At 37.3% G+C, this 72,089-nt stretch overlaps 2 protein-coding genes and 1 pseudogene across 2 annotated transcripts; all 3 read left to right on the plus strand.

Moving 5' to 3' along the window:
- Positions 1-11,757: 11,757 nt before the first annotated feature.
- LOC117932005 lies at positions 11,758-12,333 on the plus strand. The gene has a single exon (XM_034853061.1). It carries the CDS (start codon positions 11,758-11,760, stop codon positions 12,331-12,333), a length of 576 nt encoding a protein of 191 aa, XP_034708952.1.
- A 24-nt stretch (positions 12,334-12,357) lies between these two features.
- LOC117932006 lies at positions 12,358-13,278 on the plus strand. The gene has a single exon (XM_034853062.1). It carries the CDS (start codon positions 12,358-12,360, stop codon positions 13,276-13,278), a length of 921 nt encoding a protein of 306 aa, XP_034708953.1.
- Positions 13,279-13,458: 180 nt separating this feature from the next.
- LOC117932128 lies at positions 13,459-16,542 on the plus strand (annotated as a pseudogene).
- The last annotated feature ends 55,547 nt before the right edge of the window (positions 16,543-72,089 follow it).

Here is a 72,089-nt window from a genome sequence, read left to right on the forward strand (position 1 = left end):
GACATCACAACATTTGATGATTTTTTAACTTAATAGAAATCTATAGAAAAATTTACATTGGATATACAACCTCTGTGCCTGCACCATCACCACATACCACAAGTACAAATTGGCCTTCGTGGATTACAGGGGGGTAATCGTGCTGCCAAATCAACATATAGATATCAAAGAGAAAATGAATTAATTTTTGAAATATATAAATCCTTACTATTCTCCACCCAAGCCAGTTTCCACATGAAGTACAGTAGACAGAAAACGCATCCACATGACTCCCTGTAGGATGTTCACCAACATATAGACGATCTTGCATCACACCAATACTGCACACTTGGAACATCAGAAATCTTATAATTAAAACAATCAACAACATTTAATTCTGATAGCATTGGAACCTTACACGCCGCCATCAAAGAGGAGCTGAGTCATGGAAAATGGAAAAAGATCCTACAAGAACAGCAAAGAAATTAATTAATTAATTAATTAATTAAGCATCAAATCTTAATTAAAATCACAAATCATGTATATAACAGAAAAGAAACACTAACTGAATAAAATTGTTGTCAAAAGCAATGTAACTATGGCAACGGATGCAGCGAGAGTTAGCAAGAAAGTGGTGGGGCATCCAGAAAGGCTTCAAGAGCACTAAGCATACGTGCAGTTTCTGGTGGAAGCGCCATTGGAACTTGGAATATCAAAGATTAACAGCTACTCTTCTTGACGGATCCTGCAGTATCATTCAGACAAATTAAGAAAAAAAAAAGAATAATCTTGAGGTTTCCAGATTGCAACTTTGATACAAGAGATTCCGGGTGAGAAAATACCAGATATTTATGAAGAAGGCTTCAAGGTGAAAGCTCCTAACAACTTAGTTCCAAGTGAAAAAGACCACCATCACCTTAGATTTTCCCAAGAAAGTGAGAAAAACCTGTGTACACTTTATGTGCAACACAGAACACAGAAATTGTCAGCGTGTTCTCATATTTTTAATTATTTATCAAAATAGTTTTTAAAAACAACTAATTAACCTGTGAAGAGGGAATCTGATTAGAAAAAAGAAATTAACAACTCCCAAGTGAAATTTAGTTTCAGATTCTTGACCAAGAAACTGAGAAAGAAACAGTTGTGGATCATACTTGTCAATCACAGCTAATTAACCTGTCGAGGATATCCAGAAAAAGAAACACAGGATTAAAGATTTTGTACCTGATAGATGATGAAGACTGAGAAAAAATGGATGAATGTGAAATCAGCAATTTCTCATTCGGCAATTTCTTCTAGTCTTCTTCATCATCAATCAGGTACAAAATCAGTACAAAATCATACTTTGGAGATTCTTTTCCAAAGTATGTGTAGATTTTCCCATCTGAAAATATTTATAGAGATAATTTTAATAATTTTTTTTTATATTATAAGAAAATATAATATCAAAATGATCGATTCTCAACACATGAACAATTCAAAAAATTGATAATAGAGTTCAAGTACTTTTTCTTTTTTGGTCTTATCTTAATTTATATATAACTTGTAATGAAATCTTAGCTTGCAAGATTTCATGCTTTCTCTGCTACTCTTATAGATGTCGCCTCCAATAGCCATTCCAACACCATCCAATGTCACATCAATAATGAGTAAGTTTTACTTTTTTTTCTTCTTGTAAAATTGACCTTTTTGCAAATCTCTAGGTATTGGCTTTATGCCAAAAATTCAAAACTATGTGACATTTAGATTAAGAAGAAGAAAAGTGACTTGTATAAATTTTGATTTTCTGTATTTGTAGAGGTAATGTGACCTTTGGACTAGTCCTAAAACAAACTTTGGGTATACTTATTGATGGTAACCTAAAAACTAAAGTGGATATTGTCCATCTCTACTGCATTTCATGTCAAACTTTTATTAGGTGGAGTATCATATATGTTGCTTTATATCTCACAAATTAATTAATTTTATTTCATACATATGAGTTCTAATTTTTTAATATATTAATAAACTATATATCAAACTTTTTTATTTATCTGAAATTAAAAAACGATAAAAAAGAAAAAACCCTAAAGATTAGTTATCTTATTATAAGGATTTAGTTTTTCCGTAAATTATAATTTTTTAAAAACTTCTTATCATCTTAATAAATCAAGTGGTTTTTAATTAAAAAAAAAAGAAAAATAAAATTTGGGCAAGTAATTTTTTTACTAGAGCATACATTTAACAATATTTGTACTTTTTGTACCTAAATGTCTTCAATCTAACACATACATACTTTTATATGATCCAAAGTGGGTTTTATATGATTTCAATTAATAAGTAATCGATAATTTATATATGCCATCAATAAAATGAATTTATAAGACTCCCAACTTTTGAGGAAATATCACCTAAAATATATTCAAAGAATATTTTGTGGTTATTTAGATGAAGTATTGGATATGATGAATTTCTCAAATAATCTAATTTATCTTTAACAATAGGATAATGATTTAACCTTTTTTTTTTTTTTAAAAAAATGTTAATTTCCATTATTGAATTTTTTCTCTTTCTCTAGTATATTAAAGCAAAAAAAAAAAAAAAAAAAAGAACTTATTCGTATAAATAGTACTACCTTTAGGACTATATTCAAATTTTTAGTGGACCCAAATCATATCAAAATACATTCTCCATGTCATATGTGCCAACATCAAGAGCAAGTTTGTAATTAAAGCATTCCAATTTAAAATTTAAAATTTTAAAAAGAATTTCAAATATCAAATAAGTAAAATCCTCTCTAAATTTTCCTATCAATAGAGGAGCTTTCTTTTACTTCAAAAGGTGGGAAGGGAATTGGGCAAATTGAGGCAAACCTCATTATCGATTAGAAGGTTTCCTTATACTCTACATCCTCTCTTTGAATGTAATCTTTGGCCACAAGTCAAGCATTATACCTCTCTATTGAGCCATATATCTTGCATTTGACCTTGAGAAGCCACTTGCTCCTAATTATCTTAAGTTGAAAAGGGAAGTTCAACCAACTTCCAAATGGAGTTGGTTGTAGCTTTTCACATTTCACAAGTAAAGGAGAGCTTCCTTGAAGTTCCTTGGCATATCATCATCATCATGCAAAGCATACATGAAAACTCCCCTCTTAGAACAACTCCACCTTTGGTTTTACCCAAAACTCGTCTAATGCAATTTTTTTAGTCAATAAAATTAGAAATGATCATTGAAATCACATTCCTTAGTGACTAAATTATTAAAATCAAATGAAATCTAATGGTGAAAATGTTTCACATCTCCAAGTTATGTGGAAAATTATTCAAACCTTAACCATGTAATTTGAGTATAAGGTAACAATAATTGAAGAATTGAACGATCATAGTACCATGACATCAAATGAATTGATAGGTTCCTTGCAAGCTCATGAACAACACTTGGATGAAAGGTCTTAGATTGAGGCGAAAGAAGCACTAAAAAGCCAAGTAAGTCTTAGAAGAAAAAAAATGAGTCTCAAAATAATTCTAAATCAAGTAAGAAAGGTTAGAATTGAAAAATAGAAAAGGAAATTCCAAATTAGGCTAAAAATGAGGACGAGGTAATATTTCAACTAAAAATAATAATAAGTCTCATATATAATATTATAATTGAAAAAAATATGGTCATTGCAAGTTAAAACATAGGGCTTGGAGATCGAATGAAAGGAATTTTTAGGTTAATGCTATAAAAGGTAAAAGTGAAAATTCAGAGACCTTGTTATTAGCTTATAGTGCTGGAAAGAATGAAAACAAAAGTACATGGTTTTTGGATTCAATCTATAGTAGTCATATGTGTGGTAGGGAAGAGATGCTTTCAAGTTAGATAAGACTTTTGATTTAGAGGTAAAATTTGGAAATGATATAATAGTACCAGTTAAGGATAAAGGTAAGATTTTCATTCAATTAAATAATGGATCTTAAAATTTTATCTCTAATTTTTTGTATGTTAATCCATGTTTTCATGTCTTCATCAAAATCTGTTAAGTATAAGGCAACTTTAAAAAAAAGGGTTTGATATGTGGATCTATATGGGTGTTTGTACCATCAACAATAATTAGAAAGGACTAGTAGCAAAGCTAAATATGATACAAAATCATTTATTTTCGTTAAATATTAATTGTGGATAATTGATCACTTTCTTTAGCTTTATAATTGATGATAAAATTTAGTTATTATACTCATGTATTGGATATTTAAATTTTGGAAGTCTAAAATTACTTGCTACTAAGAAGGTTTTTGGGTTGCCTTCTATTAATTCTCTAAATGAGGTTTGTGAAATATGCGTTAGAGCTGTTTCAAAGATTGGCAATCCACCTAAAGCAGAGAAGTTAGAGCTGGTTCACACAAACGTGTGGAGGCCATCACTGGTTTCATCTCTTGGAAGCTCATTGTACTACATCAGCTTCATCGATGACTCTACTAAGAAGGTATGGTTTTATTTTTTGAAAAAAGAAATCAAAAGTTTATGATGTTTTCAAAAAATGGAAAGCCATGGTAGAGAATAAGATGGGCTTGAAAGAGAAGCGATTGAAATCTGACAATGTGATGAGGTATTTGGTGTGTTTTGTGCATTTCATGTCATGATTCAAAATCAATTCTTAGCTAAAGTTCAAATTCTTTGATCAGATAATGGAGACGATTATCTCAACCAATAATTTCAAGCTATTTCAATTAAATGACTGTCTTCATGAAACTTCTTATACTCACACTCCACAACAAAATGACATGGTTGAGCAAAAGGACAAACACATTTTAAAAATGGCACATGCTTTGTTAATTGGAGCAAAACTACTTGGTCGACATTAGGATGATGCTATTGTTATTGTTGTACATTTATTGAATTGACTGCCCTAGAAGGTATTGAAGTTTCAAACTCCATTATAGGCTTTATCTAACCATGTTACCTTATTGTCCATACTATTTATTCCACCACACATGTGGATGTGTTACGTTTGTTCATTTGCATAAAAATCAATGAACAAAACTCGATCATTGTGTCATTCATTGCATTTTTATGGGGTATGCTACAAATAAAAAGGGCTACCGTTGCTACAATTCTACCAACAAATTTACCTATCTCATGATAGATGTCACATTTTTGGAAGTTGAATTTTTTTTACTTTTCATTGGAATCCACTTATGATCTTTAAGAGGAGACATAGGATGAAGAATAGTAGTGGAATGGTTTTAAGGAAGTTAAGGAAATTGATTAAGAACTTAGATCTAGCAAGATAATAAGGGGAGGAAATGAGGTTGTAGCAATAAAAGAACATAAGGAGAATAGTGTAGAAAATATGGATGAAAGAAATGGAAATGGAAATGGTGGCAACAATGTGGAGGAAGGTGAATCTGGACCTTTTAGCATAAAAACCCCTCTCCCTCATGTACCTAACAATTGTTCTCCAAATAATATTCTTGAAATAAGTTCCCTTGTATCATCTTCTAGTCATGCTTTGGATACTCCAACTAGTTATCACTTACCTTTCAAGCATAATAGAGGTAAACCTCTAGTTTGATACTCACCAAATGTTGAAGAGAAAGAATCAAAGTACCTAATTGTTAATCACGTAACCACCTAGAGACTATTTGAGCTTCTTAAAGCCTTTATGCACAAGTTGTTCTCTTGTCATGTTCCTTGTGGAGTACATGAAGCCTTAGTAGTTTCAAAATGTGCCTAAATAATTTAAGAGGAAATGAAGGCACTACAAAAGAATAAGATATGGGATCTTCTCCCACTACCGAAAGAAAAGAAAATAGTAGGGTGTAAATCGGGGTTCTCCATTAACCATAAGACAGATAGGTCCATTGAGCGATACAAGGCAAGGCTTGTAGCCAAGGGATATACACAAACATATGACATAGACTATCAGGAGACATTCTCACCAGTGGCAAAACTAAACATTGTTAGAGTTTTACTATCTCTAGTAGCAAATTTAGATTGGCCTTTACACCAATTCGACTTGAAATGAGACATATACCCTAATTTAATTAGTATAAACATTGCAACATCTTTCATAGTTCACATTTCAATTTTGCTAATTATAGACTGTTTTTAAATATTAAGTTTGAGCCATAATTTTCAAATCTTGGGGTGTGACCACCTAGGCATATACCTTCTCCTATCTATTTGATTTTGATTATAATAGAGTAGGATGGAATTTTTGTTTTCAAAAGATTTTATCATAAATCATTTGTCAATAGTAAGTAAAACTACATAATAATTTTATTTTCAAATTCCAAAGTTGTTGTTTTAGAGTATGTGTTATACATTTCAGTAGGACTTCATCAGATTGATTGCTTAAAAGTTATAAATTAGATTTACCATATCTTTAAGTTGCTATATTTTTGTACAATTTTCATCTCGAGAAGATGTTGTAATGAGGATTAAATTGTAAAATGATTTGAGTTTATGTATGAGTAAAATTCTAAAGAGACAGGTGATTAATAGTTAACAAGTTGTAATATATATCTTCAAAATCAAACACTATGATGCCTCGATTACAAAGATTGTATTTCATTGAGTAATGCTAAGTTGATTGGTAATATTGAATCCATGAGTGTTGTAGCTACATTTATTTGGAGTTTGATATTTATCTTTGGGGATATGAACATATTCAATGATCATAAGAAAATGTAGATTTGGCTTAAGGAATAGAGACTTAGTTTGAAAGGTGGATATCAATATCCTATTAGAATTATGAATGCCAATTCACAAGGAATACAATAAAATGGTATAATAGGCCTAAAAAAAGTGTTAATTATTTGTTTCAATTGATGGTAAAAGAATTCAGTGTTGTTAATCTTCTAAAGCAGAATAAAGATTAATAATGAAGTTTTAGAAAATTTAATTTATTTTATTTTATTTTACCAATCCCCAAGGTCCCCATTTGACCCATTATTTGTGTATTATGTTAAATTAAGTGATAAATAGATAAGGGTGAATTATGAGGGTATAGGTTATAAATATTTCATTAGTGATAAAATTGTAATTTATTCAATAATGGTAAGATTGTAATTTTGTCAAACTTGGTTACTATAAAAGCATCTCTATGCCTTAGGTTAGAGGCATGAAACCTAGTAGCCACCATATGTTCTCTTCTTCTCTTGTTTTTTTTATCCCACACAACCCTACACTAGTGTAGACTTGTATCGTGATGGAAGATCCTTGGTTTTTTTTCAAGCAAGAAATTGAAGGATTCAACTTTACAACAAGGGTATTTATTTGATAATTCAGATCGAGGTAAAATATAAAAATTTATAGATTTATGAGTATGTCTTTTACTATTCCCAACCTCTATTGTTGTTGATTTTCAATCTTAACATGAGATTCCTTATATATAACTTCTTTAGAAAATTATTTTGAATGAAGTTATAAATTTATGCATAATTATCGTATAGTTTCACTTTTTCTCCTCTTCTCACTTCTATTACATAACTATAAGCTATCACTTTCAAATTGATCCACTATATGCTATTTTTCTCCTTTCCATTCTCAATTAATTGGGGTTATCCTTTTTCTAATTGTCTTAGAAAGAAATAGAATAGATGCTAATAGTTGTACATCCTAAGGAAGAAGAATGCGATGTTAAAACAAAATGATAATTTTAATTAAGGGGGATAGAAAGAGAAAATCTTAGCTATTGAAATAGGGTAAGAAATATTTGTTAAATGTTGTTAAAAAAGTTTGTTGAGTTTTTTTTATTTTTTATTTTTATCTTTGACTCTAATTTGCTTTAACTAAAATATCTTGGTTACCGAACTTGTTCAAAGTGTGTGGCTTTTTACATTTATTATGTGCAAGTAGATGTGAAAAATATATGTTTGTAATTCCTAAAACTACTAAATTGTAAATACTATAGGTTTATGTTTCTTCAAAAAATTGGTAAGAACAAAAAATCATTGTAAAAAGTATAAGATTATCTTTTCAAAAAACTGATTTGGAAAAGCTTCCTTTAAGTCTCATAGATATTTCTTTCCATTGTTTTAATTAATCTAAAGTGTCTATTAAAAAGAAATTTTACTCAAACAAAATTCTAAATTTATGCTACATTCTACACCAAGTGTCTTAAAGTTCAAACATTTGATTTTTATTGAACATTTTGCTAGAGAGTTTTTTAAATTGAGTTTTGAAATTGTTCTTAAAATGATGCAAAGGAGAATTGGTCCACACCTCAATTCAACTTTATTGTCATCCATCCCAAAATACAATCTTTTTAGAACATTCAGTTCAATAAATCCCAAGAATTGATAAATTTTATTTTAATCAAAACATTTTTTCTGATTTCACTATTAGATATAATCTATACATAGTTTGACAAAAACATATTTAAAGAGAAATGAACATTGATATTGAACCAAGATAAAAATAACTAAGAAATAATTGTCTTTGGAAAGCTTCTAAATCCAATGTGCAAAAGAGATAGTGCTTATGAGAAACCCACAAGGACAAGAGGGATGAGAGTTATAACACATGCATGATCAATATCAAAGGGCATATGAGGTAAAGAAACACATAAAAGGTTAGCCAATTGACTAGAGGTTATAAACATTAAAATAATCATTAGAATGAGGCATAACTAGTAGTATTTCATAATTGAAGTTCAAAAAATTGTAGGTTGTAGAAAAAATTTAAACATAGTGGATATCTCACTAGATTTTTCTATGAGATCTTCTATTCCTAGCTAGAACATATCTATTCATCTACCGCCACATCAATAAGGTTTTAATAAGATTTCTAAAGCATAATTGTTAGATTAAAAGACAAAGATGATTAAATTTTAAATTTCTAGTATATTTTAGCTCTAAAATTTCATATGATACCAAAACATGTTTTACTTTGGAATTTCAATTCCACCAAACATCACCTTAGTTCTTAATTTTGATATATATATATATGTAATAATAATAATAATAATAATAATAATAATAATAATAATAATAATAATAATAATAATTGTTCACAAAAATAATTGAAATATATGTTTTCTAAGATCAATAGTTTTTGTCTACCATGAATATCTTTATCAAGTTTGTTGATAGATGGTTCTAATATTGTGTATTCTTCATAATAATAATAATAATAATAATAAAAACTAATAGACAACTTTATGGTGGTCTTCGATCTAGTCTTAAATTACACATAAGTTGTATAGCTACAAATTATATATTTCATATGTGAACATTGTATCCCAAACAATTTAACAAGTTTTAGCTCTACACTAAATGCATAATTTTTTAATTGGTGAGCCATTGTTTTTATTATTATTATCTTCTTATAACTATATTTTATGTGTCAATATCCAATATTTCCTTTGTATATATATTCAAGTATGACAACATTACAACACTAGGTCAATGACAAATATCATTGGAAACATTAAAGTCTATTTCTTTACTTTTAAATTTTGGATGAGAAACTCACTGTTATATCCCCATGAATCACTCTTTGTTACATTCACAACCTATGCTATTGTAATTTCTTTTGCATCATCATCGATCTTCACCTGCACCTTCTATTTTATGCAATCCATTTATTTTTCCAAAATAGGATGAGTAACATTATGGACCTTTTTTTTTTCTTTCACATAATAAACTTGCTTAGCATCTACACCTTCTATTTTATGCAATCCATTTTACTTTTTCAAAATAGAATGAGTACCATTATGGACTCTCTCTCTCTCTCTCTCTCTCTTTCTCTCTCTCTCTTTAATTTATTTTCACATAATAAACTTGCTTAGAGCTTGTATAGTTATCATTAATGGTTTATAAGTTGGTTTCCTAACAAATAGGGTTTTCCTCATGATCAATAGGTAGATGGTGAAAAGAAATCTCAATAATAGATTGTGTGAAGGACCTTTCACTTTCTAGAGAAACAAAAATATTATCATTCAACAAACTAATAGAACAATTTTCAAGGAGATTTTCACTAGAAACTAACTCTATGTGGAAGTTTGTATTTACAGCATTTCATTAAATGGACTTTCAATTTCAAGTAGGGATCCATCTTTTAATTTGTTAGATTTTGAGCTTCTTTGTTTGATCTATAAAGTTCCTCAAGGTTGAGGTATCTTAAGAAACTAAAATTACTTTACTTTCATAGATTCTATCATGTATGAGTAATTTATTATTTTACTAAATCACAAGAACACTCTTGCACCTAAATGATTTTTTCCCCCATTTTAAAATAAGGAGCACAATACTTAAATTATTGAATAAAGTAAAAACTTTAGGCATTTAGGTTATAGGATGAGGGTTGTAGGGACCCATCCCTGATGACACGTGGCACGCGTCCCCTGACGATACATGGCACATGATCCTATTCGGAGTATCCACATCCGGATTTCCCCAAAAGTACACGTGGCGCGCTTTCCTATCCGGACCCCTGAAATAAAGAAGCACACGGGACTCGCAAAACATCCTATCCGGACCACCGCCATTACTCATCCGGCGACCTTTCATATTCTACCTGGATATGTTCATCCGGATCACTAGCCAAGCCAAGCATGCCTCACTACGTCATTCTGACATCCTGTCACAAATAATATCCCAGTGCCTACAGAGTGAAAAGACAGAAGTGACAGCAAGTCACTTCTCACGATCTCTGACAGCCGTTCATAGGATGAGGATGTCCCTGCCACCACCTAGTGGCATCATGGTAAACCAAAAAGCCTTCCATCATTTATGGAGGAGAGAGAATTTCCAAAGAACTATATATACAAACCTTCGCGCAAAGAAGAAGGTAAGCCTTTCAATACCTAGTAAAAGGCCAACTGTGCCAACTGCTTTTATCTCTCTTTTCATGGCTGACAAAACCATCGGAGGGTGTGTCCGGACACCCTGTCCGGACGCCTTTTGCAGGGGCGACTGAATCAGGAATCACAGTTGAGATCGTACGTCCATCCATTTGGCAACTACGTGGATCATTGGGAATACGAGGCCTCAACATTGGCGCCGTCTGTGGGAAACTTTTTTCGCTGATTCAGTAACTAGCAAAGATGGCCACGCCTTCCCAAAGTCGCTCATCTGGTAGAGGAGAAGAAGACAATTCTGAATGGCGCCAAGCCATCGAAAGAAGGCAGTTAGCAAGCGAGCGACAACTGCAAACTCTCCTCCAGGAGATGACAAGGTTAAGAGAGGAAAATGCAATATTGCGAATCCAGGCATCATCGACGGGGCCACCCCGTCGTCAACACTCTAGAGGCCAAGTAGCCAACTCAAGGCCTCATCTGGAGTCGATCTACCCCGGAACAGCGGAGGCAATCCCTGAAACACACAACGCTAGGCCGCAGGAGCCACACACACCCATGCCTCGAGCTCCCCATGAAGAGAGCTCAGATTCCACTCATTTCTCGTCAAAGAGACGGCGTGACAGAAGATCCCAGTTATCGGGCGCTATGCGTGCGAGACTAGGACCCCAGCAGCCTGGCAGGCCCAAGCCACTAGCAAACACCACAAGGGGAGTGCACCATGACCCTACGGTCACCCCCATACCACAAAACGTTCTCTTGCACCGTGACCCCTTGGTCACCCCCATGGTGCAGAACGTTCCACCGCACCAAGCGGTACGATCCATTGGGAAAAATCCCCCGAACGAGCCACCCATCGGCTCCATCAGCAAAAGGCTGGATGACATGCTCTCCATGCCTTTCTGCTCTCATATCATTCATTACGAGCCCCCAAGGGGTTCCTCGTACCAAAGTTTTCCACATACGATGGGTGCAGTGACCCCTTCGACCATATCATGCATTATCGGCAGCTCATGACCCTCGATATAGGCAACGATCCGCTGCTGTGCAAGGTATTCCCTGCCAGTCTACAAGGACAGGCCCTCTCATGGTTTCATCGCCTACCTCCTAACTCGGTGGACAACTTCAGAGACCTTTCAGAAGCTTTCGTAGGACAATACCTGTGCTCCGCTCGGCATAAACAGAACATCAGCGCCTTGCAAAATATAAAAATGAAGGATAATGAATCCTTGAGGGAATTCGTGAAACGATTTGGCCAAGCCGTCCTACAAGTGGAAGCTTGCAGCATGGACGCTGTCCTACAGATCTTCAAGCGAAGCATTTGTCCAGGCACTCCATTTTTTGAATCACTAGCTAAGAAACCTCCCGTGACGATGGACGATTTGTTTCGACGCGCGAACAAATATTCCATGCTTGAGGATGACGTACGGGTAGCCACCCAGCAAGTATTGGTTGCCGGACAGCCATGCAAAGGGAATATAGAAGGAAGCGTTAAACTTCCGGACAGGCCAAGGCCATCCGATCGAAGGCAAGAAGGGCCAGGCCGCCCGGAGATGCCACCCCTCACACCACTCTCTATAACTTATTAGAAGCTCCTCCCTATGATCCAAAGCATGTCCGATTTCAGGTGGCCCAGACCCCTCGGATCGGACCCATCCAGGAGAGATCACAGCAAAAAATGCCCTTACCACAAGGAGCATGGCCATACTACGGAGACGTGGAGAAGCCTCCAGTATTTGGTGGAAAGGCTTATAAAGGCGGGACATTTAAGGCAATACCTCCGCTCAGATGCCAGAGATAGAGACGCCTCCCGGAGCCGCGACTCTGGAGCCCCCACGGTTCTAGCCACCCCCAAAGCCGTTGTAAACTACATCAATGGAGGTCCGTCGGATGAAGAGATAAATTCCAAACGAAAGAGGCAAAAATTATTACGAGAGGCAATGGTGTGTGAGCGCGTCAACTCCATCCGACCTGGGATAATCGGAGGAAGCCCTCACCCCATAGACGAAACAATCACTTTTCCACCAGTAGACCCCACACGGATATTACATCCGCACCGCGACGCCCTCATTCTATCCTTAGGGATAGACAAATTCGATGTAAGACGCATCTTAGTTGACCCAGGCAGCTCAGCTGATCTGGTACAAGCATCAGTCGTAAGTCACATGGGACATAATTTAGTCGGTCTCGAAAACCCTGGGAGAATCCTGTCCGGATTCAACGGGGCATCAACTATTTCCTTAGGAGATATTGTACTACCAGTTCAAGCTGGCCCAGTCACTCTCAACGTCCTATTTTCGATGGTACAAGATTTGTCACCCTTCAATATTATCTTGGGGCGCACATGGTTGCATTGCATGAAAGCCATCCCCTCCACGTATCATCAGATGGTAAGCTTTCTTACTGAGGATGGGCAAATCAACCTGTACGGCAGTCAGCTAGCTGCTCGCCAATGCTACCAGATAGCAAGAGAACCAGGGACCAGTCAAGAGAATGAACCTCTCCCTGAGTCCACACACGCACTCGACCAATAGCAGTCACTATGCCCGGCGGACAGAGATCCCCCGGTAGCAGATCCCTTGCAAACAATCCAAATCTCGGAAGAGGATGCTCACCTTACTCATATCAGTTCCCTCTTAACACCTGAGGAAACCCAGAACATCCAAAACACCCTCCGGCAAAACCATGACATTTTCACATGGGCGCATTATGATATGAAGGGGATTCATCCATCAATAGTCTCTCATAAGCTCAACGTGTTACCAACAGCGAAACCCATCCGGCAGAGGGTTAGACGTTTCCACCCGGACAGACAAAAAATCATCCGGAATGAGATCGACAAGCTACTGGAAGCCGGATTCATCAAAGAAGTGGATTACCCGGACTGGTTGGCAAATGTAGTAGTGGTACCTAAAAAAGAAGGCAAATGGCGGGTCTGCGTGGACTACACCAACCTCAATAAAGCATGTCCGAAAGACAGTTTCCCCTTGCCACGAATAGATCAAATTGTGGATTCCACTGCCGGGCAAGGGATGCTCTCCTTCCTGGACGCTTTCTCCGGATACCACCAAATCCCCATGGCCCCGGATGATCAAGAGAAGACAGCCTTCATAACGCCACACGGACTTTATTGTTACAAAGTTATGCCATTTGGCCTCAAAAATGCTGGCGCCACTTATCAAAGACTGATGACAAAGGTATTTAAACCTCTAATCGGCCATACAGTAGAGGTATATATCGACGATATCGTGGTCAAAAGCAAAACCCGAGAAGAGCACGTTCTCCACTTACAAGAAGTTTTTTACCTCCTAAGGAAGTTTGACATGAAGCTAAATCCTTCTAAATGCGCCTTTGGCGTAAGTGCTGGAAAATTCCTAGGATTCATGGTCAGTCAAAGGGGGATAGAGGTCACCCCAGATCAAGTCAAGGCAGTCATAGAAACACCACCCCCTAGGAACAAGAAGGAATTACAGCGCCTCACAGGCAAGCTTGTCGCCTTAGGGCGTTTCATAGCCCGTTTCACCGATGAGCTACAACCCTTCTTCTTGGCAATCCGCAAAGCGGGAGCGAGCGGATGGACGGACAGTTGTGAAAACGCTTTTGAAAAAATTAAACGGTGCCTCATGCAACCACCCATCCTAAGCAGCCCTCTCCCCAGAGAAAAATTATATATGTACCTGGCCGTCTCAGAGTGGGCAATTAGCACTGTCTTATTCCGCTGCCCATCCCCCAAGGAGCAGAAACCCATCTACTACGTCAGCAGAGTGTTAGCAGACGTAGAAACCAGATATTCGAAAATGGAATTAACGGCCTTAGCACTTCGAAGTGCCGCCCAGAAACTCCGACCCTATTTCCAGGCATACCCGGTGGTCGTGTTAACTGACCAACTCCTTCGTAATATCTTACACAAGCCGGATCTAACCGGGAGAATGCTTCAATGGGCCATAGAACTGAGTGAATTTGGAATCGAGTTCCAACCCAGATTGTCCATAAAAGGCCAAGTCATGGCTGACTTCGTGCTGGAATACTCCCGAAGGCCCATCCAACACGAAGAGCCAACCGAAAAACAATGGTGGACTTTGCGGGTTGATGGGGCCTCCCGGTCGTCCGGATCCGGGGTAGGACTCCTGTTGCAATCCCCAACCGGAGAATATTTGGAGCAAGCCATCCGGCTGGGATTCCCCGCCTCTAACAATGAAGCAGAATATGAAGCCATCTTAGCTGGATTGGACCTCGCTCTGGCTCTGTCCGTCTCAAAACTCCGAATTTATAGCGATTCCCAAGTTGTGGTAAGACACGTTCAGAAAGAATATGAAGCCAAGGATGCACGCATGACGCAATACTTAAACAAAGTAAGGGACACCCTGCAGCGATTCGCCGAATGGACGATTGAGAAAATCAGGCGGACTGAAAACTCGTGTGCCGACGCCCTAGCAGGCATAGCCGCTTCTCTTCCCATCAAAGAAGCTATACTATTGCCTATATATGTGCAAGCCAAGTCTTCCATCATTGAAACCTCCACTTGCCATACCATTTAGGAAAACAAAACAGACGACAAAGGCTGGATGAAAGCCATCATCGAGTACCTCCGGACAGGCACCCTGCCCGAAGAAGCTAAGCAAGCGCACAAGATCCGGGTGCAAGCCGCCCGCTTCACCCTAATAGGGGAGCATCTGTACAAGCGATCCTTTACAGGTCCCTACCTCGGATGTCTAAATCATTCAGAGGTGTTGTACGTATTAGCTGAATTGCACGAGGGAGTATGTGGAAATCATGCCGGAGGTCGGTCTCTGGCGCACAGGGCCCATTCACAAGGTTATTACTGGCCCACGATGAAAAAGGATGCGGCAGCATATGTTAAAAAATGTGACAAATGTCAAAGACATGCCCCCATTCTGCACATGCCGTCAGGAGAACTGAAAACAATCTCAGGACCCTGGCCCTTCGCACAATGGGGCATGGACATAGTAGGACCTCTACCAGCCGCACCCGCCCAGAAAAAATTCCTGCTTGTAGCCACGGATTACTTCACTAAATGGGTAGAAGCTGAAGCCTATGCCAGCATCAAAGATAAAGACGTCACCAGGTTTGTATGGAAAAACATCATTTGCTGCTTTGGAATCCCCCAGACCATCATAGCAGACAATGGCCCGCAGTTTGATAGTATCGCATTCCGGAATTTTTGTTCAGAACTAAACATCCGGAACTCATACTCTACGCCACGATATCCCCAAAGCAATGGTCAAGCAGAGGCCACAAACAAAACGCTAATCACTGCCTTAAAGAAAAGACTCGAGCAAGCCAAAGGAAAGTGGGTGGAGGAACTACCCGGCGTCCTGTGGGCTTATCGAACCACACACGGACGTCCAACAGGAAACACTCCCTTCGCCCTCGCATACGGTATGGACGCAATCATTCCTACTGAAATAGGCTTACCCACTATCCGGACCGAGGTAGAAAGGGAGACTGATGCAGATACAGAGTTAGGAAGAAACTTAGACTGGGCGGACGAAGTAAGAGAAACTGCAGCCATTCGGATGGCAGATTATCAACAAAGGGCATCAGCCCACTACAATCGCAAAGTAAGGCCCAAAAGCTTCAAAAATGGTACGCTGGTCCTTAGAAAAGTTTTTGAAAACACTGCTGACATAGGAGCAGGAAAATTCCAAGCCAACTGGGAAGGCCCCTACATAGTGTCTAAAGCAAGTGAAAGTGGAGCCTATCATCTACAAGAACTAGATGGAACCCCGTTGCAGCGACCATGGAATGTATCTAATCTAAAGCAGTATTACCAATAAAGGATGAGACAAAATGAAGAAGTATATTTTATTGATACTTGTGTGAAAAGAATCACATACAAAAAGTCTTCGGACTACAAAATGCAAAGAGAAGATAGCAGTAAAAATTCTTTACAAAAAGAAAAGACCCTCATTGAGCAGGTTTGCGGCGCAGCTTTTCCTCTTCACCCGGAGGAATTGAAGGGACATCCCGTTTGATTCCATGCTTCTTCATACAGCAGCGATAGCCAAAGAAGTACATTTCATCAACTTGCTTCTGGTACTCCGCTTCAAGTTCCTCCCTTTCCGCAGCAAACTCACCCTCCAGCTCTTCTTTTTGCGCTGATAAACGTAACTGCAACTCTTCTCTTTGCCTCTTCTCAATGGACACCTCTGTCCGGATTTGCCTTACCTCCCTCCTCAAAAGAGCCATCTCGTCCTCCGTCTCAAAAAGGCGGGCTTCCATAAAATCCTCCCGGCTCTTTGCCTCAGCAAGTTCCTCTCGAAGAACCTTGTTCTCCTCTCGAGCAGTAGATGAACTGGCTTCAGCCTGCTCCAGTCTCAAACGCAACTTCTCTTCATCGCTCTTTCGCTGAGACACGAAGGATTTTGTGTAATCAGCAGTCTCCAGCAGGTCAGAAAGAAGATCATGTTGTTGAGCTATGCCGCGAAGGCCACTCACCAGCTGCAGGAAAATACTCAAACAAAGAAAGACCAAGTTACAAACCATGTGGCAAACGCATCAATACGACAAAGAAATCAAGACACAAATTATACCATCTCTACTGTCTCGAACATCTTGGCTGAAGGCACTCCAACGTCAGAGCCGGAAGGAATCTGTTTTAGCTTCTCTTCCATCTCCGCATAGCTAAAAGGGCTAGCAGAGTTGAAAGTGGCATCATAAAAAAGACTCCCCTCCAAGGTGGCATTGGAAAGTGATTCCTCCTCCGGGACCACGGCTTCAGCATTTTCAGCCGGCTGGGTCTCTTTGGATGGAACCTCATCTGGCACCAACACTGGAGTGGCTGGGTTTTCTTCCGCCATCCCCGCCTCATTGCCTTCCGGGTGACCCTCCTGGACGGATGAACAGCTGACCTCGATGCTTTCTAAAAATCGACCCTCAAGCCGCCTAACGAGGCCAGATTTCAAGTCGCGTACCGGACGCGACCTTCTCCTGGTTGACCCCCTCCCAAGTACAAAGCCACGAGGGCTTGGCCCATGAGAAGGCAACCCCTGGTTGTCCACCCCCATTTCTCCTGTTGGGGGTGTCGCAGGAGGCAAGGTTGCAGCGCTAGAGGCCCGGGCCGCGGCCACATCCGGATGAGGGGAGCCGGGTTGATTTATTGAGAGCGCTTCCTCAGTCAGAAGAGCCATTGAGGGCCCCGAAAGATTAAGGCCTCTAATAAATTCAAAAGTGCTTGAGACAGAAGCCGGGAGAGGATTTTCCGGCTCTTGTATTGTACATTCCTTTTCATAGCCGATGGGAGGCGGTACAAACTCCTTCAGAGGAGTTGGGATTTTCACTGCCTTTCCCTTTTTCTTCTTACTCAGCTTCCTCTTCTTTTTCGCTGGAGCATCAGCATGTGGAGAGAACGCGGACCGTTTCCCACCCGGAGCCTTCCGCAGGAGCCCCTCTTGTCTTTTCCTCTCCCGCTTGCTGAGACGGGCCTTGCGTGTCCGGGCATCTGCCTTCCGCACCCCCTCGTAGAAGGGAAGGTCTTCAAGGGTAAAATGCTCCCCAGCTACCACTTCTTCAGGCAGCCGCCTTGGCAGTATGTTCACCACATATGCCTGAGGCCCTTGGATGACCAAGCGGAGGTTCTGTGCAGAAAGAAGCAGCTCGCAACTCCGCTCGGCCGACGTGATTTCGAAGAGCCTCTTCAGACGGTCAAACGAGGCCTTCTCCACCCAGTCCACCAGTTTTCCCCTTTTATTCTGGCCTGCACCCAAGCAAGCAAAATATGTCAGCCACCTAAACAATGCTGACTTACAAACCACGCAAAAACAGCAAGTAGCCTAAGTTATACCTGGAACCTTCAGCGACTGGTTGGAAATAAAGGGCCTATCCGGATGCTCCGCCAAACCTGCCCATACGCCCTTGACCAATACCTGGCCCTTGGCGGCCCTTTTAGTCGAATCCGGCAGGTTGGTCACCATTTGCAGAGATGGAAGGCTAGCGACGAAGCTAAAGATATTACTCTTCACCTTCTTGATCGAATAAACGAAGAGAACCTCCAGAAGTGTGAGGTCCAAATTAAACAACATACTCAGAATGCTGCACCCCATCAGCACCCGAATCATGTTGGGATGTGCATACACTGGAGGAATCTGGGTGAAATGCAGAAATTCCTTGACCAGAGACGGGAGCGGGAACCGGAGCCCAGCATTGAACTGCTCCTTAGTAAAGAAGATCGCGTTATCTTCCGGCTTCTCAGGCACCACACCCTCTCCATCAAAAAGCTCTACAGATACACCATTTGGAATACAAAACCGCTCGCAGAACTCCTTAGCATTTAACTTTTCCACCGATTTCTCACTACGAGCGTCAACAGACGGGCGAGGTGAGGTAACTTCCTTGTTGGCAGACATTTTACAACCTAAAGACGAAGTAGAATCTGCATGGAAGAAATCCAACAAGTCAAAACAAGACCTCAAACCCCACACCACAAAAATTCAAGTACCCCACCAAAAGCGCAGGGGGGCAACAGAAACCCCAAACTTACCTAAAAACACAAAAAACCCTAGAAGCTAACATCAACAGTCAGTCACCCAGACAGTTTTTTCAAACAAAATCAGAAAAACCGAGAAAAGAGAATACACGAAGGAAAGAAACCAGAATAGTATACGTACCAAATGTAAACTGGAAAGTATGGTCGGAAATCGCAAAATGAAGTCGCCGTCGCAACCAGAACGCTGCCGGTACACTCATAAGCGAAGACGCGCAGTAGACAGATGAAGCAATAACAAAGAAAATGCAGTAAGAAAAAGCAACGGGAGGCCACAGGCTGCTATTTATAAGAGACAGCCCCTCGGTATTCCAAACGTTTAGCAAACGCTATCATTAAACCGACACATTGCCTAGGGAATACCCAGAGACGGCGGCTCGCCATAAATGTCTCTTCACCCCCGCTCGCCACGTGGTCCAATGAGCACAAAAAGCAAACTTCGGTTTCAAAAGGCAATCATTCTTTTTTAACCCGCCCATTTTGCTAAAAGCAAAATCGACAAGTTAAAAAGGGGGGCATTGTAGGGACCCATCCCTGATGACACGTGGCACGCGTCCCCTGACGATACATGGCACATGATCCTATCCGGAGTATCCACATCCGGATTTCCCCAAAAGTACACGTGGCGCGCTTTCCTATCCGGACCCCTGAAATAAAGAAGCACACGGGACTCGCAAAACATCCTATCCGGACCACCGCCATTACTCATCCGACGACCTTTCATATTCTACCTGGATATGTTCATCCGGACTACTAGCCAAGCCAAGCATGCCTCACTACGTCATTCTGACATCCTGTCACAAATCATATCCCAGTGCCTACAGAGTGAAAAGACAGAAGTGACAGCAAGTCACTTCTCACGATCTCTGACAGCCGTTCATAGGATGAGGATGTCCCTGCCACCACCTAGTGGCATCATGGTAAACCAAAAAGCCTTCCATCATTTATGGAGGAGAGAGAATTTCCAAAGAACTATATATACAAACCTTCGCGCAAAGAAGAAGGTAAGCCTTTCAATACCTAGTAAAAGGCCAACTGTGCCAACTGCTTTTATCTCTCTTTCCATGGCTGACAAAACCATCGGAGGGTGTGTCCGGACACCCTGTCCGGACGCCTTTTGCAGGGGCGACTGAATCAGGAATCATAGTTGAGATCGTACGTCCATCCATTTGGCAACTACGTGGATCATTGGGAATACGAGGCCTCAACAAGGGTAACAATCAAATTTAAGAATTTGAACACACTTTAAATTTTAACGTTACATTTTTAATTGAAATTGAAATATTTTGTAGTTGAATTTTTAATATACATAGATACATACATACATACATACATACATATATCTATATATATATATATCATAAAGTTGTAAAATACTACATGCAATTTTCTTAGATGGTAAGGCATTAGAATTTTCTTTTCCTAAAAGATCATCTTAAATTATATTCATAACTTAGAACATTTTCCCTTATGTTATGCAAGTTAAATTGTTCCTGGGACCTTTTATGTTTTAAAAAATGAACCTACAAAATTATTTTTTACCATGGGTAGTAATAGAAATATGAATTTATTTAAGATTGCAGTGAAAATGAACCAAAGACCTTAACATATTAAAGCATGAGTTGGTAATGTGTGACATCCATACCACTTTTTTTTTTCTTTTTCCTTTTTTCCTTAAATGACAAAGTTGTTATCTTCTTTGTGTTTTTGTATTTCGTCCTTGGTTATCAATTTTTTAATGACCCTACAAAGTTACCAAGTTTACATCTGAATTGTTTTTTAATGTAGCTTCACAAGGGGAGAATATTCATGGTATGAGAGGAGTTGGAAAAAGGTATGAATTTTACACATTTAATTTCAATGGTAATTCAAAATAATTTTAACTTAGAGTTTAATTAATAATAAAAACATATTATTCTATTGAACTCAATAAACTAATGTCTCATTATAGTAAAAATTTATTGACTTATTCATTTCAATGTTATTTATAATTAAATTGGAAAATTATACTAGTCAATTGTTTATAAAACTTGCAATTTTTTTTTTCTGAAAATTTATTTTAATTTGTGTATGTATAATTCACAGTTATAATTAGATAAGTCATTTAATGATTTGGAGATTTGGTAATTTAATTCATAGTTAGTCATAAGTAGGAAATCTTTTTGTCCTAGAGAGGTTCATTTTTTGTTGATTCATATTATTTTACATTATATTGGATTTACACACTAATAAATTTGCCAAAATTCATGTAGAAAACTAATAGTGGGTGAAACTTATGTAGTATTTGTTTTTAGTTGAAAGAACTTGTCTTAACATATAGAATTTTCTAGAGAAGTTGAATAGGCAATTTAAGTAAAAGATTTCTAAAGTTATAATCTATAACTTGATTTTTTATTTGTCATCATAGATACCTCAATAATATAAATAGATCAATCCCATGCACAACAAAAATCAATTAGGTAATGAATATAAGATTTATGTTAACAAACTACCTAAAAATCCTTAGGTATACAAACCTATGGATGGTCTATTGACCATAAATAATTCACTAAATATGAGAAGAAGATACATAGGTTTACCTAAGTAAATGTTGCTACTCAGTAGGATTTTATATCGTTAACACCTACTCTATCCTTTTAGATCATCGACATAACACTCCCTCATACTCCTTAATGGCCTACCTCAAAAATAGTATTGATTCTTTAGTGAATCGAATTCTCAAACTTCTACTTTGCAAGAAGGTATTTAAAGAATGTTGTTGAAAGATTAATAAACTGAGTATTTATACTAAAAACCTAGTGTTAAGATTTGAAAAACAATTATTATGTTAAATTTATAAAATCACCTCCAAAAACTATGAAATGCAAAATGAAAATAACATAAAATTAACCTACATTTGAATGCCTTGCAAGGAATGTTTGCATGATCACATGTCCTTTGGATCACCCAAGGGGGCACACTATATCAATCCCATGAGATATCATGGTTCCTTTATTGAGAATACCTATTGCCACCAGCCTCCATCAATAGCGGCCTAATCCATAAGGATATATGACCACTTTAGGGTCTCACCCATAGGTCAAAGCCCCCTATTGATTTCAGCATAATCTCAATATCCTCTCAAGGTTGAGAGTCCATGTAATATAGTACCTTGGTGAATCATGAGATTTGATAGCCATACATCATGATTCACCGTAGGTCCTTTCTAGTGTGTATCTTATACACTAGTGCACTCACCATGGGAAACTCATCCCAACGGCCAAGATAAACCATCCCTCTAATTAAGAGGTGGTACACTACAATCTCTATTGGATTGCCTAAATTCAAGAACCAATTGTGGATAACTTATCAACTTACAAAGGAACCCATGACTTGTATCTTCTATACAACTTCCAATGCACCTAAGTCATGTACAATGTAAGAGAAATGGGTTGAATGCTCAAATCAATGTTAATACACCAAAGGGATGGCTAGGGGACAGTTAAGTCTAACATTGTTATATCATGTCTTACTTTTAGGGACTCAATCCCAACAATCGAGACTTATTTTCTTAGTGAAAAACTAATTATTATAAAATTAGAGTTGCCACTTATTTTTATTTATTTTTAAAAGGGAAAATAAAATATGAAATAAAACCCTTAAAAATGACTCCTTATTTTTGAAAAATTGTGCCTTTGAAAAACATATGTCTAAGTTCAAAGGTCAAGCTACCTATTGGGAAGGGACCAGAAATGGTAGCACCCCTCTAAGCCCTGAAAACAAATCTCTACTAATTAGATTGAGGTAAGTATGGTGATTAATCGATGAATCAAGGGTACTAGAGATAACAAAGGTCATTCTATCTAAATCCAAACAACATGCTATTCATATCAAAACAAACATGTCAAAGAAATCAATCACATGAAAAGGGAACATGAGTGTACCTGAGCTAGCTACAACCCAAAGTGCTTTCATGAAAACATCAAGGTTAGCTTAAACAATAATATATACAACATACAACATGCATTCTATCCCATTCAAGGAAAATGATCATTAATAAAAGCACAACAAAATAATATCAAGAATGAAAAGATTCACACAATTAAAGAGATCAAAGATGTGAGGGACGTACTTGGATAACATGTATTACTTATAAAATGCTTTTATCAGGTTAAAAAGGGTTAGCTCATAAACAATCATAATTTGTAGAAGAATTTCATGAACAAAGCCTCAAAATATTACATGATGTACATACAACATAAATGAAATGCCAAGAAACCAAGAAAATGTTAAATATCACATAGGACATGCATACCAACTCATTGTACAAGAAAGCTAAAATACCAAAATGAGTGTCCAAATCAAAGTAAGTTGCAAGCAAGGATGAAAATATCAGTAAACATGAATATATAAATACTTGGATTTTACGTATACATCATAAATATCGATAAAATATCAATAGATATTTTGACAAAAATATCGGTAGGGTGGAAATTTCATAAAAATGATTGGAAAAATTTTAAATAAAAATGATAAAATAAGCAAGAATACACATTAAAGTTATTTTGTGAGTATAATTTACATTGGTATGGTCAAGGATAATATTTATCAAATTTTTTTAGAAAAACATTGTCTTAAATTCCTTTAATATATTTATCTTCATTTATTTTAAATCATATTTTATTATATTTTAAATAAAAAATTAAATTGATTTATATAAAATATTTTATTTAAGATTTAAATTCTAAAATTTTATTATAAATTTGTAGTGACAACATTTTGCTATTAACATTAATTTATTTAAATAATTTTATATTAACAATTTATCTTTATCAAATTAATTTTAATTTATAAAATATCAGAAGTTCATTAATTTTTTTATATTTTAGAATTTTTTAATAAATTTATAATTTTAATATTTTAAAATAAAAAATTTTAAAATTAAATAATATTAAAATGATAAATATATAAATAAAAAAATTAAGAGTGAAGTGATAGTAATTTTTTAAAATATGAATAATGAGATGAATATGAAAAATAATTAAAAGTAAATGGATAATATATAGTAGAAGGGTAATTTAAATTTAAAATAAAAGATAAATTAGAAAAAAATTAAAAAAATAACGGTTTTTAAAAAACACGAATAAATATTAAAAAATTGCAATTTTTAAAAAATCAAATGATTTTTGGTGATTTGTATTAAAAAAAAAACATCGATTAATTGTCGATTTATCGTTCACATTTGGAAAATATCATTGATTAATCAACGATTTTTTGTGGCCCCATTGCAACTCGTTCCCTGTTGTTGATTTTTCAATGATTTTTTTGCCAAACACCGATATTTCGGTGATATTCTCGATTTTTCCATGATTTTTTTTGCAACAGATAATCAATGGCTAATCTTGTTTTGACTTCTCCCAATATCCAAAATTTCATTGATTTTCGATGAAATTTCCCAACATTTTCATCTATTGAATAACTAGCCTTGAAATAGGACTATTAGAGTAGAAACTAAACCAAAAAGAGATGACCAATTTAAAAAGAACTTCTCTTAGGAATAAAATCAAACAGCTTACACACAATCAACCAAGATCAAGAACACAAGAAAATTATCATGGTTCGTTCAACTTAATCTACATCTACACTGAGTTCCTAAAGTCTTTATTAAACTGTACCAACTAGAGTTTACACAAGAATAAAAAACAAAGAGATTATAGTTTTTCCCAAGAACCCTCCTCACCTTTGTTTCTTTCTTTACAAGAAAACTGAAACAGACATATGGTTATGGATTACAGAGCACTTTTATTTTCTTGTTCCCTATTTTGTACAATTGAATGCCATTTTTAAGTTTTCCCGAGTATGCACTTTATATAATAGACAAAACCTCTAATTAACTAACAATACTCCTGAATAACCGTTATTTCTTACCCAAGTCAACAAGCTTTCTTGTTGTTAGTTGAGCTTAGTCATCAACCTTGCCACTTGTCACTTAATAGTTGGCAAACTCTACAAAACTCCACCTTGACAACCTATTAAGTTGACAAGTATCTAAACTACCTTTAGGTCTCAATACCTTCCCTAATGGGAAGTCTTCAGTAGTCTCCCATGTTGACCAAATTCAAATAGTGTTTGAACTTAGTCACATTTAGAGACTTAGTCAACATGTCGTGTGCAGTCTTACATCAATATGTTTGGACCTTTTGTGGAAGAATTGATTCTTGGCTAAATGGATTGCACTTTGGTTATCACAGTATACAATAACTTTACCTCTGTACATGCCCAATTCTTCTGTAATACCCTTAAGCCAAATTGCCTCCCTCACAACCTCTGTCATTGCCATGTATTCAACTTCAGTGGTTGAGATAGCTACCACTAACTGAAGGTTGGCCTTCCAGCTCACTACTCCTCCAAACACTATGAATACATACCCAGTAAGAGACTTTTTGGTGTCAATGTTCCCAGCATAATCAACATCTACAAACCCTTCTAACTAAGTTCCCAATTGACTATTACCCCTATAAACCAGCCCCAAGCTTTTAATACCATCTAAGTATTGAAAAAGCCACTTTATCGCTTGCTAATGGCTTTCTTGGGTAGCTCATGTATCTACTTATCATGCTAATCGCATATGCAATATTAGGCCGAGAACACACCATAGTGTACATCACACTACCCATCATGCTAGCATAAGGTATCATTTCCATAAACTTTTTCTCTTCATGAGTCTCGGGTGCTTGTGTTATGGAAAGTCTAAAATGCTGTCCTAAAGGAGTACTCACTGTCTTTACATTATTCATCTCAAATCTACTTAGTACCTTTGAGATGTATGAATTTTGAGATAGCCTAAGTATCCTCTTGCTCCTATCTCTTTGTATCTCCATTCCCAAAATCCTCTTGTATCTAGAGCGTAGTGCCACAGACTTAGTATTTTCATAAACTCGTGCGGCACTTAGACAAGTCAAGACACTTGATCTTGCTAAGTCAGCCTTACTCCCAATGCTTAGCTTGTTAGGCTAAGATGCTCACAACTTGGAAGCTTTAGAATGTGAGAAAACAAAGGCTATGCTTAATTAAGAAAAACACCCAAAGGGGGGAGGGGGGTGAATTGGGTTTTTAAAATCTTTTCAATCACAACAAATTTAAACAAAATATAAGCAAAGTAAAGAGATAGAGTTTAGAGAATTCAAACTCGGGTTTATAGTGGTTCGACACTTCCTTGCCTATGTCCACTCTCCTCAACCTCCTAACCAAGTGAGGGTTCCACTAACTTGAAGCTTCAACCAAGCTTCCAATCTTCTTACACTTGGATTTCGGATCCAATGGGCTCTTACACAACCTCTTCAAGATTCAACCCTCTTGGAGGCTTTAACACTCAGATTGTTACAAGATATAATCACTCAACCTAGCTTAAGGATGGCTCAAATACAAGACAAAGCTAGGATGACACACAAGAGTGCACTAAAGGATATGCAAGTGGTGATTTAATGTGCTATGAAGGAAATGAGAGCTTTTTGATCAAGAACAGGTAGGTAGGCTATTGAATGCAAGTGTTCTCTTCTCAATAAATGGAGTTGAACTCTCAATTTATAGGTTTCTAAGCTCGGGAGTCAAAAATAGCAAAAGGTAACCTCATCCGGTCGAGCTAGGGGTCGACCGGTTCACTAGCCGTTGGAGCATTTAATGCATGACAGGTTACCGTTGCCTCAATCGGACCTCGACCGGTTCTCGACCGATAAGAGAAACACCTCGTTCGGGAAGAGAAGGCTATTGGGAGAGAGAGAGAGAGAGAGAAGGTTTTTGACCTTTCTCGATCGGTCCTCAACCGGACAACCACAATCGATCGACCGGTTCCTCAATCGGTTGAGCCGGTTGAGCATAGCCCCGACCGGTTGAGCCTTTTTGGCCCCAAAAACCTATTTTTTTTTATTCCTTTCTTTTCTAACACTTAGGCAAGGTCTTTAGGTAAATTATTGAGCCAATTATAAAACATTTTGCCTAAGGTACATTAGTTAAAAACTTGGGTTTCTAAGATGCATGAAACGTATGAAAATCCTAAGTGCACTCATGCATTCATCTTACATCAGTTTCCTATGATCACAAGTCTTCCAAGCGTCTCAATCTTGTATCCATTTGGTCATTTGATGAATTTTCGAGTTTATACCTGAGATTCTTAAACATTTAAACCAATCAGTCACTTAACCATGGTTTGTTATCATCAAAACTCGATTAGGAGAACCCTTGGGCTAACAGAAGGCATAGTAGGCAACTCTTAAAGAATGGAAGCTTTTATTGCTCAAAGGAAGCTTTACAAGTGCTTTTGGAACTCATTTGCTTGGTTTGGAAGTGATTTGGGTGGTGCCTTGGCCAAATGAGGGCCTCACCTATTTATAGGCACCTTAGGAAGTTTCTGAAACCTTAGAGGGTTCCTTCAAACTCAAGAATAATCTAGAACATACTGCACTCTAGGTACAAGAATATACAAGAGATCCCTAGAATTATCTAGAAAGCCTTAGACTCCTCTCATGCCTTCCACCATAGTGTAGAGATGTGTGGACATCTCTAGGCATCTCTAAACCTTCCACACTCTTCCCACTAATGGCTTAGTGTAAATGGCACCGGGAGTGTCCAGAAGCTTCTTGCTCTCTATATAACCCCCATGGGGAGGGTTATTTGAAGCATCTTGTGACAGTAGGCTTGCTTTGAGTACTCTAATTTCTTCAAGGTAACAGCACCGAAGGCACGACTCGACTAGTTAATGCTAGGAGCACATCGTTTGTAGAAGAGATGAGACGACAGGTGCACACTGATAGGGACCGGTTGACCTGTCCCAAGGTCCAACTACGAGCTTTTTAAGTACAATAACTTAAATATACGCTATTGAAGCTATAACTACCATGGTTGTTGGCACCAGACTTGCCCTCTAATGGATCCTCGTTAAGGGATTTAGATTGTACTCATTCCAATTACCAGACTTAAAGAGCCTGGTATTATTATTTATTATCACTACTTCCTCTTGTCAGGATTGGGTAATTTGTGCACCTATTACCTTCCTTGGATGTGGTAGTCGTTTCTCAGGTTCATTTTCTGGAATCAAACCCTGATTCTCCATCACCCATCAATACCATAGTAGGCCCTTATCCTACCATTGAAAGTTGATAGGGCATAAATTTGAATGATGTGTCGCCGACACGATGGCAGTGTGATCCATTGAGTTATCATGAATCATCAGAGTAATGGGCAAAGCCTGTGTCGACCTTTTATGTAATAAATATATCCATTCTAGAAGTTGGGGTTTATGGCACGTATCAGCTCTAGAATTACTACGGTTATCCGAGTAGCAGATACCATCAAACAAACTATAACTGATTTAATGAGCCATTCGCAGTTTCACAGTCTGAATTAGTTCATACTTACACATGCATGGCTTAATCTTTGAGACAAGCATATGACTACTGGCAGGATCAACCAGGTAGCATTCCTGTGCGACGCCGGCACCGCATGCGCCTGACCGACGCCCCCCGAGGGGAGCGGGACGGGAGGGCAAAGACGGGGACGGCCGTCGTACGTGTTTAGCGATGAACGCTTAGCTCGAGCGAGTACGGGATCCCGAGGGACCCCACGCTCGTTTTAAGGTTCCGCATCCGAGAGCACGAGCGGCCGTCGCGGGCCATGCTCGACCCCTCTCATGCGTGCGCATGCGTGGGGCGACCATGGGACGCGGCGACCGCTTTCGAGGTCCGCCCGCACCGCGTGAGCGGGAGCCGGGCGGAGATAGGCAACGTTCGAGGGACAATTCCATCCGTTAGGAAGGCAACACAGGAACCACGGCATCGCGACGCCCAAGGCTTGTTGCAGCGCTTGAGGCTTAGAATGAAGAGGGGGGTGCGGCGACAGTTCGTTGCACGAGCAAGGAGCCTGCCGACCCACACGACCCAAACACCACGCGCTCTCCATCAGGTTCACTACGACACGGCATCACGCGTCGAACCGCGACTCGTCCGGAGGCGACTCCTGACCAGCACACGGGAGCAACGAGTGAAGCCTTCGTAGGACCGATATAGGCATGGCGATGATGCATCTTACTCTTTTTTGAGGTAACAAGCTCGTTCGAGGTCTTCTTGTAGAGTCGAGATAGGAGGGACAAGGCCGAGTGCGTAGGGAAGGCACTCATTACATGTAGGGGAGGGACATTTGTGTGTATTTCGATGGGCAAGGTCGGACGGGAGGCATGGGTGAGCCCCCTTGGGGTGAGGCGCGACATTGCCCATTGACATGTTTTTCTGAGGCAACATGCTCACGTGAGGACTCGAGGGCTCATCGACGAGCCAAGATGGGGCCGAGCATGCAGGAAAGGCACTCGTTGCATGGGGGGAGGGACATCCACGTGCCTTTCAATGGGCAACATCGGGTGGGAGGCATGGGTGAGCCCCTGGGGTGAGCCATGACGTTGGCCATTGACACGTTTTTTCGAGGCAACATGCTCGCTTTAGGGTTTGAGGGCTCCTCGATGAGCTAAGACAGAGCCGAGTGCATGGGGAAGACACTCGTTGCATGAGGTGGGAGGGGGGAAGGGGAGGGCCGCATTCGTGTGCCTTTTGATGGGCAACATCAGGCGAGAGGCATGGGTGTGAGCCCCTAGGGTGAGCTGCGACGTTGGCCATTAGCACGTTTTTCCAAGGCAATATGCTCATTTGAGGGTTTGAGGGCTCTTGGACGAGTCGAGATGTGGTCGAGTGTACGGGGAGGGCACTTGTTGCATAGGGGGAAGGGCATCCATGTGCTTTTTGATGGGCAATGTTGAACAAGAGGCATGGGTGAACCCCCCATGATGAGCTGCGATGTTGGCCATTGGCACATTTTTTCGAGCCAACATGCTCGCTCTAGGGCTTGAGGGCTTCTCAACGAGCTAAGACGAGGCTGAGTGCACGGGGAGGGCACTCATTGCATGGGGAGAGGGATATCCGTGTGCCTTTTGATGGGTGAGCCCCCCATGGTGAGCCACGATGTTGGCCATTAACACCTTTTGTTGAGGTAACATGCTCACTCGAGGGCTTGAGCCGACACGGAGAGGGATGAGGCCGAGTACGCGGGGAGGGCACTCATTACATGAGGGGGATGCATGTCTGCATGGGCATGGGATGCATCAAGGGTGTAGCGTGTACGGGGCACAGGGTGACTGTTGTTTCATGCGAGGGCTCCCAATGGCGTTGTGGGCATGCTTTCTTCGCATTAGCGTGTCGTGGGCTTGAGGGTGGCATATGCGGGTGCATGACCAAACTTCTCTATTGTACCAAAATACTTAGCCTTTTTATGTAGCAACTCTGGTTAAGAAAAACTAGAGAAAGAGTCACTATGGCTTTTGTAGTACTCCGGGTATCGTCCTCAAGGACTGGCTTATGAAAATTGTCAATACTAGAATAAATGAATTGCTTTTGTTTAAATCCTAAATTGAAAATCAATATGTGAATAATGTGAAACTAAGTAAAAGAAATTAAATTAATAACAAAATGAATATTGATTTTAAATTCAATTGATTCAAATTTAGGGTTTTCCATAATCCAACCTAGGTATAGAAATTAGAGAAAACAAGGGTCTTATAAGTAATATGATCTTAGGGTTTTTGGGATCCTTGGCCACACGTGATCAAGTTGAGTTCTATAACTCGAAATTGCATCTAAAACCTAATTTTCCCTTTTTAAAACAGATTCCTAAAACCATCAAATGAGTGAGATTGATTACTAGTTTAAGATTTGGCTTTTTAACCCTTCTACTCCTTATAGCTTTGTTTTGGGGCAAATAATGATAGGGAAGACGAGGATAACTAATGATCAAGAATTAATAAGAATCACTAGTATCGGGTAATAACCTACCGTATCATTCCCTAAACTAACTCACAAGGATAGGATAAAAAAAATTGATAAATTGTCACCTAACCAATAATTAATCTCATTGTTATAATAATTTACCTACTGTCCCTATAGGTTTCCTAGCCGTTAGGTTTTCATGCTTCAAGCCCCAAGTTGGCTCTTAGCCTTTCATGGGGGTGATGTCACATTCACAATCCATAATAAGGTAAAAATCCATAAATTGAATCAAAAGAACCTAAGACAATATATTTAATAAAGAAAAAAAAAAAACAAACCAAAGTTCTCGTCTTCTTCCACCTTCAATGTCAAACTCTCTAGAAAAAAATCCAAGATCCCTAAAACCTAGAATTAAGAGAGTTTATATAATATCATCAATTACCTAACATGTGGCACACTCTCATTGGCCACTTATTACAAAATAATTTCCTAAAAATGATTAAAAAAATGGTGATTCAATTCTCGAGGCAAAGGAGGCAAAACATTAAAGTGGCAGTGGGTGAATTCAAAATTGGTGTCATTTCGAAGTGGATTTCGAATTCATAAGTTAGATTTCGAAATCATTTCGAAATGACCCTTGAGCTTGGTGCAGATGTCTTCAAATGGCCATAACTTCTTCCTTTCATCTGCAATTTGTACACTATTTAAAGCGTTGGACTCCTGACTTCCCGAGCTTCGAAAGGATATATGGTATGTATAAAATGGACTCCAGAAAGTGCTCCAAATTTGTCCTCAAAATCAGAGTATATATTACCATCAGATTTTTGAGTTCTAAATTTCCATACAGTTGAATCTTGCTTCATGCCTCATTTTCTATGTATTCTTGCCTTCTTTCTTACTCCATAATGGTCATTTCTCATCTTCCAAACTCATAATATCCTCTTCTTTCCTTTCCTTATGGTCCATGAGCCTTGATTCACTTATTTCCTTATTTAGTCATTTCTTGATCTTTCAAAATCTAAAGTGATTCAACTTACACCCTTTTCTTCCCTTGAACCTGAGATAAGTCTCCAAAGTACAAATTAAACTCATGGCTAGGGCCTTAGCATCGATTTAGGTTAAGTTGGTGATTTGAATATCCTTTGGTGCACAAATCATATCGAATACGTGCCATTAGAGCACATGTTTTGGCTCCAATCAGTGCATGCCTAAGGTGGCATGGGCAGCCGCATTTTGAGCTCGGGCGGGTGGTGTTGCCAGCCCATAGAGGACAACAACACCACCCCCCTCCCCCCTAAAAAGCATTTTCAACCATTTTGGAAATGCCTTGAGAAGGCATCATCCATGCTTGAGGAGACATAATGTGTTTTTTTAAGTAAAAAAGAGTTTTTCATTCCGTTTTTTTTGCTGAATCTCTTTATAATAATTATATGAACCCAAGGGAAAAAAAAAAAATAAAATTGGGCCTAGAAAATATTTATTTTAATTTTTTTGTCCAAAAAATAGGGAAAATAGTAAAAAATAGTGAAAATATTTTTAAAAATTGTATTTCACATGGGAAAAATATCTGGAATAGGAATCCATCAATTAATGCAACTTATCTCTCAAAAATTAATTTTTTCTTCAAAATTTTTACTAAAAAAAATAGTAAAAAATAGTAAAAAAATAATGTAAATATTAAAAAAAAATGTATTTCACAAGGGAGAATTTTATGGAAGACAAATTCAAGGATTGGTGAAGCTCTCTTGATGAAAAAATATTTATTTTTAGTTTTTTTACCTAGAAAAATAGGGAAAAAAAGTAAAAATGGCTTTAAATATTTTTAAAAATTGCATTTGAGATAGGAAAAAGAATTATTAAACATGAATCCAAGGATTGTCCAAAAAAAATTTATTTTAAATTTATTTTACTTAAAAAAACCATATAAAAAAAATAGGAAAAAACATTTGCAACATGAATCCATGGATTAATAACATTCTGTGATTAGTAATAGACCATAATTCAGAAACTTATCAAGGCATCAGGATCGAAAGCCAAATAGGGCAGGCACCATGGCACAGGCCACGTGTCTTAGCACAAACTCTACCACCATGGAATGGGTCATTGCAGGTGTCGTGGCACAGGCGATGGCATGCGAGATGTGTTGTGGCACCATGGCATGGGGGTCATGGCATTCATCATGGCATGGATCACGTGTCCTAGCACAACCTCTAGCACCATGTTGTGGGTCATTGCAGGTGTCGTGGCATGGGCAATGGCACGCATTACATTTCTTCACTTGGCTCGAGGGCACCATGTAAGGGGCCATGGCACGCATCATGGCATGGGCGGTGGCAAGCGTCACGTGTCTTAGCTAGACCCGTGGGCACCATGCAAGGGGCCGTGGTACGTGTCATGGCACAGGCAGTGGCAAGCGTCATATGTCTTGGCTCGACTCGTGGGCACCATGCAAGGGGTCGTGGCACACGTCATGGCATGGGCTGTGGCATGCATGATGTCTCTTGGCTCAGCCCATGGGCACCATGCAAAGGGTTGTGGCACGCGTCATGGCATGCGTCATGTGTCTTGGCTCGGCCCATGGGCACCATGCAAGGGGTTGTGGCACGCGTCATGGCACAGGTGGTGGCATGCGTCACGTGTCTTAGCTCGGCTCATGGGCACCATGCAAGGACCCGTGGCATGCATCATGGCACAAGTGATGGAACACGTCACATGTCTTTGCTCGGTTCGTGGGCACCATGCAAAGGGTCATGGCACGCGTCATGGCACGGGCACTGGCACATGTCATGTGTCTTGGCTCGGTTTGTGGGCACCATGCAAGGGCATGTGCCACGTGTCATGGCACGAGAGGTGGCACGTGTCACGTGTCTTGGCTCGACTTGTTGCACCATGCAAGGGCTCGTGGCATGAGTCATTTTTCATGGCTTGGATCGTGGAACCATGCAAGGACCCATGGCACGGAAAGTGGCACATGTCACCTGTCTTGGCTCAACCCGTGGCACCATGTAAAGGCCCATGACACATGTCATGGCACGGGCAGTGACATGCGTCACGTGTCTTGGCTCGACCCGTGGGCACCATGCAAGGGGTTGTGGCATGTTGATTACTACTCAAAAAGTGCTATTTGATAGCTTGTAATTAATCCTTTTAAACATTTTTGAGTAGTAGTTAGTGCCTTTTAACCCAATTAGCATGTTAAGGCCCCTTTCAATCAATTCTAATCAAATTGTGTAAGTTTTGGTGTTTTTGTTAGTATTTTGATCACCAAAGCATTATGAGATTGAGGAGAGTTATATGGAATCCTTGGCAAGCAATGGAAAGCTTAGAGGCATGAAGAATCAAAGCTTTGAAGCACTTTTGCCATAAGCAAAAGTGGAAATGCAAGGGGAAGCAAAGAGAATCCAGCCATGAAGCATTCTTGATGACAGTCACTACAGCCACTTTTGGAGCACTTCCTGAATTCCAAATTATGCATGCTATATGTCATTTGAAAGCTTAGGAAGTCAAAAATCCAATTCTTTAAACCGTGTACGATTTGGAGCTGAAATGAAGAAGTTATAACCTTTGGAAGATGACTGCTCCAAGCTGAAGGAAGGATTCAGAAAAGTGCTGCGGAATCAACTTTTTGTTGCAAAGTGATTTCGCAACACTTTTGTACAGTGCTATGGATTTCCCCTGAAGCTTCACGCCGCGATGGAAGCCAAACACCACAAGATGGGAGTCAACTTCGCAGAGGTGTTGAATCAGCCTTTTGCTGCAAAGAAATTTCGCAGCCCTTCTTATGCACCTGCGAAATTTCGCAGACCTCATATTTTACCTGCGAAATGGTCCTTAGTGCTTCCCGATATTTGTAACCGACACTTGGAGACATTTTTCATTAGATTTTTGTTGCCTAAATCCCCAAATTCTCCTTGTAAGCCACCAATTATAGGATTCCTTAGCTTTTAAGTTAGGAATTTGGCAAAATATCCATGTAATAGCCATCAATGTAATTTTGGTATAAATATAACCCGAAGAGCCTGTTCTGAGGGTGATGAACCTTTTGTAAAAGTTTCAAAGGAAGAAATATACAGAGCTTGTGCTCTGATTTACCTTCTCACTTTGATTGTGTTTTTTATTTACTAAGTTATGCACTCTCTGAGGAGTTTTCCCCAGAGAATGAGTAACTAAACCTTTTAGTTCCTTGGAGTTAAGGTTGCCAGGAAAGGTTCCAAGTGCAAGAATCAGAAGCTTTGTGGTTTCAGCTATGAATGAATAGAAAGTGTGTCCCATGAATGGTTTCTACGTTTTTAGTTAACTTAAAACACTTGGTAAGACAAGTGATCTCTAACCATGGAGATGCACTAGTTTACCCCTTGCGAGCCTCTGGTAGGTGACTTAAGGGTAGGATTTTCTAGAATTGCCAACACTTGGTAAGCTTTTGGACTCTAAGGAGACATCCATTAGTTATCTCTTGCGAGCTTGTGAAAAGAAGTCCAAGGTTAAAGATCACCTTGAATGGTAAAGGCTAGTGAGAGGCTCAAACCATTGCAAGTTGCATCAGTGAGAGAATTAAAGCTGAAATCCAATTGAGGGATGCATTTGTGCAGCACCTGTTAGAGAATTGACTTTATGTTAATTCTCTAATGTGAGGAATTGAACCAACTGATTGGAGCTATGCTATTGCATGAGAAACCTCCCCTATATACCTGAATCTCCAAGGAATGCTTTTCTTCTTAAGTAATTTTCATCACTTGTTGTGTTGTTAATCAAAGTCCATCCCCTTTTCAACCAAAGTTTGTGTTTTATTTCTTAAGTTATTCTTGAAATGAAACAGCACCAATTCACTTTGAATTGGTATCATTTTTAGTTTGAGTACCCTTCCCAGTGAACGATCCTAGAGCCACTATGCTATAGTAGCTTTTTCTTTGCTACCCTAGTTCATGGTGTTGTAGGTTATAAATTTTGTTGATTACTCCCGCCATCAAGGAGCACCAGCTGGACACGAATCAACTGAGATACCAATTAGGCATGAATCACATGTGTCATAGCAGGAGTGGTGGCATGCGTCACGTGTCTTGGCTCGGCCCACGGGCACCATGCAAGGAGTTGTGGCACATGTTAGGGCACGGGCGGTGGCATGAGTCACGTGTCTTAGCTCGACTCATGGGTGCCATGCAAGGGCCTGTGGCAAGCGTCATGGCACAGGTAGTGGCATGAGTCACGTGTCTTAGCTCAACTCATGGGTGCCATGCAAGGGCCTGTGGCAAGCGTCATGGCACAGGTAGTGGCAAATGTCACGAGCGGTGGAACGCGTCACGTGTCTTTGCTATGCTTATGGGCACCATGCAAGAGGTGATGGCATGCGTCATGGCACGGGCGTTGGCACATGTCATGTGTCTTGGCTCGGTTCATGGGCACCATGCAAGGGCCCACAACACGTGTCATGGCACGAGAGGTGGCACGCGTCATGTGTCTTGGCTCGATCATGACACCATGCAAGGGCTCGTGGTAGGCGTCATGGCATGGGAGGTGGCATGAGTCATGTGTCATGACTCGACCCGTGGCACATGTCATGGCACGGAAAGTGGGACACGTCACCTGTCTTGGCTCAACCCGTGGCACCATGCAAGGGCTCGTGGCACATGTCATGGCATGGGCGGTGACACGTGTCATATGTCTTCGCTTGGCCCGTGGACACCATGCAAGGGGTTGTGGCACGCATCATGGCACGAGCAGTGGCATGCGTCGCGTGTCTTAGCTAGGCCCATGGGCACCATGCAAGGGGTCGTGGCATGTGTCAGGGCATGGGCGGTGGCACGCGTCACGTTTCTTAGCTCAGCTCGTGGGCACCATGCAAGGGCCCGTGGGACACGTTATGGCAGAGGCACTGGAAAATGTCACGTATCTTGGCTCGGCTCGTGGGCTTCATGAAAGGGGTTGTGGCACGCGTCATGGCACAAGTGGTGGAACATGTCATGTGTCTTTGCTCTGCTTGTGGGCACCATGCAAGGGGTTATGGCATGCGTCAAGGCATGAGCGTTGGCACGTGTCACGTGTCTTGGCTCAGTTCATGGGCACCATGCAAGGGCCTGTGGCACATGTCATGGCATGAGAAATGGCACATGTCACATGTCTTGGCTTGGCCTGTGGCACCATGCAAGGGCCCATGGCACGCGTCATGGCATGAGAGGTGGCACGCCTCATGTGTCTTGGCTCAGCCCGTAGAACCATGCAAGGGCCCATGGCATGTGTCATGGCACAAGAAGTGGTATGCATCACCTATCTTGGCTTGACCCATGACACTATACAAGGGCCCGTGGCACATGTCATGGAACAAGCGGTGACATGCGTCACGTGTCTTGGCTCGCCTTGTAGCACCATGCAAGGGGTCGTGGCATGCGTCATGGCACGAGCGGTGGCATGCATCACGTGTCTTGACTCGGTCCATGCGTAGACCCTCCATTTTCTCCTCCTAGCACATGTCCTATTAGGTATTTGTTCAATACTTTACAACAATTCTTTGGTGGCCCATTACTACTTGTGTAGCCTCTCTTTTCTAAGCTACCGTGAGGACTTTGGTTAAGGGACTTATCTAACTCCATTGTGACACTTGGCAACCCTATTTTAGACTTAGACACCTTAGGCCCACTTAGACTTAGGCCCACTTAGGCACTCTAGGCCCATTTAGGCACCCTAGGCCTATTTAGATGCATTTGGCCCACTTAGGCTAACTTAGGCCCACTTAGGTCACTTTTTAGGTAATTTTTTGCATGTTTGCATGATTGCATTTTTTGTATGGCTTGCATGACTTGCATGGTTTGTTTATTTTAAAGTTGCATGGCTTGAATTTTTATTATTTTATTTTTATTTATTTTATTTATTATCTTGTCTATTTCTTCATCTATTTTATTTCCTTATTATTTTGTCACTTTTCCGTAATGCTTGTCCTTACTTATCTATTTTAATTTAATAATTTTGTGTAAATGTTATTTTATTTTATTTTATTTTTATTTTTTAGTACTATTATTATTATTATTATTTTATTACTTGTCCTTACTTATTTATTTGAAATTTTGTAGGAAATGTATAGAAGGTGCGCATGGCATTAATATTTGGAATGTGGGATTTCCTTGGATGCATGATCATTGGAGATGGAATGGATACCATATTGAGTTTAGAAGATACGTTTTGGGAGAGTTTAAGGAAAGGTGGCTCTAGGAGATAAGGAAACAATTGAAGACTAACACGGCTTGGAGAAGAAGATTGGAGTTTGAGGTTTTTCTTTAGAAATGGAGACAATTAAAAAAAAAAATAACAAAAAGGAAAACTACCAATTTGGTTTTGGAGGAATTATAAGGTTGTGCGTTTAATGAAGAAAGTGAAAGGGTTCTTTAGAGGAAAGTGAGATTTTTCCTTAGAAGAAAATAAAAGTCAGCACTTGGGAAGGTTTTTCGGCACATTTTTGGAGGATATGGTCCAACATGTATCTGGATGGGAATGGAGGATGTGTCCATGTATGAAAAAGAAAAAAATTATGGGCATGATGAGGAGTGGATTAAATGAGAGACTTGGTTTTAAGAAGGCAACGAGAGAGAGGATGGCAGAGAAGATCCTTTCTGATATCTCCACCGTGCCTGCAAAAGGAGTTGGGGGGGGGGCACATTCTAGAGGAAATGATTGAAGGAAGATTGGAGTAAAAAAGGAAGAACAAGATTTTTTTTGAGAGAAGATCTACCACTTAAAATATAGAAGCACCATAATTTCTCAAAGGGGATCCGAGGCACCCAAGTCTGAGACACCGCCAAGAAGAAATGTTCATGCACAGCTGCACATGGGAGTAGAGGGTAGCAGTTGCACATAGGGAGGAATGAAGGCCACTTGATGCTTAGAAAACATTGATGATCGTGTGCTTGAACTTTGAAGATGCAACCATCATAGAAAGCGAACTGCTACATGGAAAAAAAGAGGACTTTTTGAGAGAGGATGATTCACAGTTTGGGTATTCAAGGGAGGAATGACAACCACTTGATGCTTAGAAAACATGGATGATCATGTGCCTGAACTTTGAAGATGCAGCCATCACAGAGAGCGGGCTGCTACATGGAAAAAAAAATGGAATTTTTTAAGAGAGGATGATTCACGGTTTTGGGTATTCAAGGGAGGAATCACAACCACTTAATGTTTATAAAACATGGATGATCGTGTGCTTGAACTTTGACGATGCAGCCATTACTTTGGATTTTTTTAATTTTCTTATGTCACTAATGCTTGGATTCGTAGAGATGCCACCATGCTTTGACGCCACTTTCATGTTGAATGTAAGTAGAGATATTTACATTTGATTGAAGAGATATAACAATCATATTTGAGAAGAATTGCAGCAGCCACTTTGTCGTGCTTAATGGAGAAAAAAAATTCATGGCATATGTGTGAGATAAGTGGCAATCACGTTTGTGCTGTAAGTGGATTCTTAATGGCTGATTTGTTTTTCCTTGATACTTATTCATGGATTTCAATGGTGTTAGGAGGAGGAGGAAGTTTTTTTAAAAGAAATTTTTAGCACGTGGAGGAGAGAGTAGAGGGAATGGAGTGTTGCTTTTTCTAGTGATATCCAGCATTCTGAAGGGGTGAAGAAACACGTTGATCTGGATGGGATTTGGAGCAGCATGCCATATGTTCTGATCTTTCAACAGCCCATGCATGGATTCTTCCCCACAAGCTGCCACTTGGAGATGTGAGGGTTATGTAGCATATTGGGATTAAAAGAGTTCCCCGCACAGCCCGGAAAATATATATACAGTATGTATGATTGGAGGATTGACACGCGGGCTGCCATGTTGATAAGGATTGAAGCACACAGCCGTATTCCCCACCATCAAGAGGACCGGCACACATCATTGAGCGCTAGCATGCACATTGAGGGCAAGAGAGGGCAACTGCATCATTGATTCTCTAGGGACCAGCAGCCACAAATTCTCTTCAAAGTGGGCTGCCACGTTGCCACCTTTCAAATACCACACATGGATGTATTGGAGCTTTAATTGACGCACCAAGAGATCCTTCCACAGCTGCACACACAACCTGCAATGTAAAGGAAGGCGCAGGACACCACAACTGTTTGGTTCAAGTAGGGAAGGTAAGTAAAGGTTTTGAGTTTTGGTTTTTAAAAATTGAAAATTTGGAATTTTGTTAATTAAGCTTCAATTCATCGTTTTAGACAAAAAAAAGTTATGATCTTTGTTTCGATTTAGTTTTGATTCTCATATTAGTTCAAAAATGTTTATTTATTTATTTATTTTGTTTTTGTTTTAGTTTGATTCTTTGATTTAGATTGGAGAAGTTTGAAACTTTATTTTTTTTTTGGTTTTGGTTCATCATGACAGTTGTATAAAGCTTGATATTGGTTTAATTTTTGTTTGGATTCTTTATTTTATTTTCAATAAGTTAGAATTATGTTATATTTGAGTGTTATATGGGATGTTATATTTGATTGAATTGTTAGTTCTTTTTATCTTTGATACTTATTTCATAGGCACCTTAAAGAATTCTTGAGTTTGAACTTTCTTTAGAAAATGTTTTTTTATTTATTAAATTGACATTTTGAGTTGAGTCAAATTTTCTTTTTTCAAAAATGAATTTTTCCATCATAAGTTTGGCTCCTTGATCCCAAATGAAAGGTAGCTAAAAAGAGGAACCAATTTAGCTTTTCTCTTATTTTCAAAACCCTCTCAAGTTAGAAATAAAAAAATCTCAATTTTGTGTCTGAGAAAACAAAGGCTATGCTTAATTAAGAAAAACAAATTCAATCACAACAAATTCAAACACAATATAAGCAAAATAAAGAGATAGAGTTAGAGAATTCAAACTCGAGTTTATAGTGGTTCGACACTTCCTTGCCTACATCTACTCTCCTTAACCTCCTAACCGAGTGAGGGTTCCACTAACTTGAAGCTTCAACCAAGCTTCCAATCTTCTTACACTTGGATTCTGGCTCCAATGGGCTCTTACACAATCTCTTTAAGATTCAAACCTCTTGAAGGCTTTAACACTTAGATTTTTACAAGAAATAATCCCTCAACCTAGCTTAAAGATAGCTCAAATACAAGACAAAGCTAGGATGACACACAAGAGTGCACTAAAGGATATGCAAGTGATGATTTAATGCACTATGAAGGAAATGAGAGCTTTTTGATCAAGAACAAGTAGGTAGACTATTGAATGCAAGTGTTCTTTTATTAATAAATGAAGTGGAGCTCTCAATTTATAGGTTTCTAAGCTCGGGAGTCAAAAACAACAAAAGGTAACCTCGTCCGATTGAGCTAGGGGTCGACCGGTTCACTAGCCGTTAGAGAATATAATACTTGATAGGTTACCGTTGCCTTGACCGGACCTCGACCAGGAAGAGAATCACCTCGATCGGGAAGAGAAGGCCATTGGGAGAGAGAGAAAGTTTTTGGCATCCCTCGACCGGTCCTCGACTGGACGAGCACAACCGGTCGACCGGTTCCTTAACCTGTTGAGCCGATTGGCCATAGCCTCAACCAATTGAGCCTTTTTTGCCCCGAAAACCTATTTTTGTAATTCCTTTCTTTTCTAACACTTAGGCAAGGTCTTTAGGTGAATTATTAAGCCAATTATAAAACATTTTTCCTAAGGTACATTAGTTAAAAACTCGGGTTTTAATGAAATTGAAGTTTTAAAGAATAAACCGAGTTTTCTAAGTTGCATGAAACGTGTGAAACTCCTAAGTGCACTCATGCATTCATCTTACATTAGTTTCCTATGATCACAAGTCTTCCAAGCGTCTCGATCTTGTATCTATTTGGTCCTTTGATGAATTTTCGAGTTTATGCCTGAGATTCTTAATCATTAAACCAATTAGTCACTTAACCATGGTTTGTCATCATAAAAACCCGATCAGGAGAACCCTTGGGCTAACAATCTCCCCCTTTTTTATGATGACAAACCTTGATTATCTAGGAGAGAAAAAAAATCTCCCCCTCAAACCAATCATGGATGAATCAAACAATTTTTAATAGGAAACAATGTAAAACACAAAAATTTGAATAGAAAACAATGGATCGTGAAAATATCATATCATATATACATGGTAACCTCACATGTACATGAAAACATATGCTAAATAAGATAGATATGATAATGGTGACCATGATATGCATGGGGGCCTCCTAGATCCTATATATTTCTCCCCTTTTGGCAACATAAAAAAGAAACCGAGAGAGAACTCTAGCTAATCTCAAGGCTGAGGGGGTGGAGGAGGAAACACAGAGCGGAGGTAAGCCATCATCTCCTCATGCTAACTCGCTTGGCGACTCTCAATGCGATCAATACTCTGCTAGAAATGCTCGAATGTAGCCTGCTGCTGATCCATACGCTCCTCTATGCACTCAAATATCTACTGGAAGTGCTCAAATCAAGAAGTGAAGCCAGTCTAATATTGATCTATGTGCTCCTCCATAGAGTAGAAATGAGTATCATGGACTAAAGCAAGCTCCTCTATACGAGTCCCAAGGGAGCTAATCTAAGCTGAGACATCCATCCAAGGCGCAGGATCAGGAACGTGAGGTGCCTGAGATGGTAGCTCTGTGTGAGGAATCTCGGTAAATGATGGCTGAGATGATGGTCCTGCTGTGTAAGACGGCTCAATCATCATAGGCTCTAAGAAAGTGGCCTCAACATGAATACCCTCTAACTGAGGTGGAGGTGGAATGTCAAGCTCGGGCCCTCTTTACTCAAAATCCCTCTAAGAGTTTAACCCATCCTCCATCTCTCTGATCTCGGCCTCTTTCTCTGCTCTGGGATGCATCTGTCCCTGATCCCGGGCCTGTCGCTCAGCTCTCCTAATCCAGGAGTCATCGGGTGCTTTCTCGAACTTCATTCGCCCCAAGGACTGCTCATCGTAAGTGTCATAGCTAGTGGGGGCCTCGAAGTCCGTCTCTCTGCTCAAGTCGACCCTGGCATCCTTGAAAACTCGAGTAAGGAAACGGCCATAGGGGAGTACTCGGGTCGTGCTCTCAACGCAAGATATCATATGCATCATCATCAGATACCCTACGTGAATCCGTCTCCCAGTCAGAATCGAGTCCACAATGAATGCCTCAAGGTAGGAGACCTCGTCTCAATGTCCTCCTCGTGGCAATAAGATGGAGCAGATCATGTGATGAAGGACTCGATTGGGCACGGTCAGGCTGTGTGCCGATGGTTTGCCCATCCCCTGGGCATCTGTGAGTCCACACAACCTCTGAATAGCCTCTCTGGGCTCAATTTGATCTCAATTCCTCTAATCGTAGACATAACCGATCCTCTAAGCCCATAGGTCACTCGTGAATAAAATCCCCGCACCAGAGTCGGGAAGATCGGCTCAAAAATTGTCACAACTGGCAACCATCCCATCCGACTAAAGAGTCCCTCAATCCCGAAGTGCTGAAGTTGGGAGAAATTGATACTTCTCCCTGGGACAACTTTTCTCTGAGCAAATTTTTGTTTGTATCACTGATAATCTTCAACGAAATTGAAGAGGGTCATGTCATACCTCGCCTTTCGGCAAGCCTCCGTCTGCTCAGGCTGAGATGGCTCAGCAGGGCGCTTGCCCTAAGCCCTGGAGGTGCCCGTCTCTCGCCTAGGAGCCATCCAAAGAATGAAAAAGGGAGAAAACGTATGGAGATGAGGCTGAAACCAAACGCAAGAGGATGAAGTCCAACTTGAAGCCCTAAATACACGGAGATGAGGCCAAATCCAAGCTTGAGGCGCGCGGTCAGAGAGAAGAAGCACCCAAAACTGAAAACCCTAGGTTTCAGATTGAAACCCTAGCCTTAAAAGCGTCCAATGATCAGCTCCAAAGCCTTCAATCAGTCCAAAATCCAACCCAAAATGATCTCTGGAAGCAAGAATGTGAAGAGTCTTCAAGGTATGGAGGAGAACAAGTGAAAAATGAAGCACGGGGGGCCTTTTTAAATTCCTAGCCTCGATGAACTGGTTGACCGGTTCCTCAACCGGTCGACCCCTTGGTCAATGGTCAACGGTTAATGGTCAACAGTCTAATTTTTTTTGTATTTTCTTGTCTCGTGATCCTCCCTCTGCCCTTTTCAATTGAAATCCCCAATTTTTGATGTCCAATGCCAAGGGAATTTTGATTTTTGGTCAAAATTTGACCTTTTTCCTAAGATTATTTCTATATGATGCATATGATATGAAGTTCACGCAATCATAAGGTATATTCAGTCAAGAATTCATCAAGCAATCATTTGATCATAAAGAAATCACCCCTAGTTGTCTTCTAATATCAACAATTTTCTATTCACTTAGAGGTTTTGTAAAAATATTGGCAAGTTGATATTTTATGCTTACAAATTCAAGTGTAATGTCACCCTTTTGTGCATGGTCTTTAAGAAAATGGTGTCTAATCTCTATATGCTTAGTCCTAGAGTGTTGCACCAGATTTTTTTGAAATGTTTATGGCACTAGTGTTATCACATTTAATAGGAACATGCTCAAAAGTCAAATTGAAATCACTAAGTGTTTGTTTCATCCAAAGGATTTGTGCACAACATAAACCGACTGCTATGTATTCGGCTTCCGCCATAGACAAAGCTATGAATTTTGCTTCTTACTGTGCCATGAAACAAGTGAGTGTCCTAGGAAAGGACAAGTGCTACTAGCGCTTTTCCTTTCAACTTTACAACCGACAAAGTCGTCATCCGAGAATCCAATTAATTCAAAGTTATCACCCTTAGGATACCATAGGCCTATGTCCATTGTCCCTTTTAAATATCTAAGAATTCGTTTTATGACACTTAAATGAGATTCTTTAGGACAAGATTGAAATCTAGCACACAAGCATACACTATACATGATGTCGGGTCTACTAGCGGTCAAATATAGCGAAGAACCTATCATGCCTCTATACATAGTTGAGCTGATGGACTTACCTTTCTCATCCTAGTCAAGCTTGATGGATGAACTCATTGGAGTCTTCATTGTTTTGGCTTCCTCCATATTGAACCTTTTGAGGAGATCTCTTATATACTTTGCTTGATTGATGAAGGTTCCTTCCTTTGGTTGCTTGATTTGAAGTCCAAGGAAGAAGTTAAGTTCTCCCATCATGCTCATTTCGAACTCACTATGCATGCATTTAGAAAATTCTTCACAAAGAGAGACATTTGTAGCTCCAAAAATGATATCATCAACGTATATTTGCACTAAGAGCATGTCATTTTCTTTGGTTTTTATGAAAAAATTTGTGTCAAATTTTCCCATTTTAAAACCCTTTTCCAAATGGAATTTATTCAATCTTTCATACCATGCTCTAGGTGCTTGTTCCAAACCATAAAGGGCCTTTTTAAGTTTAAAAACATGATTAGAAAAGTTAAAACTTTGAAAACTGGGTGGTTGTTCAACATATACCTCTTCATTTATAAAGCCATTTAAGAAAACACTTTTCACATCCATTTGATATAAAACAAAGTATTTAAAACATGCAAAGGCAAGTAGCATCCTAATGGCTTCCAATCTAGCTACGGGAGCAAAGGTTTCTTCATAATCTATCCCTTCTTCTTGATTAAAACCTTGGGCTACCAATCTTGCTTTATTCCTTATAATTATGTTATTTTCATCCATTTTATTTCTAAAGACCCATCTAGTTCCAATAACACTTTGATTTTGAGGTCTTGGCACTAATTCCCATACTTCACTTCTTTCAAATTGGTTTAACTCTTCTTGCATAGCAATCATCCAATTTTCGTCAACTAGAGCATCTTTTATATTTTTAGGTTCAATTTGAGAGATAAAAGCAAGATTATTGCAAATATTTCTAAGAGATGATCTAGTTCTTACCCCATTAGATGGATTACCTATAATTTGATCTTGTGGGTGGTTGATGACAAACTTCCAATCTTTAGGGAGGTCTTGGATTGATTCACCTTGCACTTGTTGAGGAGGAGGTAGTGCAAAAGGTGATTCTTCTTTCTTGGGATCCTCCACAATTTCTTCTTGTTGCCTTCTATCTTCAATTTGTAATTTTCCCATGGAGGTCTCCAAGCCTAAATCATCATCAAAGCTCTCTCTTTCTTAGAGAGAATTGTTAGATTCATAAAAAATAACATGGATGGACTCCTCAACAACCATGGTTCTTTTGTTAAAAACTCTAAAGACTTTACTTGAAGTTGAGTAACCAAGAAAAATTCCAACATCCAATTTTGCATCAAATTTTCCAAGATTCTCTTTGGTGTTTAATATAAAGCATTTGCACCCAAAGACTTTGAAATAACTAATGTTGAGTTTCTTGTTTTTCCAAAGCTCATAGGGAGTTTTCTTAAGAATAGGCCTTAATAAAATTCTATTTAAAACATAACAAGAAGTGTTAACTGCTTCGGCCCAAAAGTATTTTGGTAAATTGTTTTCATTTAGCATGGTTCTAGCCATTTCTTGAAGAGTTCTATTTTTCCTTTCAACTACCCTATTTTGTTGAGGAGTTCTAGGAGCTAAAAAATTGTGGTTAATACCATGCTCATTGCAATAGTCTTCAAAATCAATATTTTCAAATTCTCTCCCATGATCACTTCTTATACAAGTAATTGTAAAACCTTTTTCATTTTGAACCTTGTTGCAAAACTTTGAAACTCATAAAAGGCTTCATTCTTTTGACTTAAAAATAAGACCCAAGTGTATCTAGAGAAGTCATCCACAATAACAAAAGCATAAGATTTTCCTCAAAGGCTTGGTGTCCTAGAGGGACCAAATAAATCCATATGCAACAATTCAAGAGGCCTAGTTGTTGAAATGAAATTTTTGTTTTTAAAAGAGTTTTTGATTTGCTTTCCCATTTGACAAGCTTCACAAACTTTGTCTTTTTGAAAATTTAGTTTGGGAAGGCCTCTAACAAGTTCATCTTTGCTGAGTTGGGAAATGAGGTCCATGTTAGCATGTCCCAACCTCCTACGCCACAACCAAATTTTATCATGCATGCTTGAAAAGCATCTATCATGGCCATCATATTTTGAGATATTTATTGCATAAACATTATCACATCTATGGCCCATGAAGATGGTTTTATCATTTTGAATATCTTTGATGATGCAATGAGATGCTTTAAAAATTAGTTTAATTTCAAGATGAGTTTTAGATATTTCAACAATTGAAAATTTTTCTTTTACTTCTTCAAGTTCCTTTTCAAGTTCTTGAATTTTCTTTTTAAGAGAATTATTTTTCAAACTAAGTTTTTCAAAATCCTCATATAATTCTTCAAAAACATCATGCATATCTTCATCACTAAAGTTAGAGTTTACCTCATCAAGATCATCTATTGCCATGAAGCACATGTTTGCCACTTCCTTCTCATTTTCTTCTTCGGAGGATTCTTCACTTTCACTCCAAGTGGCCATCATTTCCTTCTTCATTCTTCTCTTGGCTTCACTCTTGTAAAGAGGACAATCATATTTAATGTGTCCCGGTTTTTTGCACTTGAAGCATATCAAATCTCTTTTCTCTTCCCATTTCTCCTTATCACTATGGGATGAAGATTCCTTTTTAGAAGGATATCTTCTAGAGGTGAACTTCCTTCCTCTAAACCTTTCACCTCTCATGTATTTGTTGAGCTTTCTTGTGATGAGGGTTAAATCATCATCTTCATCACTTGGTTTTTCTTCTTCAACATCTTCTTCTTCCTTGGTTGTAGCTTTGAAGGCTATACTCTTCTTCTTTTTGTCTTCACCCTCTTGTAGCTTCTTTGTCAAATTGATCTCATATGTCATTAATGACCTTATGAGCTCTTCCATAGGTAGCTTAGTCAAATCTTTTGCTTCTTGAATTGCGGTGACCTTGGTATGCCACTTTGATGGGAGAGACCTCAATATCTTCATCACATTCTTGGATTCCTTGTAGGTTTTTTCCAAAGCTTCAAGACCATTGACAATGTCGGTGAACCTAGTAATCATCTCAACAATAGTCTCATTTTATTTCATTGAAAACAATTCATAGTTATGAACAAGTAAATTAATTTTTGACTCTTTCACTTGATTCCTTCATGAGTTATTTCAAGCAACCTCCAAATTTCTTTAGCCGATTTGCATTGACATATTCTATTATATTCATTTCTATCCATAACACATTGCAAAGTAAAAACGGCTTTAGCATTTAATTGAAAGTTTCTTCTATCAAGCTCATTCCATTCTTGCTTAGGTTTTGGAACCAAAACTCCATCAACTAGTTTAGTGGGAAAAGTTGGGCCATCTTCAATGATATCCCATACATCTAAATCAGTAGATTGCAAATACCAAGTCATTCTAGTTTTCTAATAGGGATAGTTGGTTCCCGTAAAGAATGGAGCTCTATGTTTTGAAAAATTTTCAGCTTGGGATGAGCTTAATGGAATAGCCATTTCCTTTTAGACGATTAAGTCTTTAAAAAACAAGAGGTCTAGCTCTGATACCAATTGAGAAAACAAAGGTTATGCTTAATTAAGAAAAACACCCAAAAGGGGGGGGGTGGTGAATCGGGTTTTTAAAATCTTTTCAATCACAACAAATTCAAACACAATATAAGCAAAATAAAGAGATAGAGTTAGAGAATTCAAACTTGGGTTTATAGTGGTTCAGAACTTCCTTGCCTACATCCACTCTCCTCAACCTCTTAACCGAGTGAGGGTTCCACTAACTTGAAGGTTCAACCAAGCTTCCAATCTTCTTACACTTGGATTCCAGCTCTAATGGGCTCTTACACAATCTCTTCAAGATTCAAACTTCTTGAAGGCTTTAATACTTAGATATTTACAAGATATAATCCCTCAACCTAGCTTAAGGATAGCTCAAATACAAGACAAAACTAGGATGACATACAAGAGTGCACTAAAGGATATGCAAGTGATGATTTAATGCACTATGAAGGAAATGAGAGCTTTTTGATCAAGAACAGGTAGGTAGACTATTGAATGCAAGTGTTATCTTATCAATAAATGAAGTGGAGCTCTCAATTTATAGGTTTCTAAGCTTGGGATTCAAAAATAGCAAAAGGTAACCTCGTCCGATCGAGTTAGGAGTCGACCGGTTCACTAGCCGTTAGAGCATTTAATACTTGACAGGTTACCGTTGCCTTGATCGGACCTCAACTCATCCTTGACCGGACCTTGACCAGGAAGAGAATCACCTCGAACGGGAAGAGAAGCCACTGGGAGAGAGAAATTTTTTGGCATCCCTCGACTTGTCTTCGATTGGACGAGCACAACCGGTCGACCGGTTCCTCAACCGGTTGAGCCGATTGGCCATAGCCTTGACCGGTTGAGCCTTTTTGGCCCCGAAAACCTATTTTTTTTAATTCCTTTCTTTCTTTTCTAACACTTAGGCAAGGTCTTTAGGTGAATTATTAAGCCAATTATAAAACATTTTTCCTAAGGTACATTAGTTAAAAACTCGGGTTTTAATGAAATCGAAGTTTTAAAGAATAAACCGAGTTTTCTAAGTTGCATGAAACGTGTGAAACTCCTAAGTGCACTCATGCATTCATCTTACATTAGTTTCCTATGATCACAAGTCTTCCAAGCGTCTCGATCTTGTATCTATTTGGTCCTTTGATGAATTTTCGAGTTTATGCCTGAGATTCTTAATCATTAAACCAATTAGTCACTTAACCATGGTTTGTTATCATCAAAACCCGATTAGGAGAACCCTTGGGCTAACAGTGTCTTTGTATGGGATTTAACAAACCATTGGGTCCTTTTTTTACTTCCCTTAAGGTCATTTTCAAAAGCATTTAAATCACCAATAAAAAGGTTTTAGAAAACATTCATTCTAGCTTTAGGCAAAGAACACACTTTCTATTAAAATTATGCAACTAATTTCATTTAAGTTGCATTTCCCCTTTGTTGGTTTATTGAAAAATTTTGTTTTTATTCACATAGGTTTGGACTTTTGCTCCCAAAACTAATGGGGATACACAGGTAAAACTTACGAAAATTGAATGGGGACTTGATGGAATGCCTACATAAGAAATTTTTTCAAAACTCTTCCTTGCTGCCAGTTTTCACTCAACCACTGACCTTCTAGATTTAAAATTCGTTTCAGTAATGTTAAAATATTTTTAAAAATTTTCAAAAATTTATGACTTTCCTCACTTCTCTAAATTGAATTTAAAGTTTCTTTTGATTTAGAATTCCATTCTGGAATAGAAGATATAAATGAGTCTTTAGGGGGGCTCTGTTTTCACCAAGTTTTGGATATCCGAGATATTTTTGAAAAAATAAAATAACAGACGACTTTTTAAATTTCATTCAATATTTTTCCTCAATTCTAGGCTTCTTAAAATTTATCTTAGGCACATAAAATATTAAAAAATATACTTTTTGAGGGAGATATGATTTTTCAAAGTCGTACCTACTGTGCATGATGGAATTTGGATATCTGATTAGTTTGAGCATTTTAAAAATATTTTTAAGTGCTACTCGACCCTGAATTTATTTTTCCTATGATATAGACACCTTGAAAATTTTATTTTATTTTTTTTACGATTTTATGTGATGTATTATTATTTTTAAAAAACTTGTTTATGCATGCCACTATTTTTTTTTACCTAATCTGGACCTTCTGGAACTTTTGGGTGTCTTTGCTGCAATTTGACATTTGAATGAGTGTTTGGATTTTGGTATCCTGTTCTAGATGTGTAGGAGTTGTTTCTAGAAAATTTTCGTAATTAAATTCCACTCTAATCCATTTTTTAGAAATTGTTTTATGATGCTTCCTTTTCTAACTACATGCTGATGGTTTTGTACTTTACTTGAAATTGTTATTATTTTTAGAGTCATTTGATTTATCTTAGCTCAATTTTTGGATTTGGCACTGTAAATTAGACATAAGGGATATGTTATATAATTTATGCTTCTCCTAACCATTCTAACATTTTTGAAGGAATCTTATAAATTATGCATGTTATCCAGGTATGCTCTCTATCACTTACTTTTTCGGAATTTTATGAACATGCATGTTGTTGTAAGCCATATCTATTTCTGATTCCATCCTTGGGTGCTTAGATGTATGTTAGATTTTCTTGGACAAAATACATGTTGTGTACTATATTTCTATGCTAGCTTTGATGTTTTATGATAGCATTTGAGAAGCAGTCCAGGTTCACACTTTGACTCTCTTTTGTGATCATGATTTTACTTTCTTGTTAACTATGCTATTTTTGGAATCACCTAACCTACCTAGGTATCTATAATTAACCAATTAATTGCCATATTTCCCTCAACTTAGTTAGTAGAGACCTTTATAGGGATTAGAGAGGTGCTACCTCCTAGAGGTACCTTCCCAACAAGTAACCTGATCCCCATACCTAGACTTGGATTTTTTCAAAGACACACTTTTCCAAAAACTATGGAGTCATTTCTTAGGGTTTTATTTCTTGTTTTATTTTTCCTTTAAAATAAAATAAAATAAGTGGTGACTCCAACTTTTTTTTTTTTCAAAATTAAATTTTTTCAAAAATAAAAGCGAGTCTCGCCGATCGAGTGGGGGCATATGTGAAAAATGTGCGTCCACACCATGGCACCATGTAAGGGCCCTGGCATGCATCATGGCACGGGACGTGGCATGCGTCATGGAACGGGCGGTGGCACGCATCACACGTCTTGGCTCGGCTCGTGGCACCATGTAAGTGGCACGCATCATGGCACCGGTGGTGGCACGCATCACTTGTCTTAGCTCGGCCCGTGGCACCATGCAACGACCCATGGCAAGTGTCATGGAATGGGAGGTGGCACATGTCATGGCACGGGCGATGGCACTCGTTACGTGTCTTGGCTCGGCCTGTGGCACCAGGCAAAGGCCCGTGGCAAATGTTGTGGCATATGTCATGGTAGGCATCACGTGTCTTGGCTCGACTCATGGCACCATGCAAGGGGTCATGGCATGCATCATGGCATTGGCGGTGGCACGCATCATGTGTCTTAGCTCGGCCCATGGCCCCATGCAAGGGCCTATAGCATGTGTTATGGCATGGGCGGTGGCATGCATCATGTGTCTTAGCTCAACTCGTGGCACCATGCAAAGGGTCGTGGCAAGAGTCTCTTGTCTTGGCTTGGCTCGTGGGCACCATGCAAGGGGCTGTGGCATGCATCACGTGTCTTGGATCAGCTCGTGGGCACCATGCACAAGGGGTTGTGGCACGCGTCACGTGTCTTGGCTTGGCCCATGTCACCATGCATAAGGGATCGTGGCATGTGTCACATGTCTTGGCCAGACTCATGTTACCATGCATGCGAGCCAAGGGCCAATGCACCATGGGAGCCGAAGGCCGATGAACCATGGGAGCCGAGGACCAAAGGACCAGGTGAGCTGGGGGCTGAGGCACCATGGGAGTGGGGTGCTGAGGCATCGTGCGAGCCAAGGAGGGTCAAGGAACCTGGGGATCCGAAGGGCGACGCATTGTGGGAGCCGAGGGCCGAGGCACCCTAGGAGCCCGAGGTCGAGGCACCACGGGAGCCAGTGGTCGAGGCACCATAGGAGCCAGGGGCCGAGGCACCATGGGAGCCAAGGGCCGAGGCACCATGCGAGTTGAGGGTCGAGGCACCTTGGGACTTGGGGACCGAGGCACCATGCTAGCCGTGCCATGTAACGTGTCTTGGGTCATGCTTCCAAGTTTAGTTTCCATGCCTTTGCCATGCTTTTGAGACATGGCATGGGGCTATGGCGACGATGGGGCCCAGATCCCGACCAACAGATTCATTGAAGGGGTTGGGGGGCATACCTAGTGCATTTTGAGGGGGTTCAAACCTTAAGGCCGCGGTCGGGAAAAGAGAGAGAGAGTGTACGTGGTGGGGGGGAGGGACGAATCGGAGCGACATAGGGTTGAATCTAAGTGAATTGTGGCAACAAGGCCACTCAGCCACTTACAATACCCCCTCACATATTTAAGTCGACTACAAAGGATTCTACCCATACCCATTGCTTGGTTGGAATGATACTTCAAGGCGGCCCGTGCGACTCATTCGCTAGGTGAGCTTGACTAAGGACACGTGCCTCTCGGGGTCAGGTGGCCTATATTAAGGGCCGACAATCGGGCAGCAGGCGTACATGTTGCTTCTAGCTTAGATTCTGACTTAGATTTTGACTTAGGGACGATGTCTTGAGCGCACAGGTGCCCAGAGGCATGTCACGATGATGCGCGTTGCGTTCCATGATTGAGGCGACAACGTCTTCACAGGCATGACTATAGCCTGGGCTTAGGCCACTGCTCCAAACCGTGTCGTCCACGCCCTTAGTCAATCGATGGACTAGCTCGTTGTCGTTCCACATCCAACCGGGGCGCATTGCCGGCACCATGGAAGTTAAAGGCCAAGACACCAGGCGAGCTAGGGGATGAGGCACCATGGGAGTCTGGGGCCGAGGCACCATGGGAGTCAGGGATCGAGGAACCATAAGAGTCGAGGGCTGAGGCACCATGGGAGCTAGGGGCCGAGACACCATGGGACCTGGGAGTCGAGGCACCATGGGACTCGAGGACCAAGGCACCATGGGACCCGAGGACCGAGACACCATGGGAGTTGAGGGCCGAAGAACCATGGGAGCTGGGGGCCAAAGCACCATGGGAGCCGGGGGCTGAGGAACCATGGGAGCTAGGGGCCGAAGCACCATGGGAGCTAGGGGTCGAGGCACCATGCGAGTCGAGGGCTGAGATACCATGGGACCCGGGTACTGAGGCATGATGCCAGACGGGGGCTGAGGCACGATGCCAATCGGGGGACGAGGCACCACGCCAGCCGTGTCATGTAACGTTTCTTGGGTCGCGCTGTTTGAAACTATTAATTACTTGGTATGATCAAATAAGCTAAAAATGGATTTTGTCTGGATAAGGTAGCAGTGGTGAACGGTAGAGGGAAAATCACAAGATTATGTGATGACAGTATGGGACTATATCTTCAGTTTATCCATAATAATATTGCACAAATCTTGCACGACTATTTGAACAACTACTATGGGCTCAAAATGAATCAAACTAATGATTTCAGAGTGCTTAATGATGTTTTCCAAAATGAATCTTGCACGACTTTGAAAATAGTGCATCCAAATGATAGAGAATTTTGTTCCAATGATATTGCTGAAACTTTGGATAAGCAGTATGTTTTCCATGGCTATCATAGTTATGTAGAATCTGGACAGCGTATAATTGTTTTTTAGCACCGCATTAGCCTACGTGATTGGATCCAACAACACCAGCTTGTAATCGAGCATAGACTTAATCAAAAATTGATATCAATTCTATGGTATTTTTGTAATAAACATTTTATTTACTTTTAGTGTTTTTTTTTTAATTTATATATATTTTTTTAGTTAATATTTCCTATCGCGTGACATGTTTGAAACTATTCAATACTTGGTATGATCAAATAAGCTAGAAATGGATTTTGTATGGATAATGTAGCAGTGGTGAACGGTAGAGGGAAAATCACAAGATTATGTGATGACAGTATGAGATTAGATCTTCAGTTTATCCATAATAATATTGCAGCTATCTTGGACGACTATTTGAACAACTACTATGGGCTCGAAATGAATCAAACTAATGATTTCAGATTGCTTAATGATGTTTTAAGGGATCCATGAGCATTTCATGAGTAAGATTATTCATATATTAATTTTTATTTATAGTTTTGATATATATTAATTATTAATTGTTGGTTTCATTTGTTGTAGAGTGATGTTTTCATGACCATACATAAGCATCCCTTATTTATGACCCCTTTGGCCGGGTTTTCTTGGGATGGTATTCCATATGCTACTTGCATTTCACATAAATTTGGTTAATAGTCAGTGTTGCATACATCATACTTATGCCAATTTTTTTATTAACTTTTCTAACACTTTGAGAGTCTCAATGTGTTGTGGATAGATTGTGAAAAAAATACTATATTTTTTTTTCGAATGATTAGTAGTATTGACAGGTTTAACGTCTGTAGCACTACCAAATACTATAATGTCATACATATTAAAGACAACATATATGAAGTAGATGGAAAAGAAAACTACTTTAGGCTGATGACTTTGAAAATAGTGCATCTAAATGATAGAGAATTTTGTTCTTATGATATTGCAGAAACTTTGGATAAACAGTATGTTTTCGTTGGCTATCATAGTTATGTAGAATCTGGACAACGTATAATTGTTTTTGAGCACCACATTAGCCTACGTGATTGGATCCAACAACACCAGCTTGTAATCAAACATAGACTTAATCAAGAATGGATATCAATTCTATGGTATTTTTGTAATAAGCATTTTATTTACCTTTAATGTTTTTTTTTTATTTTATACATTTTTATTTAGTTAATTTTTCCTATCGGGTGAGATGTTTGAAACTATTCAATACTTGGCATGATCAAAGAAGCTAGAAAATGGATTTTGATTGGATAATCTAGCAAGGGTGAATGGTAGAGGGAAAATTACAAGACTATGTGATGATAATATGGGACTAGATCTTCAGTTTATCCATAATAATATTGCACGTATCTTGCACGACTATTTGAACAACTACTATGGGCTCGAAATGAATAAACTAATGATTTCAGATTGCTTAATGATGTTTTAAGGGATCCATGAGCATTTCATGAGTAAGATTATTTATATATTAATTTTTATTTATTGTTTTAATTTATATTAATTATTAAATGTTGGTTTCATTTGTTGTACAGTGATGTTTTCACGACCATACATAACCATCCCTTATTTATGACCCCTTTGGCCTAGTTTTCTTAGGATGGTATTCCATATGCTAGTAGCATTTCACATAAATTTGATTAATAGTAAGTGTTGCATGCAACATACTTATGCCAATTTTTTTTTTATTATTAACTTTTCTAACATTTTGAGAGTCTCACTATGTTCTGGATAGATTGTGAAAAAAATACTATATTTTTTTTAGGAATGACTCGTAGTAATGACAGGTTTAACGTCTGTAGCTCGACCGAATACTATAATGTCGTACATATTAAAGACAATATATATGAAGTAGATGGAAAAGGACACTACTTTAGGCTGGTGAGTTTGAAAATAGTGTATCCAAATGATAGAGAATTTTGTTCCTATGATATTGCAGAAACTTTGGATAAGCAGTATGTTTTCGATGGCTATCATAGTTATGTAGAAGCTGAACAACGTATAATTGTTTTTGAGCACCACATTAGCCTACGTGATTGGATCCAACAACACCAGCTTGTAATCAAACATAGACTTAATCAAGAATTTATATGAATTCTATGGTATTTTTGTAATAAACATTTTGTTTACTTTTAATGTTTTTTTATTTTATATATTTTTATTTAGTTAATATTTGCTATCGGGTGAGTTGTTTGAAACTATTCTATACTTGGTATGATCAAAGAAGCTAGAAGATGGATTTTTTATGGATAATGTAGCAGTGGTAAACGGTAGAGGGAAAATCACAAGATTATGTGATAACAGTATGGGACTAGATCTTTAGTTTATCAATAATAATATTGCACGTACCTTGCACGACTATTTGAACAAAACCTATGGGCTAGAAATGAATCAAACTAATGATTTCAAACTGCTTAATGATGTTTTAAGGGATCCATGAGCATTTCATGAGTAAGATTATTCATATATTAATTTTTATTTATAGTTTTGATTTATATTAATTATTAATTTTTGGTTTCATTTGTTGTACAGGGATGTTTTCATGACCATACATAAGCGTCCCTTATTTATGACCCCTTTGGACAGGTTTTCTTGGGATGGTATTCCATATGCTAATTGCATTTCACATAAATTTGATTAATAGTAAGTGTTGGATACATCATACTTATGCCAATTTTTTTTATTAACTTTTCTAACACTTTGAGAGTCTCAATGTGTTTTGGATAGATTGTGAAAAAAATACTCTATTTTTTTAGGAATGATTGGTAGTAATGACAGGTTTAACGTTGTAGCACTACCAAATACTATAATGTCCTACATATGAAAGGCAATATATATGAAGTAGATGGAAAAGGAAACTACTTTAGGCTGGTGACTTTGAAAATAGTGCATCCAAATGATAGAGAATTTTGTTCCTATGATATTGCAGAAACTTTGGATAAGTAGTATGTTTTCGATGGCTATCATAGTTATGTAGAATCTGGACAGCGTATAATTTTTTTTTAGCATCGCATTAGCCTACGTGATTGGATCCAACAACACCAGCTTGTAATCGAACATAGACTTAATCAAGAATTGATATCAATTCTATGGTATTTTTGTAATAGACATTTTATTTACTTTTAGTGTTCTTTTTATTTTATATATATTTTTTAAGTTAATATTTCCTATCGCGTGACATGTTTCAAACTATTCAATACTTGGTATGATCAAATAAGCTAAAAATTGATTTTGTATGGATAATGTAGCAGTGGTGAACGGTAGAGGGAAAATGACAAGATTATGTGATGACAGTATGAGACTAGATCTTCAGTTTATCCATAATAATATTGCAGCTATCTTGCACGACTATTTGAACAACTACTATGGGCTCGAAATGAATCAAACTAATGATTTCAAATTGCTTAATGATGTTTTAAGGGATCCATGAGCATTTCATGAGTAAGATTATTCATATATTAATTTTTATTTATAGTTTTGATATATATTAATTATTAATTGTTGGTTTCATTTGTTGTAGAGTGATGTTTTCATGACCATACATAAGCATCCCTTATTTATGACCCCTTTGGCCGGGTTTTCTTGGGATGGTATTCCATATGCTACTTACATTTCACATAAATTTGATTAATAGTCAGTGTTGCATACATCATACTTATGCCAATTTTTTTATTAACTTTTCTAACACTTTGAGAGTCTCAATGTGTTGTGGATAGATTGTGAAAAAAATACTATATTTTTTTTTCGAATGATTAGTAGTATTGACAGGTTTAACGTCTGTAGCACTACCAAATACTATAATGTCATACATATTAAAGACAACATATATGAAGTAGATGGAAAAGAAAACTACTTTAGGCTGATGACTTTGAAAATAGTGCATCTAAATGATAGAGAATTTTGTTCTTATGATATTGCAGAAACTTTGGATAAGCAGTATGTTTTCGTTGGCTATCATAGTTATGTAGAATCTGGACAACGTATAATTGTTTTTGAGCACCACATTAGCCTACGTGATTGGATCCAACAACACCAGCTTGTAATCAAACATAGACTTAATCAAGAATGGATATCAATTCTATGGTATTTTTGTAATAAGCATTTTATTTACCTTTAATGTTTTTATTTTATTTTATACATTTTTATTTAGTTAATTTTCCTATCGGGTGAGATGTTTGAAACTATTCAATACTTGGCATGATCCAAGAAGCTAGAAAATGGATTTTGATTGGATAATCTAGCAAGGGTGAATGGTAGAGGGAAAATTACAAGACTATGTGATGATAATATGGGACTAGATCTTCAGTTTATCCATAATAATATTGCACGTATCTTGCACGACTATTTGAACAACTACTATGGGCTCGAAATGAATAAACTAATGATTTCAGATTGCTTAATGATGTTTTAAGGGATCCATGAGCATTTCATGAGTAAGATTATTTATATATTAATTTTTATTTATTGTTTTAATTTATATTAATTATTAAATGTTGGTTTCATTTGTTGTACAGTGATGTTTTCACGACCATACATAACCATCCCTTATTTATGACCCCTTTGGCCTAGTTTTCTTAGGATGGTATTCCATATGCTAGTAGCATTTCACATAAATTTGATTAATAGTAAGTGTTGCATAGAACATACTTATGCCAATTTTATTTTATTTTATTAACTTTTCTAACATTTTGAGAATCTCACTATGTTCTGGATAAATTGTGAAAAAAATACTATATTTTCTTTAGGAATGACTGGTAGTAATGACAGGTTTAACGTCTGTAGCACTACCGAATACTATAATGTCGTACATATTAAAGACAATATATATGAAGTAGATGGAAAAGGACACTACTTTAGGCTAGTGACTTTGAAAATAGTGCATCCAAATGATAGAGAATTTTGTTCCTATGATATTGCAGAAACTTTGGATAAGCAGTATGTTTTCGATGGTTATCATAGTTATGTAGAAGCTGAACAACGTATAATTGTTTTTGAGCACCACATTAGCCTACGTGATTGGATCCAACAATACCAGCTTGTAATCAAACATAGACTTAATCAAGAATTGATATCAATTCTATGGTATTTTTGTAATAAACATTTTATTTACTTTTAATGTTTTTTTTTATTTTATATATTTTTATTTAGTTAATATTTGCTATCGAGTGAGTTGTTTGAAACTATTCAATACTTGGTATGATCAAAGAAGCTGGAAGATGGATTTTTTATGGATAATCTAGCAGTGGTGAACGGTAGAGGGAAAATCACAAGATTATGTGATGACAGTATGGGACTAGATCTTTAGTTTATCAATAATAATATTGCACGTATCTTGCACGACTATTTGAACAACAACTATGGGCTAGAAATGAATCAAACTAATGATTTCAAACTGCTTAATGATGTTGTAAGGGATCCATGAGCATTTCATGAGTAAGATTATTCATATATTAATTTTTATTTATAGTTTTAATTTATATTAATTATTAATTGTTGGTTTCATTTGTTGTACAGGGATGTTTTCATGACCATACATAAGCGTCCCTTCTTTATGACCCCTTTGGACAGGTTTTTTTGGGATGGTATTCCATATGCTACTTGCATTTCACATAAATTTGATTAATAGTAAGTGTTGCATACAGCATACTTATGCCAATTTTTTTTATTAACTTTTCTAACACTTTGAGAGTCTCAATGTGTTTTGGATAGATTGTGAAAAAAATACTATATTTTTTTAGGAATGATTGGTAGTAATAACAGGTTTAACGTTGTAGCACTACCAAATACTAATGTCGTACATATGAAAGACAATATATATGAAGTAGATGGAAAAGGAAACTACTTTAGGCTGGTGACTTTGAAAATAGTGCATCCAAATGATAGAGAATTTTGTTCCTATGATATTGTAGAAACTTTGGATAAGAAGTATGTTTTCGATGGCTATCATAGTTATGTAGAATCTGGACAACGTATAATTGTTTTTTAGCACCACATTAGCCTACATGATTGGATCCAACAACACCAGCTTGTAATCAAACATAGACTTAATCAAGAATTGATATCAATTCTATGGTATTTTTGTAATAAGCATTTTATTTACCTTTAATGTTTTTTTTTTATTTTATATATTTTTATTTAGTTAATATTTCCTATCGGGTGAGATGTTTGAAACTATTCAATACTTGGCATGATCAAAGAAGCTAGAAAATGGATTTTGATTGGATAATCTAGCAAGGGAGAACGGTAGAGGGAAAATTACAAGACTATGTGATGATAATATGGGACTAGATCTTCAGTTTATCCATAATAATATTGCACGTATCTTGCACGACTATTTGAAGAACTACTATCGGCTCGAAATGAAAAAGACTAATGATTTCAGATTGCTTAATGATGTTTTAAGGGATCCATGAGCATTTCATGAGTCAGATTATTTATATATTAATTTTTATTTATTGTTTTAATTTATATTAATTATTAAATGTTGGTTTCATTTGTTGTACAGTGATGTTTTCACGACCATACATAAGCATCCCTTATTTATGACCCCTTTGGCCTAGTTTTCTTGGGATGGTATTCCATATGCTAGTAGAATTTCACATAAATTTGATTAATAGTAAGTGTTGCATACAACATACTTATTCCAATTTTATTTTTTTTTTATTAACTTTTCTAACATTTTGAGAGTCTCACTATGTTCTGGATAGATTGTGAAAAAAATACTATATTTTTTTTAGGAATGACTCGTAGTAATGACAGGTTTAACGTCTGTAGCACTACCGAATACTATAATGTCGTACATATTAAAGACAATATATATGAAGTAGATGGAAAAGGACACTACTTTAGGCTGGTGACTTTGAAAATAGTGCATCCAAATGATAGAGAATTTTGTTCTTATGATATTGCAGAAACTTTGGATAAGCAGTATGTTTTCGATGGCTATCATAGTTATGTAGAAGCTGAACAACGTATAATTGTTTTTTAGCACCACATTAGCCTACGTGATTGGATCCAACAACACCAGCTTGTAATCAAACATAGACTTAATCAAGAGTTGATATCAATTCTATGGTATTTTTGTAATAAACATTTTATTTACTTTTAATGTTTTTTTTAATTTTATATAAATTTATTTTGTTAATATTTCCTATCGCGTGACATGTTTGAAACTATTCAATACTTGGTATGATCAAAGAAGCTAGAAGATAGATTTTGTATTGATAATGTTGCAGTGGTGAATGATAGAGGGAAGATCACAAGATTATGTGATGACAATATGGGACTAGATCTTCAGTTTATCCATAATAATATTGCACGTATCTTGCACGACTATTTGAATAACTACTATGGGCTCAAAATGAATCAAACTAATGACTTCAGATTGCTCAATGATGTTTTGAGGGATCCATGAGCATTTCACGAGTAACATTATTCATATATTAATTTTTATTTATTGTTTTAATTTATATTAATTATTAATTGTTGGTTTCATTTATTGTACAGTGATGTTTTCATGACCATACATAAGCATCCCTTATTTATGACCCCTTTGGCATGGTTTTCTTGGGATGGTATTCCATATACTAGTTGCATTTCACATAAATTTGATTAATAGTAAGTGTTGCATACATCATACTTATGCCAATATTTTTTATTAACTCTTCTAACACTTTGAGAGTCTTAATGTGTTGTGGATAGATTGTGAAAAAAATACTATATTTTTTTTACGAATGATTGGTAGTAATGATAGGTTTCACATCTGTAGCACTACCAAATACTATAATGTTGTACATATTAAGGACAATATATATGAAGTAGATGGAAAAGGAAACTACTTTAAGCTGATGACTTTGAAAATAGTGCATCTAATGATAGAGAATTTTGTTCTTATGATATTGCAGAAAGTTTGGACAAGCAGTATGTTTTCGATGGCTATCATAGTTATGTAGAAGCTGAACAACGTATAATTGTTTTTGAGCTCCACATTAGCCTATGTGATTGGATCCAACAACACCAGCTTGTAATCAAACATAGACTTAATCAAGAATTGATATCAATTCTATGGTATTTTTGTAATAAACATTTTATTTACTTTTAATGTTTTTTTATTTTATATATTTTTATTTAGTTAATGTTTCCTATCGGGTGACATGTTTGAAACTATTCAATACTTGGTATGCTCAAAGAAACTAGAAGATGAATTTTGTATGGATAATGTAGCAGTGGTGAACGGTAGAGGGAAAATCACAAGATTATGTGATGACAATATGGGACTAGATCTTCAGTTTGTCCATAATAAAAGTGCACGTATCTTGCACGACTATTTGAACAACTACTATGGGCTGGAAATGAATCAAACTAATGATTTCAGATTGCTTCATGATGTTTTAAGGGATCCATGAGCATTTCATGAGTAAGATTGTTCATATATGAATTTTATTTATAGTTTTAATTTATATTAATTATTAATTGTTGGTTGAATTTGTTGTACAATGATGTTTTCATGACCATACATAAGCGTCCCTTATTTTTTTACCCCTTTCGCCTGGTTTTCTTGGGATGGTATTCCATATGCTACTTGCATTTCACACAAATTTGATTAATAGTAAGTGTTGCATACATCATACTAATGCCAAATTTTTTTATTAACTTTTCTAACAGTTTGAGAGTCTCAATGTGTTATGGATAGATTGTGAGAAAAATACTATATTTTTTTATGAATGATTGGTAGTAATGACAGGTTTAACGTCTGTAGCACTACCAAAGACTATAATGTCGTACATATTAAAGACAATATATATGAAGTAGATGGAAAAGGACACTACTTTAGGCTGGTGACTTTGAAAATAGTGCATCCAAATGATAGAGAATTTTGTTCCTATGATATTGCAGAAACTTTGGATAAGCAGTATGTTTTCGAAGGCTATCATAGTTATGTAGAATCTGGACAGCGTATAATCGTTTTTGAGCACCACATTAGCCTACATGATTGGATCCAACAACACCAGCTTGTAATCGAACATAGACTTAATCAAGAATTGATATCAATTCTACGGTATTTTTGTAATAAACATTTTATTTACTTTTAATGTTTTTTTTTTATTTTATATATTTTTATTTAGTTAATATTTCCTATCGAGTGAGATGTTTGAAACTATTCAATACTTGGTATGATCGAAGAAGCTAGAAGATGGATTTTGTATGGATAATGTAGCAGTGGTGAACGATAGAGGGAAGATCACAAGATTATGTGATGACAATATGGGACTAGATCTTCAGTTTATCCATAATAATATTGCATGTATCTTGCACGACTATTTGAACAACTACTATGGGCTCGAAATGAATCAAACTAATGACTTCAGATTGCTCAATGATGTTTTAAGGGATCCATGAGCATTTCACGAGTAACATTATTCATATATTAATTTTTATTTATTGTTTTAATTTATATTAATTATTAATTGTTGGTTTCATTTGTTGTACAGTGATGTTTTCATGACCATACATAAGCATCCCTTATTTATGACCCCTTTGGCCTGGTTTTCTTGGGATGGTATTCCATATACTAGTTGCATTTCACATAAATTTGATTAATAGTAAGTGTTGCATAAATCATACTTATGCCAATCTTTTTTATTAACTTTTCTAACACCTTGAGAGTCTCAATGTGTTATGGATAGATTGTGAAAAAAATACTATATTTTTTTTTACAAATGATTGGTACTAATGACAGGTTTAACATCTATAACACTACCAAATACTATAATGTCATACATATTAAAGACAATATATATGAAGTAGATGGAAAAGGAAACTACTTTAGGTTGGTGACTTTGAAAATAGTGCATCCAAATGGTAGAGAATTTTGTTCCTATGATATTGCACAAACTTTGGATAAGCAGTATGTTTTCGATGTCTATCATAGTTATGTAGAATCTGGACAACGTATAATTGTTTTTGAGCACCACATTAGCCTACATGATTGTATCCAACAACACCAGCTTGTAATCGAACATAGACTTAATCAAGAATTAATATCAAATCTAGGGTATTTTTGTAATAAACATTTTATTTACTTTTAATGTTTCTTTATTTTATATATTTTTATTTAGTTAATGTTTCCTATCGAGTGACATGTTTGAAACTATTCAATACTTGGTATGCTCAAAGAAACTAGAAGATGAATTTTGTATGGATAATGTAGCAGTTGTGAACGGTAGAGGGAAAATCACAAGATTATGTGATGACAATATGAGACTAGATATTCAGTTTATGCATAATAATATTGCACGTATCTTGCACGACTATTTGAACAACTACTATGGGCTCGAAATGAATCAAACTAATGACTTCAGATTGCTCAATGATGTTTTAAGGGATCCATGAGCATTTCACGAGTAACATAATTCATATATTAATTTTTATTAATTATTAATTGTTGGTTTCATTTGTTGTAGAATGATGTTTTCATGAGCATATATAGGCATTCCTTATTTCTGACCCCTTTGGCCTGGTTTTCTAGGGATGATGTTCCTTATGCTACTTGCATTTAACATAAATTTGATTAATAGTAAGTGTTGCATACATCATACTTATGCCAAATTTTTTTATTAACTTTTCTAACATTTTGAGAGTCTCAATGTGTTATGGATAGACTGTGAAAAAAAGACTATATTTTTTTATGAATGATTGGTAGTAAAGACAGGTTTAATGTCTGTAGCACTACCAAATACTATAATGTTGTACATATTAAAGACAATATATATGAAGTAGATGGAAAAGGAAACTACTTTAGGCCGGTGACTTTGAAAATAGTGAATCCAAATGATTGAGAATTTTGTTCCTATGATATTGCAGAAACTTTGGATAAGCAGTATGTTTTCGAAGGCTATCATAGTTATGTAGAATCTGGACAGCGTATAATCGTTTTTGAGCACCACATTAGCCTACATGATTGGATCCAACAACACCAGCTTGTAATCGAACATAGACTTAATCAAGAATTGATATCAATTCTATGGTATTTTTGTAATAAACATTTTATTTACTTTTAATGTTTTTTTATTTTATATAAATTTATTTTGTTAATATTTCCTATCGCGTGACATGTTTGAAACTATTCAATACTTGGTATGATCAAAGAAGCTAGAAGATAGATTTTGTATTGATAATGTTGCAGTGGTGAATGATAGAGGGAAGATCACAAGATTATGTGATGACAATATGGGACTAGATCTTCTGTTTGTCCATAATAATATTGCACGTATCTTGCACGACTATTTGAACAACTATTATGAGCTAAAAATGAATCAAATTAATGATTTCAGATTGCTTAATGATGTTGTAAGGGATCCATGAGCATTTCATGAATAACATTATTCATATATTAATTTTTATTTATTGTTTTAATTTATATTAATTATTAATTGTTGGTTTCATTTGTTGTACAGTGATGTTTTCATGACCATACATAAGCATCCCTTATTTATGACCCCTTTGGCCTGGTTTTCTTGGGATGGTATTCCATATACTAGTTGCATTTCACATAAATTTGATTAAATGTAAGTGTTGCATAAATCATACTTATGCCAATTTTTTTTATTAACTTTTCTAACACCTTGAGAGTCTCAATGTGTTATGGATAGATTGTGAAAAAAATACTATATTTTTTTTACAAATGATTGGTACTAATGACAGGTTTAACATCTATAACACTGCCAAATGCTATAATGTCGTACATATTAAAGACAATATATATGAAGTAGATGGAAAAGGAAACTACTTTAGGTTGGTGACTTTGAAAATAGTGCATCCAAATGGTAGAGAATTTTGTTCCTATGATATTGCAGAAACTTTGGATAAGCAGTATGTTTTTGATGTCTATCATAGTTATGTAGAATCTGGACAACGTATAATTGTTTTTTAGCACCACATTAGCCTACATGATTGGATCCAACAACACCAGCTTGTAATCAAACATAGACTTAATCAAGAATTGATATCAATTCTATGGTATTTTTGTAATAAACATTTTATTTACTTTTAATGTTTTTTATTTTATATAAATTTATTTTGTTAATATTTCCTATCGCGTGACATGTTTGAGACTATTCAATACTTGGTATGATCAAAGAAGCTAGAAGATATATTTTGTATTGATAATGTTGCAGTGGTGAACGATAGAGGTAAGATCACAAGATTATGTGATGACAATATGGGACTAGATCTTCTGTTTGTCCATAATAATATTGCACGTATCTTGCACGACTATTTGAACAACTACTATGAGCTCAAAATGAATCAAATTAATGATTTCAGATTGCTTAATGATGTTGTAAGGCATCGATGAGCATTTCATGAATAAGATTATTCATATATTAATTTTTATTTATTGTTTTAATATATATTAATTATTAATTTTTGGTTTCATTTGTTGTACGGTGATGTTTTCATGACCATACATAAGCATCCCTTATTTATGACCCCTTTGGCCTGGTTTTCTTGGGATGGTATTCCATATGCTACTTGCATTTCACATAAATTTGATTAATAGTAAGTGTTGCACACATCATACTTATGCCAATTTTTTTTATTAACTTTTCTAACACTTTTAGAGTCTTAATGTGTTGTGGATAGATTGTGAAAAAAGTACTATATTTTTTTTATGAATGATTGGTAGCAATGATAGGTTTAACGTCTGTAGTACTACCAAATACTATAATGTCGTACATATTAAAGACAATATATATGTAGTAGATGGAAAAGGAAACTACTTTAGGTTGGTGACTTTGAAAATAGTGCATCCAAATGATAGAGAATTTTGTTCCTATGATATTGCAGACACTTTGGATAAGCAGTATGTTTTCGATGGCTATCATAGTTATGTACAATCTGGACAACGTTTAATTGTTTTTGAGCACCACATTAGCCTACATGATTGGATCCAACAACACCAGCTTGTAATCGAACATAGACTTAATCAAGAATTGATATCAATTCTACGGTATTTTTGTAAGAAACATTTTATTTACTTTTAATATTTTTTTATTTTATATATTTTTATTTAGTTAATGTTTCCTATCACGTGACATGTTTGAAACTATTCAATACTTGGTATGATCAAAAAAGCTAGAAGATGGATTTTGTATGGATAATGTAGCAGTGGTGAACGGTAAAGGGGAAAATCACAAGATTATGTGATGACAATATGGGACTAGATCTTCAGTTTATGCATAATAAAAGTGCATGTATCTTGCACAAGTATTTGAACAACTACTATGGGCTCGAAATGAATCAAACTAATGATTTTAGATTGCTTAATGATGTTTTAAGGGATCCATGAGCATTTCATGAGTAAGATTATTCATATATTAACTTTTATTTAGTGTTTTAATTTATATTAATTATTAATTGTTGGTTTATTTGTTGTACAGTGATGTTTTCACGACCATACATAAGCATCCCTTATTTATGACCCCTTTGGCCAGGTTTTCTTGGGATGGTATTCCATATGCTATTAGCATTTCAGATAAATTTGATTAATAGTAAGTGTTGCATACACCATGCTTATGATAGTTTTTTTTATTAACTTTTCTAACACTTTGAGTGACTTTTAAAATAGTGCATCCAAATACTATAATGACAGGTTGTGAAAAAAAATACTATATTTTTTTTACGAATGATTGTATTAATGACAGGTTTAACATCCGTAGCACTATCAAATACTATAATGTCATACATATTAAAGACAATATATATGAAGTAGATGGAAAAGAAAACTACTTTAGGTTGGTGACTTTTAAAATAGTGCATCCAAATGATAGAGAATTTTGTTCCTATGATATTGCAGAAACTTTGGATAAATAGTATGTTTTTGATGGCTATCATAGTTATGTATAATCTGGACAGCGTATAATTGTTTTTGAGCACCACATTAGCCTACATGATTGGATCCAATAACACCAACTTGTAATCGGACGTAGACTTAACCAACGATTTATATTAATTATTAATTGTTTGTTTTATTTGTTGTACAATGATGTTTTCACAACCACACATAAGCATCCCATTTATGACCCCTTCTTATCGCACTACGTTTCGTCTGCTCGCCCAGGTATCCGTACTTCAATATAGCAGATCATCAAACGTGTTAGCCTTTAAGAGGACTTTGACAAATATTTCTGCAGGATATCCATGTATTTGTTTTTCACGGACCCAATGTGGTAAAAATAGTAATAGACCAAATTTTAGCAATGAATTGAAAAGGGTTTTGGCATGGCCAAGTTCTTATAATTCAAATTACCCTTGGTCATTTTTTGTTTTCATAGGAAATCTTATAGCTCATGATGTCGTGCCAAGTTTAATTTATTTCCATTTTATTTATACTTTTTTTTTTTATAAATCTAAAAGATATATGTGAGTATGTAATGTAGGGAAATGCTCAAGTTTTAGACGAAGAGTTAAACCTTCTTTTGCTTGGTTTTTTTTAGAATGGTATTCCATATGGTACTATCATTTCACATAAATTTGATTAATTGAAAGTGTTGCATTCAACATACTTATGCCATTTTTTTTATTAACTTTTCTAACACCTTGAGAGTCTCAATGTGCAGTGGATAGATTGTGACAAAAATTAGTATATATTTTTTTACGAATGATTGATATTAATGATAGATTTAACGTGTGTAGCACTATTAGCTACTATAATGCTTGACATATTAAAGACAATATATATGAAGTAGAAGCAAAAGGAAACTATTTTAGGTTGGTGACTTTGAAAACAATGCATCCAAACGACAGAGAATTTCGTTCCTATGATATTGCGGGAACTTTGGATAAGAAGTATGTCTTAGATGGCTATCATAGTTTTGTAAAATTTAGATAACAAATAATTGTTTTTTAACTCCACATCAGCCTACAAGATTGGATACGACAACATAAACTTTTAATCGGACATAGACTTAAACAAGAATTGATATCAATTCTACGGTATTTTTGCAATACATATTTTATTTACTTTTTAAAGTTTTTTTTATTTTATACATTTTTATTTAGTTAATATTTCCTATCTAGTGACATGTTTGAAGTTATTCAATACTTGGTATCATCAAAGAAGCTATAAGATGGATTTGGTTTGGATGATGTAGTAGTGGTGAACGGTAGAGGGAAAATCACAAGGTCATGTGATGACAATATGGGGCTAGATCTTCAGTTTATCCATAATAATATTGCACGTGTCTTCCACGACTTTTTGAACGACTGCTATGGGCTCAAAATGAATCAAACTAATGATTTCAGATTGCTTATTGATGTTTTAAGGGATCCACAAGCATTTCATGAGTAAGATTGTTCATATATTAATTTAATTTATTGTTTTAATTTATTATAATTATTAATTGTTGGTTTTATTTGTTGTACAATGATGTTTTCACGACCATACATAAGCATCCCTTATTTATAACTGATGCGACTTATGGTTGCTTAGCTTTAAAGGCGTATCCACAAATTTTATACCTTAAATACTATTACTAAAGTAGCCAAGCTACTATAGCATAGTGGTTCTAGCATCGTTCACTGGGAAGGGTTTTCGCAAACACAAGTGATATTCAAATTAGGAAAATAGGTGATTTTCTTATGGATGTTAGCTTTAAAAGAAGATGTAAATGTTTTAGAGAGATTTAAACTAATTTAAGCTAACATTAAAGACTAAAATGAAAGGGTGTAAAAACAAGTTTCTCAAAGATAGGATAGCTATGCTCTAATTCTTATGCAAATTGGAAATCTCAGGATAGGCTCCTCGCGTTGGGGTTGCAACTATGGTGATGCTTGCTTCCCGAACCGGTATGGATTTAGCAAATCAAGTTTTAATCCTTTAAAATGGCAAAACAGATGGTAGTGAATTTCATCAATGGTTATTCACCTTAGACTTTCTTTGAATGGCTCGTAAGAGATAACTAATGGTCTAAAGCTAAAAGCTTACCAAATATTGGCAACTCAAAGTCATTCTAGGTGATAAACTCACCTTTCAATGGCCATTGAAATTGGTTCTAATGAATTAATGCAAAACTTGGAATTGAAAACCTCACCTCCAATAGCTCGTAGGAGATAACTAATGGATAGAAATCCAAAAGCTTATCATGTATTGGCCGTTGGAAGTTGTCTAAAGGAAATAAAAACCAAACTTTGCATTAATGAACCATTAATGAAAAACGACTACCTTACCTTCCAGGTGCAAGAAATTTCCATGGGATTGCATCCAAGCCATCACATAACATCCATTACTTCAAGAAACTAAAAGGTTTTAGCCTCTCATCCTTGGGGATTTCATCCTCCAAGGATGTTTGGTTACTAAGAAAATGAGAAAGAAAAGAGAAAAGAAGCGTATGAACAAAAGTGCTCTTATAACTTATAAGGTTACAGGTTACAAGATATCTTTGTCTGAGGCTCTTCACCTCTATTTAAAGACAATAACAAGCTAAATTACAAGAGCTATTACAAAAGCAACCTTTTCATTGGTTGATTACAAGGGTAAAATAGGTATTTACAAAGCTAAAAATCAAGCAAAATATCTTGGATAACCGGCAGTGGAATATCATCAACAGCGTCTCAAAACAGGGGATTTCAAAGGCATTTTCGCAAGGTGCCTAAATCCAGCTTGTGAAATTTCGCAAGGTGGTTCTTCATGGTGCGAAATGGCCAAATTTCGCACCATGAAGAAAATCTCCTTGCGAAATGGTGTTCCCATGGCTTGATGCAGTTGTCTTCTGAAGGCCATATCTTCCTCATTTCAGCTTCAAATCGTACACGGTTTAAAGCGTTGGATTCTTGACTTCCTGAGCTTTGAAATGGTATATAGAATGTAAAAAATGGACTTCGGTAAGTGCTCCAAAAGTGCGAAAGAAGACTGCAGCTGCTGTCCTCTGTTTTCTTCACTCTGTTTTCCTCTTCTCCATTGTTCTTTCCTTGCATACTTTGAACGACTTTGGCAAAGGGCTATGGAGCTCCAAAGCTTGGTTCTTTATGAATTTGAGCTTCCAAAAGCTTTGCCATGAACTATATACAGCTCTCCCTCATTCTTGGATTGCTTTGGTGTAGCTAAAAGCTATCAAAAACACCAAAACTTAACACAATTTGATTAGAAACGATTGCAAGGGTCCTTAACATGTCAATTGAGTTAAAAGGTAATAATTACTACTCAAGGGTGTTTAAAAGAGCTAATTACAAGCTACAAAATAGCATCTTTTGAGTAGTAATCAATAACCCCTTCTTATTGTATTACTTTTCGTTTGCTCGCCCACGTATCTCTACTTCAATATAGCAGATCATCAAACGTGTTGGCCTTTAGGAGGACTTTAGCAAATTTTTTTGCAGGATATCAATGTATTAGTTTTTCATGGACCCAATGGGTTAAAAATAATAATAGACCAAATTATAGCCAAGAATTGAAAAGGGTTTTGGCATGGCAAAGTTCTCATTATTTAGATTACCCTTGGTCATTTTTTTGTTTCATGGGAAATCTTGTAGCTGTTGATGCCGTGGAAAATTTAATTTTTTTTTTATACATTTTTTTTTTAACAAATCTAAAAGATATATGTTTTAGTGTAATGTAGGAAAATGCTCAAGTTTTACACAAAGAGGTAAACCTGCTTTTGCTTGGTTTTTTTGGGATGGTATTCCATATGGTACTATCATTTCACATAAATTTGATTAATAGAAAGTGTTCCATTCAACATACTTATAACATTTTTTTTATTAACTTTTCTAACAGCTTGAGAGTCTCAATGTGAAGTGGATAGATTGTGAAAAAAATTAGTATATATTTTTTTGCGAATGATTGATTTTAATGTCTGTAGCACTATCAACTACTATAATGTCAAACTTACTAAAGACAATATATATGAAGCAGAAGCAAAAGG

This window comes from Vitis riparia, chromosome 15 (assembly GCF_004353265.1).
Source record: "Vitis riparia cultivar Riparia Gloire de Montpellier isolate 1030 chromosome 15, EGFV_Vit.rip_1.0, whole genome shotgun sequence".
NCBI classification, from domain to species: Eukaryota; Viridiplantae; Streptophyta; class Magnoliopsida; order Vitales; family Vitaceae; genus Vitis; species Vitis riparia.

What these genes read in the sequence shown, in the direction of transcription:
- LOC117932006 (XM_034853062.1), top strand. Translation starts at nt 12,358, where the DNA reads ATGTCCGATTTCAGGTGGCCCAGACCCCTCGGATCGGACCCATCCAGG.
- LOC117932005 (XM_034853061.1), top strand. Translation starts at nt 11,758, where the DNA reads ATGACCCTCGATATAGGCAACGATCCGCTGCTGTGCAAGGTATTCCCT.